This window comes from Microtus oregoni, unplaced genomic scaffold (assembly GCF_018167655.1).
Source record: "Microtus oregoni isolate MIOR12 unplaced genomic scaffold, Mior012 000002F_ref0000024, whole genome shotgun sequence".
NCBI classification, from domain to species: Eukaryota; Metazoa; Chordata; class Mammalia; order Rodentia; family Cricetidae; genus Microtus; species Microtus oregoni.
Window position 1 is genome coordinate 9385149 of NW_024543061.1, and position 61973 is coordinate 9447121.

Here is a 61973-nt window from a genome sequence, read left to right on the forward strand (position 1 = left end):
TTAGTTTGAAGTCAGTTTTGTTAGAAATTAGTATGGCCACACCTGCTTTTCTCTTAGGACCATTTGCTTGAAACACCTTTTCCCAACCCTTTACTCTGAGTAGGTGCCTGTCTTTGTGGTTAAGATGTGTTTCTTGCAAACAGCAGAATGTTGGATCCTGTTTTTGTATCCAATCTTTTAGCCTGTGCCTTTTTATAGGTGAATTGAGTCCATTAATATTAAGTGATGTTAATGACCAGTGGTTGTTTACTCCGGTTATTCTTATTGCTTTTGGTAGTAGAGATTGTATGTCTCCCTTCTTTGAGATGAGCTGGTGAAGGGTCACTAGATGCCTGAGTTATTGTAGGCAGTGTTGGCAGTGTTGGATTCCTTGGGTTGCCATTTTCCTTCTATTACTTTCTGTAGGGCTGGATTTGTGGCTACGTATTGTTTAAATTTGTTCTTATCCTGGAATGTCTTGTTTTCTCCATTGATAATGAACGATAGCTTGGCTGGGTATAGTAGTTTGGGTTTGCATCCATGGTCTCTTAGCTTCTGCAATACATCTATCCAGGACCTTCTGGCTTTCATAATTTCCATAGAGAAGTCACGTGTAAGTCTGATCGGTTTACCTTTATAAGTTACTTGCCCTTTTTCCTTTGCAGTTCTTAATATCCTTTCTTTAACCTCTATATATTGTGTTTTGATTATTATATGGCGAGGAGATGTTTTTCTTTGATCCAGTCTGTTTGGTGTTCTGTATGCTTCTTGAATATTTAAATGAATATCTTTCTTTATGTTGGGAAAGTTTTCTTCCATAATTTTGTTGAAAATATTTTCTGGGCCTTTGAGCTGTGACTCTTCTCCTTCTTCTATTCCTATTTTTCTTAGGTTTGGTCTTTTTATTGTGTCCCATATTTCCTGAATGTTTTGTGTTGAGAATTTGTTGGCTTTGCTGTTTTCTTTGATCTGTTCGTTTATTTTCTCTATGGTGTCCTCAGCATCTGAGATTCTTTCTTCTAGCTCTTGTATTCTATTAATTATGCTTGTTTCTGTAGACTCTGCTCATTGACCTAGATTTTCCATATCCAGCTGGTCCTCAGTTTGTATTTTCTTCCTTGCCTTCATTTCAGTTTTCAATTCTTGAACTGTTTCCATTATCTGTTTGATCGTTTTTTCTTGGTTTCCCAGGGTACCATGTACGTATTTCCTCATTTCTTCAAACTTTTTGTTATACTTCTCATCCATTTCTATAAGGGCATTTTTTACTTGTTCTTTAAGGGACTCTATTGCCTTCATAAAGTCGATTTTTTTTCCTCTTCTTATGTGTTAGGTTGTCCAAATACTTCTGTTGTAAGATCATTGGGTTCTGGTGTTTTCATGTTGTTTTTCAGATTATTGGGTGAATTCTTGCCTTGGCACCTGCCCATCTCCTTCTATTGATCCTATCTAATGGGTCTTTTTAAAACTGGATCAAGTTTCCCTGCTGGCCAAGGGCTCCGCTTACGAAATGCCCTCTCTCTGTTTCCTGGTTTCTGCCACAGGCCAAGAACCCTCTCACCCCTCTGCAGGGTCTTCCGGACAGGACCAGGCTCCCCATTTGCCAGTGATCTGGCTAATCAGACGCCTACCTCTTTGATTTAATTGTAGTAGGGTGATCTGCTCTCCTTATTGCACGCCTGTCCCTGCTGTCTGTCTCCTCGCTGGTCCCCACCGCTTGCGTCTGCCACCGAGCGGGTCCACCAAAGCCTCTTCCTGAATGCGGTGCCACTCCGCAGGATGCCGTGGCCTCTCCGCTGCGTCTGGACGCCGCGGCCTCTCCGCCTCCGTGCGTCTGGATGCTGCGGCCTCTCTGCCTCAGTGCGTCTGGACCAGTATGTAGCACTTTAGGAATTCATATTTTATAACTTTTTTGAATTAATTGAATAACAGCATCTCTATCTTAGAGTAAGTATCCATCAATGATGGTCTTTATCTTTATGGAGAACAACTAAACAATGAAAGTAGAATTTTCTATCACCTCTTCTTGGGGTATGAAATATTGATGCTGGTATCTTGCCGCATATTTGTAGAATGTACAGCACTGTAGAAATGGGTCTGTCTAACAAACAACAAATAATGTTAAGAAAGTTGTGGAACTTTGAAATTATAACAAAAAGTCTTTGTTATACTAATGAAACTGTAAGTTGAAGATATTGTATTATCTAATCTTTAAATTTTAGATTTTAGAAGTACAAACAAATATACACACTAGCATATAGAGGTACTTAAACATACTCATACATGAAAATGATTGAACTTAATAACTTTATAACATCAATATTTCATAACTGGTTTTAAAAAAATCATCTTTTTTTCTTATCAAGTCTAGGTTTTATGTAGATAGGCCCAGTCTCAAACATTTAGTTGAGGATGACATTGAACTTTTGGCACTCTTGCCTTTTAATTCCAAGGGCTTGAAGTAAATTACAGAAGTATACAACCAGGCAACATTCACTTAATGATGAATCTCTAACACAGGGTCCTTTTTGATAGTAGGCAAGAAGTCCATCAATTAAGTTACATCCCAAGACAATATTTTCTTAACTTCATACTAGCAAGAACTGGACTCTATAGGTGGGTATTCTGCACATATTTATGCCTCACGATCTTTACATTATTCTTACCAATGTTTCTTAAGCATTCACCAGAAGAAATTGTCCAAGGTTCAAATAACTCTTTTTTTCTGGGAGTATTAGAGTTGCCAGTGATCACTGTCTATTCATTTCCATGCTCCACTTGACAAAGACCAAGTTCTGTTTTCATTGTTACTGTTTCTGTAGCAGAAGCAGGCATCAATATATGTTTATCAATCAAGAGCATCATCATTTGGATGACTGTCCAGTAAAACTCTCATACTAAGGACTAGAGCAATTTCTAGATTTTTTTTCATGGCTTTTGGTAAATTTATATTTTATTTTTTTTTATTAAAAATTTTCACCTCCTCCCTGCCACTCCTTTCCCTTCCACTCCCCCCACTCCCCATGCCCCACTCCCTTCCCCCTCCCTCTCCAGTCCAAAGATCAGTCAGGTTTCCCTGCCCTGTGGAAAGTCCAAGGTCCTCCCCCCTCCATCCAGGTCTAGGAAGGTGAGCATCCAAACAGGATAGGCTCCCACAAAGCCAGTACATGCAGTAGGATCAAGACCCAGTGCCATTGTCCTTGGCTTGTCAGCAGCCCTCATTGTCCACCATATTCAGAGAGTCCGGTTTTATCCCATGCTTTTTCAGTCCCAGTCCAGCTGGTCTTGGTGAGCTCCTAATAGATCAGCCCCACCGAATCAGTGGGTGGGTGCCCCCCTCGCGGTCCTGACTTCCTCGCTCATGTTCTCCCTCCTTCTGCTCCTCATTTGGACCTTGGGAGCTTAGTCCATTGCTACAATGTTGGTCTCTGTCTCTTTCTCCATCTATCGCCAGATGAAGGTTCTATGGTTCTATGGCAAGATATTCAACAGTATGACTCTAAGTTAGGGCCATTTCAGGCTCTCTTTCCTCAGCTGCTCAAGGACCTAGTTGGGGACATCTCTCTGGACCCCTGGGAATCCCTCTACAGTCAAGGCTCTTGTCAACCCTAAAATGGCTCCCTTAATTAAAATATATACTTCCCTGTTCCCATAACCATTCTTCCATTATCCCAACCATCCCATTCCCCCAAGCTCTCCCCATCCTCCCCTTCTCACTTGTCTCTCCCCATCTTCCCTTTCCCCCATCCCAAACCACCCCCCAGTTCCCAATTTTTGCCCAGTAATCTTGTCTAATTCCAATATCCAGGAGGATAACTATATGTTTTTCTTTCGGTTCACCTTCTTATTTAGCTTCTCTAGGATAGAGAATTATAGGCTCAATGTCCTGTATTTATGGCTCAAAACCAATTATGAGTGAGTACATCCCATGTTCATCTTTTTGGATCTGGGTTACCTCACTCAGGATAGTGTTTTCTATTTCCATCCATTTGTATGCAAAATTCAAGAAGTGCTTGTTTTTTTACTGCTGAGTAATACTCTAATATGTATATATTCCATACTTTCTTCATCCATTCTTCCGTTGAAGGGCATCTAGGTTGTTTCCAGGTTCTGGCTATTACAAATAATGCTGCTATGAACATAGTTGAAAAAATACTTTTGTAGTATGATAGGGCATCTTTTGGGTATATTCCCAAGAGTGTTATTGCTGGGTCCTGGGGTAGGTTGATCCAAAATTTCCTGAGAAACCACCACACTAGGTAGTTGCAGTGACAACCGCTTGGGCTTCTCCTGTTGTTGCAACCACCACATAGTCTCAGCTCAAAACAATACACTAGAACTGGAGCTGTGTACCACCTGAGTTCTCCACTCAGATGTGCTATGCAGTAGCAGCTAGGCTCATGTTCTTATGTCATTTTCAGCAGATTTGGTAAAATCATAGGGGTTAATTAGTTAAAAGAAATTGTTTTCCTGTTTCAAAATGCAATCACTATTACAATGGAGGAATTTACATCTCTGTATGATAACACGATGATTGTTTTAAAAATAAAAGACTCAAATGAGGGGACAATTAACTTAGCTGGGATTTAAACAATTCCAATTATAAATATTATTGGTTTGGTAATTCTTTTTTTTTCTTGTTTTTTTTTTTTGAGACAGGGTTTTTCTGTAGCTTTGGTGCCTGTCCCACAACTAGCTCTTGTAGACCAGGCTGGCATTGAACTCCCAGAGATCCCCCTGCCTCTGCCTCCCGAGTGCTGGGATTAAAGTCATGTGCCACCACCGCCTGGTTTGGTTTGGTAATTCTTGTTTTATACTTATAAAATTTGGTTGATATGAGTGACAAGATATAGGCCTTAGAAAATTTACTAGATCCGGGCGGTGGTGGCACACGCCTTTAATCCCAGCACTTGGGAGGCAGAGGCAGGCGGATCTCTGTGAGTTCGAGACCAGCCTGGTCTACAAGAGCTAGTTCCAGGACAGGCTCCAAAACCACAGAGAAACCCTGTCTCGAAAAACCAAAAAAAAAAAAAATTACTAGAGAAAATATTGCTTTTTTGACTGATAAGTTACAAACCTCAAAAGACCTACTAAAGTAGATAATGAAGATATTCAGACAAAGGCAGAGAAATTTAAAGGAGAAATAACCTCATCATAAAATTATAAAATTAAAAAGGGCCAGGCGGTGTTGACGCACTTCTTTAATCCCAGCACTCGGGAGGCAGAGGCAGGCGGATCTCTGGGAGTTCGAGGCCAGCCTGGTTTGCAAGAGCTAGTTCCAGGACAGGCACCAATGCTACAGAGAAACCCTGTCTCGAAAAAAAAAGAACTTATAAATTTAAAAAGGAACAACCCAAGATTTTCAAACAACAAACTTTAATTTATCTAGTCACCTTATGGTGACAAATTTCAAATGACAGGTATTCCCAAGGCTATGTAAGTGCTGACTGGATTTCTGTAGAAATGATAAATTTGATGAAATTTAAAGAATTGATACTATCAAATGGTATGCATATACTTTTTGTGAAGGAGATGTTAAATTCATCTGCTTCTGGTCAACTAGGAACAGAATTGTCCCACAAAACTGAAAAAATTTGGTTAGAGTAGTGTTGGAGCCTAGTCCTCAATTGCAGTGGGGACCCATATAGAACATTTTTAGAAACATTTCTTCTAATCCCAACAGAAGGTCTTTGCCTTGTAGAGTATGCAGAAGGTGCGGTAAAGGCTGTTATTGGACTAATAAATGCAGATCAGCAAACGGCAGAGAATGGAAAAATGCCTTCTGAAGCTTCACACAGGCCCCTATGTCAAACTTGTTTCAGTCAATCCCTGTCACCACAGAAAAAAAAACTTCTCCTCAGACCAATTAAATGACCTTGTGCCTATTGAAATAAAAAATATATATATATATATATTTTGCTCTGGATGATCGAATAGCTTTAGAAGAGCAAAAATTTCAGGAGAAACAATAAAGCCAATATTATGATTATATTTGAACAAGAGAGATCTCTTGATTAGTAGAGGCAATAGTTCATGAAACAGCATCATCATTCAATCCAAACTAATTTATGAGACTAACAAATGCCTTTCATTTGATCAGATATAACTTGAAACAAAAGAAAATTGCTAAACAATAGGGCTGGGGCAGGGTTTTGTTTTTGTCTTTCCAGGAGAATGAAGGTGTTTAGCTAAGGAATTTGAAGGCCACTGAACAAATGAGACATCTGAAGAAAAAGGATGAATAATCCAGGGAAATTGACCCAAGAACTGGAGTAATTTGGCCTATTGAAATATATCATCTCCAACAGAATAAAATTCCATAAATCTTCTGCAATGTTTGTTTCTGCTGTTCTCTACAAACATATAATGCAAATTTTAATGTACTCCAATTAAAATTTAAAGCTATTTGTGGAGTAGGAGTGTAGTTCTGTCTTTCTCTAAGTACAAACATGTTTGTGAAAAGAAAATCCAAAATCTCTGTCTCAGGTCAAAAAAGACACCTTGTGTGGGACAGAAGTAAAACCAGCATTAAGGAAATATTCCATTGCCACTAATCTCATAATCCTTTGGATTTATTTTGTCTCTTTAAAACTTTTCTTAATGCATATATATCATCTCAAAATTTGTGTTTTACATTTATATAATTATACATACAGTATATAAATATAAACTATATATTTTATAATATATAAATATAATTCATAAATAAATGAATTATTTATCAAAATGCGATACATAAATATATGTAAATTTTAGCCATAACAGTAATGATACAAGTACTAACTAATTCTAGAAAAGGGCTAAATCTAGTTTCCTGTATATGATTTCTGGTATAAGTATTTATCCAGTAACTAGGAACTAAGTTTTTGTACTCTGTATGTACATAAAAAATTATGGTCCTTTATCCTCTTTGAAATCTGATGCTTATAGCATTTAAAATATTTAAGTATTCTGCAGTGAACCATGACCATGCCTAACAGCAACCCTTAAAGTCTACAAAAGGAGGATGGAGACTCACACTAATGATTTCACTGGTACTATGTAAATGTCACTAAGTTGACAAAAAACACCTAAAGATCAGTTTTGGACTACAAACTGCTCAGGACAATTTCATGGGAGCTAACTGAGATTTTCAAGCTTCGTGGACTACTCTACCCAAGACTTGAGACAAATTGAGACCTTTCCCATCACACAGAGAGTTGACAGAAAAATGATACAGCTAGCTCTCTCAGTATTTGGCAATTACCTTAATTTTTTCAGGTTCCCCTAAAAATTACATTGCCCTCAGAAAAAGAAAGTAATTTTAAGAACATGATGCCCACATTCCAAAGAGTTTGGGTGAGCAATTTTATGGTCCTTCAGCAAGTTATGGATATTTGTCATTGTTTGGGGGTGTTTGTTGCAAGTTGTTATTGGTAGTGATCAGGAAAAAAAAAACTGAACAAAGGAGATTAGATTCAGGGATCTTGTTCTTAACAGTAAAATAAGGGATATAGACTAAAGGAGTAAAAGGGTAGATTATTGAATCTACTTGTAATAAACCAACAACTGGTCTTAAATATTTTATATTGGTATGAATTTTTGTATATTGATAAAAATTAGAGGTTATTTTTTATAGAACCTATACATATATACATATATTTGTACTGTTGGTTAAAATTTTGCACATATACACTTTATTTAACAATGTAAAATAAATTTCCAGTCCTTGAAAGCTATTATTATATAATATTTATGATAATAAAGAAATGTAGATTATTTGTTAGACACCCATTATGGTCAATCTTGCAGTCATGTTAGGTATATTTTAGATATATTTTAGATAGACAGGTGGTCATCATACATTTCAGAGATCTACAGAATATTGTATTTAAAATGTTTTAATAGCCGGGCGGTGGTGGTGCACGCCTTTAATCCCAGCACTCGGGAGGCAGAGGCAGGCAGATCTCTGTGAGTTTGAGGCCAGCCTGGTCTACAAGAGCTAGTTCCAGGACAGGAACCAAAAGCTACGGAGAAACCCTGTCTCGAAAAATCAAAAAAAAATTAAAATTAAATGTTTTAATAATGTCTATTCCTGGCAGCACCAATATTCTTCAGATAAGATGCTGAGCATAGAAAAAACTCCACATGGAATAACTTCCTTTGTGGCAAAAGTTAGTCTCTGGGCAAGAAACTGCACTTGCCTCAACTGCTGACAGTATGCTGTCCAAATTGGATAAGCAGGACACAAAAGAAAGAGACTGCCAATATTTGCAAAGACAAGGCAGAACAGTGCTTCAAAAATCCTGTTTCATAAATAAGTATTTTAGATATTCTAGGCTGAAGGTAGATGACCCAATGTTACAGAAACCTTAGGTGATTGTCCATGTAATGAGCTGTTTCTATCATTTTCTAATTTTGGAAGTTTTTTTGCTCTGTACTTCATGTTTACTCAGGTAATATTACATCCTTCTGAGGTCTCTGCTGGAGTTGAAGACAAATAGTTATACTGTTCCTTCTTAACAAATTCACAGTAGAAACTCACAAAAGAGATATAAAGTGTATATTGTTGAGAGACATAATAGAAAGTGAATTATGTTCAATGATTTGGACTCATGAAAATATGATTGATAATTGAGTATTTTCTCAGACATTGTTAATGTAATTCTTGCTTGTATATATTTGTATGTAGTTATTGAACTTATTGTATATATTTATTTTATGTTAGTCTAAAAGCTTCCTTGTATTTAGACAAAAGGAAAAATGTTTGTGATATTTTGTTTGTATTCAGACAAATAAAGCTTGCTTGGAAGCAAAGAGAAGAACTAGCCACTAGTTAAACAAAGAGGTTTGTAGGTCTGTAGAGAGAGGGCAGGAAGCAGTAAGGCAGTGTTGATACAGGTTCTCTGGTCTTTGGGGCCAAGGACCTGAAGAGGCAGAAAGCACCTGGTGGAAGCTCCCTTTCTCTGATTCTAGGTTTTTCTCCCAATATTGGACTCCTGATTCCTATTGTTAATATAAATTAGATTCACTCTTCAGAGAACATAAAGGGTGTAGTAAAAATCATGTGAGTACATCTGACAGAAAACGCTTGACATAATACAACTGACATGTAATGTAGGATGAGGTGTTCGTTCCGGCCACCCAGAACCAAAATAATCACACAGAAACCATATTATTTAAATCACTGCTTGGCTCTAATTTCTTATTGGCTAACTCTTACATCTTAATTTAACCCTTATTAATCTGTGTGTAACCACGAGGTCTTGGCCTACCAGCAAGTTTCATCATGACTCTGGTGGTGGATCCATGCATGGCATTTCTCTGACTCTCAAGAGATCAGTTTTCATGGCAGCTGACTCCTTACCCTTTTGCCTTTTCAGTTGAGAGAAGCTGCTAATTGTAGTTGCCTGGATTATTTCCACTACAATTTGATACCTGAGATGCTTCAAGAACTACACATCAGAGTTACTGTTCATGAGCTTGATGACTCCTCGTAAAAATTAACATGTTTGGCTCTCTTGTGGTGTTCATTCATCTGCTTTCTGTACTCCAACTGGGCAAGGAGCATTTGGTTAATGTAATCAGGATTACTCAGTAATTCCACTGCCGGCATCAAGCATCAAGACTTTTGTTGTGAGAATTTCTGTAAGCATTATATGTAAGCTGAGAGACTGGATACCCTTCACAGGGAGAAGGCAAAACACCAGAACACTAATACACATTTGAAGGAACTTACCTTATCACATGAGTCCTTCAAGCATACATGCAACACGAAAGGCTTTAGCTGTTCTTCATGTCTGGCATTAGCAACTTTCAGGTCACAGAAGTAAGTGAGCAAAGCCTTTACAACATCATTACAGACAACTTTAACCACATCCACGTGACTCGGCCTGTGGCGAATCTGCTTGGCAATTTCCCAAAAGTCTTCTAAGAACAGATGGTACAGCTGTCCTTCATTTCTGCTGAGGCCCCCGTACCAGGAGAGAATATAGTCTCTATAACTGTGGTCGAACACATCTTTCAGAGCTCGGTCAATAGTGTGAGAAATGACCACTCTTCTGCCCTGAGCTGTCTTCTGTGGATATCCACAAACAGGGCTCCGCAGCAGACAGCAGACAGTCATGGCCAGGCAGCTCCAGGAAGAGGCGAAGTCCAGTTGCCTGGAGTGCCGGCTCCAGCACGGTAGCACAGTCAGTGTCCCCAACAGCCAGGCCCATGGGGCGCTGCTCAGGTTCAGACTGAGGCATAGGAACAAGGCACTTCACCCCAGGCCTGCCGCTGGTCCCCAACACGGGACCAGGCAGCACAATGCCAACGCGGCCAGAGCAGCCACAGCCTCGGGTCCCCGCCGGCCCCCTCCTGGCAGTCCGCCACCTGCCTTCCATCCACAGAGCCCTGGGGCAGCACAGCCTGGGTCTGCGGGCGTGGGATCGGGATGGAGGAGGCAGCTGTCTGTGCATCGAGGTGCATGCTGCTTCCTAGGTCGCTGGCGATGAGGCTCATCTCCTGGCCAGCTGCCGCCCCCACCTCTCCAGCCCCCTTGTCGGCCCATGCCATGGCCTGTGCGTGGCCTTGGCCTGTTGAGAGCAGAACTTAGGTAGGCGAGGAAGATGCAACTGAATTCTGGGGGGAAGAAGACAAAGTCAGTACTCTTAACCTCTGAGCCATCTTTCCAGGCCTATCAACGGGCCAAGGCATTTTCATCATTCATTAACCAAGAAAAGCAATACAGAGAGAGAAGGCCCTCCCAAACAATTGTAGTATTTCCATTGTGATCTCAAAGGATTTTTTTTTATATCTCCCTCATAGCAAATACTATAAACACATGTCAGAGTCATCATTGCCAATAATTTTCAGGTCTATCAGTTTCTTAACACCTACTTATTTGTTAATGAACATGATAATGTGATCCCACACTAGCTCGGAATGGGGTATAATAAAGGGTTCTTCATTTAGGGGTAGATTCACACATCTACAGTCCTTTGTATGAGTGGAGAACGAGAAACGAGAACCAAATACAGCAGCAGCAACAGAGAGAGCGAGAGAGAGAGAGCGAGAGCAAGCGAGAGAGAGAGAGAGAGAGAGAGAGAGAGAGAGAGAGAGCACATGTTTTAGTAACCAAGACCATGCACAACCTGGTCGAGCATTTCAAAAACCATTGGATAAAGATGTTTCCCAGCACTTGATAGTAGTTGAGCTGTCATAAATAAGTGAAATAAAACTATCTATCTGAAAGAAAATGAGTTTTGTGAGACACTGTCCTATACCAACTATCTTCTGATATTATTCTATTTCTCTTCTGAGAATCATTATTAGCGAGAAGTTGCTTGGTGAATTGTTGAGATAAGGCCCAATGGATGTATCTACAAAATACTCCCATAAGCAAGGTTCAGGGAACATTTTGGAAAAGGAGGTAGAATGATTAGAAAAGTCAGAGCATCAGTGATTTTGCTCTGAGGTTATGTTTCCTAGTAATATCAAAAGCAATTCCTATAAAATCTCACCAACATGAAAGCCCAAATGTAATCTGAATAAGAAGGACACCCAGTGAACCTGCCAAAGTAAATGGGAAAAAGTCATTAGGCTTCAACTCTATATAAAGAACTATAGAAAACTAAATAAAGCTGGGAGAAGTCTTCCTTCCTAGGAAAAAGCACAGCAATCAGTGGTCCATGGCCCAATGATTTACTTGAAAACATACATGCAACTAGTATTATAAGACCCAACAATGTTGTGTATTCATGTTGCATATGTATGTATACATTTAATAAATGTATGTATGTATATACTTATATATACATACATTTGTAAAATGAATTAATATTTTAAGAAGGCCAAGAATTGCAAGAAGATTAGGAAAAAGTATTTAGTATTTGGAAAGCCTTAGTGGGAGAGAGTTAGAAAATAATTGGTACAATTAAAATCCAGTCTTCTGTAAAAACAGTAAAATAGATGAATCTCACCACATTAATAACATCTACAGATACCTATGAAAGGATCCTGTAAACATTTTTGTACTGTTTAATATGGTACCATATGTCACAGCCCATGATGTTGAGGAGAACTGAATAGGAAAACATATTGAAAATGAGAGAAATCAAAAGAGGTGCAACTCATAGACTGGTGTTGTTCTTTGGTCTCCAAACAGTACTATATTCCCTATAAATAAACCTGTATAGCCTCTGTGATCTGCGACACAAAAGATTCATAGGTCTTTAATGAATCACTGACCTGACCAATCCTGTGACTGTGAACAAACTTGCTGATTTGCATGTGTTCATAACACAGCCCATATCCATGAGAAATTCTTAATAATCAGGTCACACCTTGTGCTGGACTCAGTCTCACACAAGTCACAGAACCAACATGAGGGTCCCAACTCAACTCCTGGGGTTGCTGCTGCTCTGGCTTACAGGTAAGGAATACGGCATTGGAAATTTAATAAGTTGCCTCTGGTCAATGCTCCCTGGTCTCAGGGAAAGTCCTCTTATAATGGAATTAATTTTCTGGAAACCTGTTTTAATTTTCCAATCTCAGGTGCACGATGTGACATCCAGATGACCCAGTCTCCAGCCTCCCTGTCTGCATCTCTGGGAGACAGTGTCACCATCACATGCAGGGCAAGTCAGAATATTTATAGTGCTTTGGCATGGTATCAGCAGAAACCAGGGAACCCTCCTAAGCTCCTGATCTATGGTGCAAACAGCTTGGCCAATGGGGTCCCATCAAGGTTCAGTGGCAGTGGATCTGGGACACAGTTTTCTCTCAAGATCAGTGGCCTGAAGTCTGAAGATGTTGCAACTTATTACTGTCAACAGTATAGCAGTTACCCACCCACAGTGATTCAAGTCATGACAAAAATCACCCAGGAAAACAGAAGTGAGAGCCCAGGCTGACCAAATTGTTTCTTCTTGTTTCTGCAGCTGCTGACTATGTTTATTAAGTAATTAAGGTCAATGTGATATTTTTTGCAGGGGTCAGAGGAATTTTTCTATGACATAAATCTATGTCCTCTTTCCAAACTCAAACACTAAAATCACGGGTCTTCTTTTCATTACCTGCATAAAAAATAGAAAAAAAAAATGTTTTCCTGAGTAACTGAAAAATATGGACAGTTAAAATTCATCCAATAGACATGTTAACACACACATGTACACACATACAATCATAAACATTCAAGCACATGCATCTGGGGTAATCTTTGCAAGGATATTATTGTAACAGTCAAACTATGTTAAAATCCCAAGGAAGAAGGCTCAGATGCTGGTTTATTGGTTAAGAGAACTGGGTACTTTTCTTGAGGAACTGGGTTTGATTTCCAACAGACATATTAATGCCAGAAACTGAATGTAACAACAATTCAGAGGCATCATAGACCCTCTTCTGGCCTCCAACAGCATTGTAGTAATATGGTACACAAACATATATAATGGTTAAAAACAATATACATAAAATAAAAATAAGTAAGTCTTAAATATTTGAAAAAACCCCAAAAGACTATTTGGTTTCTTAATTTTATTTGCTTATGTCTGTAGTCAGGATTTTCAGGGGTGTCTCTCCAAATCAAATCTGGTCTCATTTTTTTTAAAATTAGATTTCTTTTAAAAAAATACCAATCCAAATCCCCGTTTCCTCCCCTCCTCCCATTCCCTCCACATATCCTCCCACCCTACCCCCATTTAATCCTAAGAGAGGATAAGTCACTTTGCTTTGAGGAAAGTCCAAGGCCCTCCATACTATGTTTAGGCTGAGCAAGGTATAAATACAAAGAGAATAAGATCCCAAAAAGCCAGTGTATGCAGTAGAGATAAATCCCAGTGCCACTGACAGTGGTCCCTCAGTCTGCCCCAGCCATACAACTGTCCTCCATATTCAGAGGGACTAGTTTGGTCCTATGATTGTTCTTTCCAGTCCTGCTAAAGTTGGAGAGTTTTGATTAGCTCAGGTAAACTGTATCAGTGGATGAACACTTCATGGTTTTGATCTCTTTGCTCATATTCTCATTCCTTCTACGCTTCCAGTGGACCTCGGGAGCTCAGTCCAGAAGTTCTGATGTTGGCCTCTGCCTCTGTTTCCATCTATTGTTGGATGAAGGTTACATAATAATATTTAAGATATTAATCAGTCTAACTACAGTGCAAAGCACCCTCTCCTCTATTGCATAGTGTCTTTGCTTGGGTTATCCTTGTGGATTCCTGGGAGTTTTTCTAGAGCCATGTTTCTTGCTAACCCTATAATGGTTCCCTCAATCAAGATACCTCTTTTCTTGCTCTTATATCTGTCCTTCCTCCATCCTGACTATCCCATTCCCTCAAGTTCTCTTCAACCCTCCCTTTCTCCCCTCCTCTTCCCCTTCTCCTCTTCTTTCTACCCCCCACACCCTTGCTTGAAAGGTGATCTTGTCAGTTTCTAATTTCCAGATGGGTCTATATATGTTTTTTTCTTTGGATTCAACATATGACTTAGCTTCTCTAGAATCATGAACTATAAGCTCAGTGTCCTTTGTATATAGCTAGTATCCACTTATGAGTGAGTCCTACAAAATGTCTCACAGACTCTTTCATGAGTCAGGAATCCCGGAAGACCATCTCACCTCTAGGCAAGTTCAGCAGTCCTCTCTCTGTGGGTTCTCTGTGTCCAGTTTATGCAACAGTCCAGGCAATAGCAGTTTCTTGTCCAAATGGCTAACCAACTCCATAAGGAGCCTCTTCTATGCCCATCTTCCTGTTTAAGTAGATTGGCGCTGTCAGAAGCAGACGTGTCTCATTGTCATGACAAGCCCTAAGTTATTAAAACATTAAATGCCATATTCTGTAGTATTTGAAAGATATGAAGAATGTCTATCTAACTGAAATATATCTCTATATATCTAGAAAATCTAACAAACATGACTACAAGCTTGATTATTATTAATGATTTTCCACTAACAACCTATAAATTCTAATTATACATAACATTTTTAAATGAACTACACAATCACAATACCTTAGTCAAGATCAGAAATACATATACATATAACAAAGTTGACCTTAAACTTGTATCAACAAAGCAAAACTTATACCAATATAAATTATTCATATCTATATCATATCCCCCTTTAAATGTAAAAGAACATTTATAAACAATATTTGGAAATATGGGTGCAGTTTTTTTTTCTCTCCAAACTGCTTCCTGCTGAATGGGGGCACTGCTAATCAGATCTTTCATGGTGTAACCTGTGTGCTAGGTTCATCTCTGTTGGCAGTTGAGTGAAGTAATATTTTTGAGGGTATTTACAGCAACCTTTCAGTAGGGTGTGGTCTATCATACCATATTGGGAAAAAAGCAATCCACAGGGTCTCATCCTCTGTAAAAACAAGACCCTCTGCAAAGCATCATATCCTTAGACCCAAATTATGAAATCTAATACCCTTATGATATCCATTCTGGTTTAGATTGTCAGCCCATATAATGAAATGTCTCTCTGTACTTAGCTCCTTTACAGTCAAAAACTTTAAAGAAAACACTATAATACAAAGAATCCAGACTCTCTATGAATTTTTTATTTTTATGTGGCTTATTTTTACTCTGTCACTTTATTCTGTCTCTTTCTATATTTTTTTTTCTTCTCTCTCCCAAGCCTAAGTCTAAATCTGTCCTATTGTGAATCTGTAATTGTTTTTACTATCCAGGAGCAGTTCTTAAAATGCTAAGCACTTCTTAAAAACTTAAGTTGCACAATGTGGGGATAATACGGTACTGCCTGTGTCCTGCCCAGTCTAAACCTTGCGCTGTTATTACTGTAATTATGACAGTTCCTGCCTGAGGCCAGCACAATTCAGCATGGCAGCGCGGCCATTTGGTGCCCCTGAGCCACACACAGTTCCAGGCACACAGCAGTCCACATTGCCATCAAGCAAGCCATAGCATTTTATACCAAATGCTCCATTCAAAAGCTCTGTCTCCCTCAGGAGCCAGACAGAGATCACGATGGCGGCACAGCCCAGAAAGTCGGCATTTTATAACAACCAGTTTTTTTCCCTGCTGCTGAGTCAGGAAAATTTCTTTGTGGCAAGCCACCCACAAACAGCAAAAACTGCGTTAAACTCTGTTTTTTCTCTGTTTAAAATTAAGCTCTCTCAGGTTTTACGTGGAATTTGTTACCAAGTTGGGCGCCACTCTGTTGTAATAGGAGCAGCCATTCTGTAGTAGTGTGGAGCGGTGGGCTGTGTCCTGCCACCCGGCTAGCTTTAACCGAAATAATTACACGGAAACTGTATTCTTTTAAACACTGCTTGGCCCATTAGCTCTAGCTCTCACACCTAGATTAACCCATTTCTATTAATCTGTGTACCACTACAAGGTGGTAGATTACTGGTAAGATCTTAACGTGCATCCATCTTGGAGAGGAGAGCTATGGCGACTGCCTGACTTGGCTTCTTTCTCCCAGAATTCTGTTCTGTCTATTCCACCCACCTAAAAGCTGGCCTATCAAAGGCCAAGCAGTTTCTTTATTAATTAACCAATGAAAGCAACAGATAAGACAGATGACCCTCCTCCATCACATTGATTCTTTGGATTGTTTTCTGTGTTTCTATTTTGTTGATTTCAGCCCTCACTTTGATTATTTCCTGTCTTTTACTCCTCCAGGATGAGTCAGCTTCTTTTTGTTCTAGAGCTTTTAGGTGTGCTATTAAGTCACTAATGTGAGCTTTCTCCATTTTCTTTATGTGGGCACTTATTGCTATAAACTTTCCTCTTAGCACTGCTTTCATAGTGTCCCATAGGTTTGGATATGTTATGCTTTCATTTTCATTGTATTCAAGGAAGATTTTAATTTCATTATTTTATTTCTTCCATAACCCAGGATTGGTCATGCCAAGTTGTTGACTGTTGAATTTCCATGAGTTTGTAGGCTTTCTGAGGGTAGTATTGGTATTAAATTCTAACTTTAATCCCTGATGATCTAATAAGACACAAGGGGTTACTCCATTTTTTTTTGTATCTGTGGAAGTTTGCTTTGAAACCTAGTATGTGATCAATTTTATAGAAGGTTCCATGAGGTGCCGAGAGCAAGGTATATTCTTTTGTGTTTGACTAGATGTTCTATAGATGTCTGTTAAGTCCATTTGTTTTCTTTTGTTGCCATGTAGGCACTTTTGTTGCTCTGACGTTAGTTGGTGACATAAGTCCAGGTTTACTTTAATTTTGTTATAGACCTAAAACTATACAAAATAAGAGCTTATTGTGAAAACAGTGTCAAGTCCGTGAATATGAGGTGAATAACTATTTTACAGCTCTTTTAAGTCATGTCCCAGAAACTTATTTAGTCATCAAGGTGGAATAGTAACTTCAGTTGTTGGTGGTTTGTGCCAGCAAAATTGAAAGTCAATTGTTCATTATGCATTCTCATAAAAAATCCAGGGAATGAGCTTTCCATAATTCACTGACAGGTTTCTAGAAAACTTTTACACTCATTATCTGAAGTGTGGAAACAAAAAATACTTATCACTACCATATGTGACCTGGATAACACAATATTATATTGCTAAACACAAAAGCATCCACATAATTCATTCATGAGCAGTCTAGGGTGTCATAGTAAGGTGTTGATTTGCCATCCACATTAAGAAATACATCACAATAATACTAAAATTCATTTCATGCCTAAAGTTCTCATAATATTACTTCAGTGGATAAATAAGTATTGTAATAAAGATTTTAGTTTTTCTCAGTAAAGTCACACAATGTATGGTTGGTTGTACATTGACTTGGGCAGTTAGGATTTCTAGTGAACTACTTTACTAATACATGAGGGCCCAGCAGTTATGAAGATTGAACTGTTTCTCTCTTAGTGTAATGTATGAAATTCAGACAGACATAGAAAAAATATTTTATTTGTATTTAATTAGTTGTTATTAGTTGGTTATCTGAAAGAAGAAGCATTTACCCATGTATCCTATATTTCATGCATAGAGGAGACCAGGAATTATAAGAATATGAAAATGATCCAACTTTGGTCAGTTAAAGTAAAGGACAAATATAAGAGAGAAGATTAACAACACTTATTCTTCACTGTCCTCTGAAACCAAAAGAAAACAGCTTTTTTCTAAGGTAGATAATAGCAATAAGGCCCCGAACTTTCAGTAAATAACTGAAAATAAATAATCAAGAGTATGTAAGATGGAATGTAGGTAATTCAACAACTCTCAGCATAATGTATGAGGATCTCACAGAAGTAAGGGAGGAAACTGGACCTGAAGAAAGAGAGGTGCCACAGAAAGCATATCCTGAAGTTACAGATGCAGAGATCCACCTTTTAAATACCTGTTTATTTTATACACAAAGTTGTTTGGCCTGTATATATGCATGAACACCATTTGAGTGCCTGATGTTTAGAGATACCAGAAGAGATATTTGGATCCCAAGGAACTGGCACTACAAGTGGATGTGCCACCATGTAGGTACTGTGAGCTGAGCCTTGGCCCTCTGCAGGTGTATCAATTGCTTTAGAACTTGAAACTATCTCTCTAGTTCTGTGAAGTTCATTTTCAAATAAAGAGAACTGTAGGAAAATTAAGAGAGAAATAGTATGCCAGAGTGCAGTAGTCAGAGTAAATGAACAAGGGACTCTCCAAGACAAGCATTTGCTATGACCTGTGAACATTGGATGCAATTTTATGAAAATAAAAAATGAATTTTGGCCGGGCGGCGGTGGCGCACACATTTAATCCCAGCAGAGGTAGGCGGATCTCTGTGAGTTCGAGACCAGCCTGGTCTACAAGTGCTAGTTCCAGGACAGGCTCCAAAACCACAGAGAAACCCTGTCTCGAAAAAAACAAAAATAAATAAAAATAAAAAATGAATTTTGCTGAACAAACAGATCAAAGGCAACAATAGCAGTGTCTTAATCAATAAGCAATCCAGAGTAAACAAACAGCAGACTGATTTACCTCTAATATATTTTGATATTTTCTGTTAGAGTATATTGATTTACTCCTTAGAGATGCAGTACATTTGGCAGCTGGATCCCTTGAAGGTTTTTGTTTAGAACTTTATCACTGTGGGAGGAAAATCTGTAATCTACATGAAGTAATAAGCTACCAAATCACCAGGCTCCACCCTGCATATTTTCAGGGTGAAATCTGTCACTGATCTACTGCCATTGAACCAATCTGGGAGGCCAGAAAATACATTAGAAACTTTATAGATCAGGCCCAGTATACTATGTTATGTATTCTGCAGGAACCAATGAAAATAGTTGATTTCATCACTATATACAAGACTCTGATAAAGACCTGCAGGAGCCATAATCTGGCTCTCAAAGGTGACAAGGATAGAATGCAGAATCTGGGACATTATAATATCTCAACTGATATCTGAAAAAAAGTTATTAAGTAATTTACAACATTAAAATCATCTGTTTGTCACTCTTTGTTATTTATTTCAAATAGCATGATCATTTTGGTTGAAGCAGTTAAAGGGGTGCACCCACACACTGAGACAATGGGGATGTTCTATCGGGAACTCACCAAGGCCAGCCTGAAAAAGCCTGGGATAAAACCAGACTCGTTAAACATAGTGGATAATGGGGACTACTGAGAACTCAAGAACAATGGCAATGGGTTTTTGATCCTTCTGCACGTACTGGCTTTGTGGGAGCCTAGGCAGTTTGGATACTCACCTTACTAGACCTGGTAGGAGGTGGGAGGTCCTTGGACATCCCACAGGGCAGGGAACCCTGATTGCTCTTTGGGCTGATGAGGGAGGAGGACTTGATTGGGAGAGGGGGAGGGAAATGGGAGGCGGTGGCGGGGAAGAGACAGAAATCTTTAATAAATAAATAAATAAATAGATGATAGATAGATAGATAGATAGATAGATAGATAGATAGATAAGAGCTCATACTTCACAATATCAGTTTTCAAAAAGAGCAAGGAATTTAAAGAAGACAAGTGTCCTCTAAGTGCAGTCTCCACCTCCTCCATTTATCTCTGTTGGAATTTGTAACAGAGCCCAACTCCATCCACAATGTTCCCCACTTCCAAAGCTCTAATTACACCATGCCAAGTTGAAATACATGATTAATATGCCCCCAAAATACACAAGGGCACACCCCATTAAGGGCAGCAGTTGGCCTCAGGAATTCCCTTGCTTTCGCACTCTCTGTTTCTCTGTTCTCCTCTGCCCTTACCAGGGTTTCAGAACAGAAGCAGTCCCAATTGCAGGGCACTGCATTCTGAATGAAACTGAGAAACCAGGAACAGTCACGAAAATTTCAGCTTGACCCTTATCTCAGACTTGCCAGGGAGGGCCTTCCTAGGGAGCAATATGCAAATCCCCTGGTGGGTGCAGTGTAGTGAGACAAACTGCCAGGCCCAGTGGGAATAAGACATCAGAGGCCGAGTGTCTCCCCTCTGAGCAACTTGATACAAGGTTTCTTCTGAGTCTCAAAGAACAGGTGTTAGGAGATCTCTGACCTGTGTCCTTAGCCGAAGGAATGTACTTTATGGTTCTTTATTTCTGCCCATTTAAAGATCATTACAAAGTTCTATTCAAGCTTTAACCTTTTCTTTCTTTTTTCCACTGTGTATTAGTTTTGTATTTGTTTATTGTGTGGGTCTGATTTCCTTGTTAGTAATTTATTTCAAAATAAGATCTGGAATTTTTTTTCTTTTGCTAAGCCAAACACATAATTTGAAAGGGAGAGATGTTAAATATGTACCGAATATAGTTTAGTGTACATTCACAGTGCTGATGCATCTTAATATAACATTCTGTCCAAGGGCTTCCCTTGTGTCTCCTTCATTGGTAACCATTCCATGCAAGATACCAAGATTGCATTCTTGGTACTAGCTACTATAAGCTAATATTTTCCCTATATTTGAACATCATATATTCAGGTAAGTATGCAGATGTAAACACACTCTCTTAGCTTTGTATGAGATAGAAAAATATTCTGTAGCTAATTACCTAATGAGGAGTCCATTTTGAGTCTTTTCTTGTTTCCAGTTAACATGGAAAATGTTGAATAAAAGCATAATGTAAATTGTAAGATTATTTCTGAGTTAAAGGATGTTGTGAAGTATTCTATTGTGTAAATGTACCACATTTTCCTTATCCATTCTTCAATTGAAGGATATTTAGGTTGTTTCCATTTTCTGGCTATGACAAATAATGCTGCTATGAACATTGTTGAACACATGTTCTTGTGGCACAATTGAGCATCCTCTGGATATATACTCAAAAATGGTATTACTGGCTCTTGAGGAAGGTTGTTTCCTAATTTTCTGAAAAATTGCCACACTAACATCCAAAGAGGCTGTACCAGCTTGCATTCCCACCAGCAATGCAGAAGTGTTCTCTTTTCCCTACAACATCTCCAGCATAAGTTGTCATCAGTGTTTTTGATCATGGCCATTCTTAGAGGTGTAAGATGGAATCTCAGAGTTGTTTTGATGTGCATTTCTCTGAGGACTAAGGATGTTGAACATTCCCTCAAGTGTCCTTCAGCCATTTTAGATTCCTCTGTTGAGAGTTCTCTGTTTAGGGCTGTATTCCTTTTTTTTTATTTGATTATTTGCTCTTCTGATGACCAGTTTCTTGAGGTCTTTGAATATTTTGGAGATCAGACCTCTGTCTGATGTGGAGTTACTGAAGATCTTTTCCCTTTTTAGAAGCTTTTCAATTTCAGGAGGTCCCATTTATTAACTGTTTCTCTCAGTGTTTGTGCTACTGGGGTTATATTTAGAAAGTGGTCTCCTGTGCCACTGTATTCAAGTGTACTTCCCACTTTATTTCTTTGGGATTCAGTGTGGCTGGCTTTATGTTGAGGTCTTTGAATTTTGCATGAAAATTGATGGAGCTAGAAAACATCATTTTGATTGGGGTAATCTAGACAGAAAGATAATTATCACATATCCTCACTCATAAGTGGTTTTAAAACATAAAGCAAAGAAAACCAGCTCACAAACCACACTCTTAGAGAACCTAGGCAACAATGAGGACTCTAAGAGAGACATACATAGATCTGATCTTCATGGGAAGTAGAAAAAGACAAGATCCCTGAGTAAATTGGGAGCATGGGGAACTAGGAGGAGGGTTGAAGGGGAGGAAAGAGGCAGGCAGGAGAGCAGAGAAAAATGTAGAGCTCAAAAAATTAATAAAATAAAAAATGATGATTTCTTATAATTAATGACCAACTAATAGCAATATAGATACATAAGATTGGTATAAACTTTAGGAAACAGGGCAGAGCTTTCTCTGCTCTAAGTTTTGTATGGTTCCCTCCTGTTGTTGTTTATAGAAAGATAACCTGGGGTTTATTCTCCTACTGCATACTGAAGCAGAGTAAATAAATGCAGACAGATTGTAAAGAAATATATACACCTTTAATGAAGAATCAAACTCACAGAACCGAGGTTCCCACGCAGCACAGGAAGCAGGAAAAGGGGATGCACAGGCTCCAGCGTGCCCGATTTATCAGTAAACATTCGCCTGAGGCAAACCCGCCCCTAAGGGCCTGGCTTAACCCTACATCTCCCCCTTTTGTCTAAATAAGACAGAACTAAACCAAATACAACTATAAACGATAATAACAAATGATAAATATAACAAACAATATTGAGAACAAAAGTTTTGCTAGACATTCTATCTCAAGGAGTCTAAATAATATAGAGAGTAACTACAATTAAATAATCTTCAACTCCATCAAAGATCTGAGAAGGGAATAAATATTACTTAACAAATGAGAGATATCCAAAATGTGCAACAAATGACAGAGACAACTGACTACCTGGGCAATCACCCAAAGTCTCGTTTGCAATGTTGAGTCAACCAACTTTGGCTAATGCCTAACAAAACTGACATACCATTATCAAATGCATGGAAATTTCTTAGAATTATCCCACCCTGTCTTGGCAAGATAAGACAATCCTGTTTCATATCTTCGTCAGTAGTTGAGGTATAGGCTTTTCTTAACCTAAAGGCCAGTTCTGCAAAGAAGACAAGCTCCCAGTGGAGTGTCTTTGGTGCTCAAAGTTCTCTCGGGAGTAGAGTGGCATTGCCAGGAGTAATTGTGTCTCGTTGGCACAGAATTCTAGGTTAGATTAAAGGCCATTTTCTACAGCTCTTCGAAGAGGCTGAAGATTATACTATCTATACTAAAAATAATCTCTATGTATCTAAAAGACCTGATTAACCTAAAAATAAATATGACAAACATGTAATTCTCAAAACCAATCTAATTTGAAAACTAAGAGAATAAACAATTGTGCAATATATGAAGACAATGATCTTCACCTGTAAACAATGTCATTATATATCAAATGTAACAATGTTATTACATAAATAGTATCAGAGGTAGAAATGTACATTGTGATATGGTAGATGTATCCATACAATATAAGCATACTCTTATACTAAAATAGAGGGAGGAACACTCATATTCAATATTCTATATATCAATATACAATAAACAGTACCAATATAATTTTCTAAAAACAGTAAGTCACAAATACCAATCATCCCATCAAACCAGTTAATCCGCCCCCCTTTTTTTAAATATACCCCTAATTCCATAAAATATCTCCCAATCTCCTCAACCCTAAACCAACCACTAAAAGATGTCCCTAACCCTGTGGGCAAACTCTGTTGGGAGAGGGGATGTCGTCCTCTTAGATTGATCTAGCTGACATTGGGGCAATGTTCTTCTTAGGGGACCCTATGAAAGCAAATGATGGTAAAATTCCCAAATTAACCTTTGACATAAGAAAATTATAACTAGTCTCTGAGCGTTTTGAGAAGGTCTGGCCAGAGTGTTGTAAAAAATGTACAGCATTTGAAATTGTCTCATGCAGTTGGTACCAAAAAACAGGTCTAATATTAGCGCTTAAAAAAATATTAATGATGTCATAAGAACCAGATTGAGTTGATGTTGTGGGGCCCCATCTTCATCCTGGAAACTTCAACGATTATTGTAGAAAAATTTGTTGCTTGTTATGGGAAATTTAAACATTAACAACAAGGACATACACTGACATATAAAGAAAGACACAGATATGAGGAAAGGCAAAGAAAGTTTATCAAGTATAAAAATTATTCATATTCTGTGCCATTTCATGGCTCCTGATCTGAGACAGAAACTCTGAAATATCTCTTATCAACAGGCTTGGAATTGAAGAGGGACTGAGCCATAGTCCAACTCCAAAACCAGCCAGCTCTACACACTTAAAAAGAAGTGTTCAATAAAACATATATATATATATATATATATATATATATATATATATATATATAATCAATACTTACAGAATGTATAGAATTTTATTGTTGATCCTTAGTCGGTCGAAACTATTTTCCAGCCATCAGTAATTACATATACAGGGTCCCTTAAATTCTTTGAAAATGAGTATTTTCCTGTGGAGATAAGAAAAGAACCCTGCCCCCAACCTATCTGTATTCCTTACCATCAGTATGCTCGCCATCCTTGTGAATGAATTGTTATTTCTCTTCTCCAAGTGGCTTCTCTTCTTCAAACCGAACCTTTATTAATTTTGACGGTATCCGCAATTTTTCCTCACCTGTGGAGATAAGAGCAAAACCCCTACCCCAACGCAACACATCTCCTGGCTTCCATTGTGAGGTCAGCACATCCTTGAAATAAACTGGTTGATTTAGTTCAGTAGACTTTTCCATTATCCAATGTCTTTCTGCAGCCGTTGTTCCCTTCTCATTAGCGTTGAGAAAATTCAAGGTTAACAAAGCATTATGTAACCTATTTCTGGGGGTGTTTTCCACCCCTTTCTGTTTTTTCAATATATCCTTTATAGTTTGATTTGATCTTTCTATGACTGCTTGACCTGTAGGATTGTATGGTATACCTGTAACATGCTTGATATTGTAATAATCAAAAAACCGTTTCATTTTCCTAGAGACATAAGCAGGACCATTATCCGTCTTTATTTGTGTAGGTATACCCATGATAGCCATGACTTCTAATAAATGAGTGATTACTAAATCAGGTTTTTCTGAACTTAAAGCAGTTGCCCACTGAAAGCCTGGATAAGTGTCAATGGTGTGATGAACATACTTCAATTTGCCAAATTCTGCAAAGTGGAACGCATCCATCTGCCAGATTTCATTCTTATGGGTGCCCTTCGGATTAGTCCCTGCTGGCAGTGGTGTTTGGTTATAGAAAGAGCAAGTAGGGCATTTCTTTACAATCTCCTTAGCTTGTTGCCACGTAATAGAAAACTCTTTCTTCAAACCTTTGCTATTAACATGATGTTTTTTATGAAGTTCAGAGGCTTGTAGCACACTACCCATCAATAATTGATCAATTTCTGCATTAACGTGTGCTAGAGGACCTGGCCGACCCGTATGGGATTGGATGTGTGTTTTGTACATAGGGAAAAGCCTGTTCCTGTTCAAATCTTGAACCTGGAGAAACAATGAGGTTAGTTCTGTATCATCAGGTATAAATTCAGCAGTTTCAATATGTAAAATAACTCTTTCTGCGTATTGTGAATCAGTAACTATATTAATAGGTTCTTTAATATCTCTTAGTACCATAAGAATGGTATATAATTCTGCCTTCTGGAGAGAATCATAAGGACTTTGTTCCACTTTACCCAAGTCTTCTGATTTGTACCTTGCCTTCCCTGATTTATTGGCATCAGTATAGAATGTATGGGCTCCAGTTATTGGAGCATCACGGACGATTCGAGGAAGGATCGAAGAAGTACTCTTTATGAAGTTAAGCAGCTTGCTATTTGGATAGCTGTTATTAATGTCTCCCAAAAAATTAGCACAAGCCCTTTGTCATGGTTCATTATCTTCCCATAATTTCTTTAGTTCATAAGCAGTGAAAAGCACTATAATTTCTGCTGGGTCTATGCCTGCTAGTTTACGAAGTCTCAGCTTGCCTTTTATAATTAACTCAGAGACTTTTTCCACATAAGTTTTCAGTTTCTTACTTGGTTTATGTGGTAAAAAGATCTATTCCAAGATAATATCATCTCTCTGCATTAAAATTCCTGTAGGAGAAATTGTTGATGGTAATATGACGAAAATACAATCGAGCTCTGGATTCACTCTGTCCATATGTGCCTGTTGTAATTTCTCCTCAATCATTGTCAGTTCCTTTTCTGCTTCAGCTGCTAATTCTCTGGGACTGTTTAAATCTTTATCACCATCCAAGGTTTTGTTCAAGTGAATTATTAGATCAGGTGTTATCCCAATAGCTGATCGTAGACTGGAAATGTCTCCTAACAGTCTTTGAAAGTCATTAAGAGTCCATAGGTGATCTCTCCAAATTTGTGCCTTTTGTGTCTTAATTTTTTACAAACCTATTCTATAACCTAAATAATTAACAGAATCTCCTTTCTGAATCTTTTCAGGAGACATTTACATTCGCCATTTAGGTAAAAGTATCTTTATTTCTTCAAACAGTCTGTTCAAGGTATCTATGTTTGAATTGGATAACAAAATGTTGTCCATGTAATGATATATTATCGATTTGGGAAATTTCTTGTGGATCATTTGCAATGGTTGATTCACAAAATATTGGCAAAAGGAGGGGCAATATAACATACCCGGGGGAAGGACGGCCCAGTGGTACCTCCTCAAAGGTTGAGAATTATTATAAGTAGGCACTGTGAAGGCAAATTTTTCTCTATCTTCTTTTTGTAAAGGTATAGTGAAAAAACAATCCTTTAAATCAATAACTATGAGAAGCCATCCTTTTGGTAATAAAGAGGGCAAAGGAATTCCAGATTGCACAGGGCCCATAGGTTGAATAACCTTGTTGATAGCTCTGAGATCTGTCACCATTCTCTATTTCATTGATTTTTTTCTTAACCACAAATACAGGAGAAATCCAAGGGCTAGTAGATTCTTCTATATGTCCAGCATCTGATTGTTCTTGTACCATCTGTTCTAAAGCCTGTAACTTTTCCTCAGCTAAAGGCTATTGCTTTGTCCATATTGGTTTCTCAGTCAACCATTTTAGAGGCAAGGCTGTTGGTATCTCTGAAGGAATATCAATTGCTTGTTATTGAACAGCCAGAATGGCTGGTTTTCTCCGTTTGTAATATCTTTTAATATTATTCTCAGAAATATAGGCTCTAGATTTAGCAGGAATGTTAATTTGGGTATTCCATTTTTGTAATAGGTCACGACCCCATAAATTCATTGCAATATTGGCTACATGGCTTTAATTTTCCTATTTGTCCCTCTGGCCCTATACATTCAACCCATCTCGTGCTCTGCCTTACTCGAGATAGGGTTCCAATTCCCAGGAGCTGAACATTTACATTCTGAAGAGGCCAATATGGATGCCAAGATTCTGTTGTAATGATACTTACATCAGCACCTGTATCCAGCAGGCCAGTAATAAAAATGCCAATTACACACACTCTCAGCTTAGGTCTTTGATCAATTATAGAAGTTTGCCAAAACACACATAACTCATCTTTCTGATCATTATTGCTTGTAACAGTAGGCATGTGGCTTCCTAATTGTCCTGACGAAGCACGTTCTCTGCAGAAACTGGAAATGACTGAACCATGTTTGCCATGGGGGCCTGTGAGTCCCCCCTTCACGTTTCCCATCTGTATCAGGTTGCCTTGTCTATCTCTTGTAGACCTGCATTCATTTGTCCAGTGTCTGCCTTTTCCACATCTTCTACATCAAACTGAAGGCTGAGTCCTCCTATTTCTGTTATTTTTAGAAGATGCATTATTATTATTTCTGAAAATCCATTGCTTACAATTCCTTTTCATCTGACCCATTTTGCCACAATTAAAACATTTGGTATTCTGGTGTCTCCTTTTACCATTGGAAATTGCTTCTTCTACCCATGTTTTAGTGCTATAGTCAAATGTATCAACATTCAGTGTATGCAAGACCCATTCTTCCAAGGGCACTGATCTGAACTTTAAAGGCCCCAAGATGTTTTTGCATTCCACATTTGCATTTTCATAAGGCAAAGACTCAATCATTATACATCTTGCTTCTGGATCAGTTATCCCTATTTTTACAGCCTTAGTTAGTCTTTGTAAAAAGTCACTAAAGGGTTCTCTCTGACCCTGTTTAACTCTGACAAATGATTCCATTCTCTGTCCTGGGTCTTGTACCCTGTCCCAAGCCCTTAAGGCTGCTGTAGTACACATGGAAAGTGTGTTTTCATCCAAATTAGCTTGTTCCTGAGTGTTGGAAAGGAGCCCTTCACCTAGAATTTTATCTAGGGAAATGTCAATTCCCTTCACCTTTTCCTGCTGTTCTAAAAGTCTAGCCTCCTGCCTGAATAAGCATTTCCATTTCAGTTGTGTTCCACTCTCAAGGATCACAGAGCTCAACTGAAGCCAATCCAAGGGAGTTGCTCTGTTTGTTGTGGCCCAAGATTTTAGTATCTCTTTAAGAAAAGAGGCTTGCATCCCAAAAGTCATGACATTCTGTTTAATTTCTTTGAGATCATTCATACGGACAGGCTCCCATGTATCCTCCTAGATGATCCTAGGGTTTCTAGAACCAATCACCTTCTCTGTTGTTATTACTGGAAAGGCAGGTAGAGCTGTAGGTAGAGCTTTGTGGAAATTGTCCCGGAGAGACTTACCCACAGATGTAGTTAAAATTTGCCTTTCTACCCTTTTGCTCTTCTTCATCAGAATTTAGAAATTACTCAATCTTTTCAATTCTATTCACCATTGCCTTCTGCAATGTCTGAATCTCCTGTCCAGAATTATGTTCCAAAGCCTTCATTGAGAATTCTAAAGTATGAAGTTTGTCCATTAGAGATAACTTCTCATCTTTGGACATAATTTTTATGGCATAAACCGTGCCTTCTTTTATTGACAATCTTTCCGCCAATCTGTCATAAACTTTAGACAAAATTCGATTGTCACATTCAGCAGTTTTGATTCTCTCAGTTAATTTTTCAGTTCCTACAGAAAGGGACTGCTGGAGCTTACGATCCAAATCAGCTGTTCCTTCTTCCATAGTAATGAATTTCTCCTTTTCTAAATTTTGTTTAGTTAACTGAGTAATGTTAAACAAAGATCTGTTCTCTTCCTGGAGAACTTCAAACTGATTCTTGAGAAGATTGTTGTCAGTCTCAATAGTTTTTAAATGTTCAACCTCTGCCTTAAGAATCCTGTATTCATCTCTTAAAGACTTTATCATATTTCTATTGTCAAACCATATAGTGCCAAAGAAAACTACGAATCCCTGAAGGATCCATAGATGTGGGGTGATAGACACCTCTTGTAAAATCTCCCACTTTTTACACTCAAAAAGGCTGTTAAAATCTAAAATAGTCACGTTCTCAGACATTTTATTTATAAAAGCAAAAATTCTTTTACTTGCAATGACCGGTTCCTGCCAGTGGTGGCGAAAGAGTCCACTGAGTCCACGTGGCCTAAGTCTGAAATAAATGACTCAAAAACAAAAATTGGAGCAGACACCAGGCTGATAAATAGCAATTGGGCCAGAAAGGAAACAGAGAGAAAGCCGCCATAGTGAGCAAATCAAAGGGATGCACAGCGTGGAGCCAGCTTGCAGGGACTGCAATGCCTCCCCCCCACCATTACGTGACCCAAGCACTGGGTGGAGGTGGGAGGGGAACAGAGCAGAGCTGTGTATAGAGGCGCTTGTACCACTGTCGCGCAGGGCCAGGCACACAGACTCAGCCGATTCCAAACCACCGGGGAGGGCTAATTCTCCCATCCCGTTTGGCGACTTTCTAGCAGGCGCCAGGAAAAATCGAGTCACTCAGAATCTCAGCTGCTTCTGCAGCCGTAGTGGGGCAGAAGTGAACCGGCAATGAGTAGTGCTAAGGTTAAATCTGCGTGCCGATGGAGACCTCCGGAGGGGGAGTGCCCTGGCTACCAGCAGTCACCCCAGGAGCCTCCGATTTCGGGCGGGTATCCACAAAGCCTCACGGGGCGCCAAATATGTAGCGGCGTAAATAAATGCAGACAGATTGTAAAGAAATATGTACAGCTATAATGAAGAAACAAACTCACAGAACCGAGGTTCCCATGCAGAACAGGAAGCAGGAAAAGGGGATGCTCAGGCTCCCCCATGCCCTATTTATCAGTAAACATTCGCCCGAGGCTACAGCATACTCTCATTTTTACAGTCATATGAGTTATTTCATACATTTTAAAACATGGTACATTAAGGATTGCTTGTTTATTTGTGTATATTCAAAATGTTAAATAGTTTTAAGTTGCTGATTTGTATGCATTTTTCAAATAAATGTTAATATTATTTGACTTAGATTACAGTATCATATCTGGAGTAAATGGAAGGGATTATTCTAAACATCTTTTATTTTTCAGTGGACAGACTATAAAGATTTTGTGTTGGGTATCCAACAGTAACATTTTTGTTAGTCTTCTATCACAATTCATTTGCTCACTTGCTGCCATGATCCTGTATAATGATAAATGGAAATTTCTGAGTTTTTACAAGATATAGATGATAAAGGGAGAGCAGCCAGGAAATCAGTTAACCTCTCCAGGTCTCTTTTCACCATTCATGGATGTTATTGAAGTGTAAGCAAAGTCTTTTTCTGCTGTCTGTTTTCCTCTCCCCAGTATCCTCATCTTTTGCTTATGAAATGTATTCCATCCCCTTTCTTCATCTTCTTCTTGAGAGGATATAAGAGTGGAGGTGATTAACAAAATCAAAGTATAAAATGCTACAATGAAATTCATTATTTTGTATACTAATTTAAAAAAATCAGTCTTAAGGAATGTGACATGGACATCCATGTGGTGTGCCTTTAATATAGTACTTTAGAAGCAGAAGGTAGGCATATATCCCTGTGCATTTGAGGCCACCCTGTACTATATAGTGAGATCAAAGGCATCCAGTGCAATATAGTGAAATTCTGCCTCAATTAAAAAACATAACAAGCTGGGCGGTGGTGGTGCACGCCTTTAATACCAGCACTCGGGAGTCAGGGAGGGGGATCTCTGGGAGTTCGAGGCCAGCCTGGTCTACAAAAGCTAGTTCCGCGAAAGGCACCAAAGCTACAGAGAAGCCCTGTCTCAAAAAAAGAACAATAATTATATTGACTATATTAATTAAGTATTTTCAGAGACATTCTTCCTGTTTCAATGAAAACCAAACTTTGAGTAAAGTTGACCCTTCCTTACATGTAGTCTATGCTCAGTGTAAACAATTTATGCTTCTCTTGCCCAAATTTTAGATTGTTTTTAGAGGAAAAGATATACAAAATGTGACTAAGAGGTCTTTGATCCATGATTTATTGAGGGGCAAAATCCATTAAAGTTTGCTTCTCAGTGGTGGCTTAATATAAAGGCTCAGCAGGTATGTGAGTGATACTTACACTGATTTTCATGAATCCTTTTGGAAAAAATACGGGAGAGTACCAATATATTTTTCTCACAGAGTACAATACCAACATTGGAAATCCCTCCTGTATTCTTTATATTCCAGAAAAGTTTTAATGATACTTGTCAACAGCTCTAAAGATTGGGAGCTTTATCTTCTAGAGGCTTACATGTTTCTTCAATGATTTTTGGTTTCATTTTTTTTCACAGATATGTGCTTTATTTGTTATATTATTATATTATTATTATAATTGAAAAAAATTCTGCCTCCTCCCTGCCTTCCATTTTCCTCCCCCTCCCTCCACTCCATTTCTCCTCCCACGACTCCTTTCCCCCTCCCTCTCCAGTACAAAGAGCAGTCAGGGTTCCCTGTTCCCTGCCCTGTGGGAAGTCCAAGGTCCTCCCCCTTCCATCTAGGTCTAGGAAGGTGAACATCCAAACAGTCTAGGCTCCCACAAAGCCAGTACATGCAGTAGGATCAAAACCCAGTGTCATTGTCCTTGGCTTCTCATCAGCCCTCATTGTTCACCATGTTCAGAGAGTCCAGTTTTATCCCATGCTTTTTCAGTCCCAGTCCAACTGGCCATGGTGAGCTCCCAATAGTTCAGCCCCACTGTCTCAGTGGGTACGGGTATACCCCTTGTTGTACTGACTTCCTTGCTCATGTTCTCTCTCCTTCTGCTCCTCATTTGGGCCTTGGGAGCTCAGTCCAGTGCTCCAATGTGGGTCTCTGTCTCTATCTCCATCCATCGCCAGATGAAGGTTCTGTGGTGATATGCAAGATATTCATCAGTATGGCTATAGGATAGGGTCATTTCAGGTTCCCTCTCCTCAGCTGGCCAAGGAACTAACTGGGGACATCTCCATGGATATTTGGGAGCCCCTCTAGAGTCAAGTCTCCTGCCAACCCTAAGATGGCTCCCTTAATTAGAATATATTCTTCCCTGCTCCCATATTCACCCTTCCTTTATCCCAACCATCCCATTCCCCCAAGCTCCCCCCATCCTCCTCTTCTCACTTTTCTCTCCCCATTTCCCCTTACCCCCATCCCACCCCACCCCCAAGTTCCCAATTCAGAAAGTAATAGAAGGAAAATCACAAACCAAGGAGTCCAACAATGCCCACAATAACTCAGACATCTAGTGACCCTTCACCAGCACAAATCGAAGAAGGGAAACACACAAACTACTACCAATAAAAAATTGACCGGAGTTAACAACCAATGGTCATTAATATCACTTAATATCAATGGATTCAACTCACCTATAAAAAGGCATAGGCCAAAAAATTGGATACGAGAACAGGGTCCAACATTCTGCTTTTTACAAGAAACACACCTCAACCACAAAGACAGACATCTACTCAGAGTAAGGGGCTGGGAAAAGGTTTGGTTTCATTTTTGCAAATGAATCAACTCTTATGAAAGTAATTTTCATCGATTTTATTTTCTTTTAAAAATAATACTGTTAACACCTGAAGACACTGGAGACAATATGAAAGACATTGGCAATTTTAGGACATAAACAAATTGTGTGTATATCCAAATGTGTGTGACATTTATCTGTATTTGTGTTTGTGTGTATACGTATTTGGTGTAAGAGGTATTTCACAGAGTCTTTGATTTTACAAAATTGGCTGGAGCTCTGCTTTTGTAAATTTCCTCTCAAAGTATGTCGACATTTTTCTCTCTAAAGTTGTTTGGCTGACTGTACTTACCAATTCTTCTGTATATTTCAATATTTTCTGATTTTTTTTTCTGTTTGTTTGTAACAAATAATACTTTTAATCACATACAGTTTTCACCTATTAAGGTTTTGTTTTGTTCATGCTATTTTGTAAAATTCATTGAAATTCTGGTCTGTTTTTCACTTTTTCAATTTTAACATTAAATTTAATTTTAAAAATGTATCACTAATACATTTTAAAATATTTCATCCATTCATCATTCTAATTAAATTCCATTCAATTTGTGATGTATTATTTTGATTATTCTTTATACTGTGCTGTTTTATTTTGTGTTAATCTTATAAATAAGCATTTACATTATTAACCAGTTTCCAAACAAAGTCTGACATTTTATTAAGCATTGCTTTTCACAGTGTTAATATGTTTGGCTGTCTCGATTTCATATAGGATTAGAAATTTATTTCTATTAACTAAACAGATGACTAATTTTTTAAAAGCATGTGTAAGAGAGATGTTTCTGATTTGTGCTGGTGATTTTTATTTCTGAAGAGTACATTTGTATAGCACTAAGTATCTTCTTAGCTCCATAGAAACTACTGTGGACTACATTATTTTCATTTTTTACTAATTCAAGCACTTTTAGGTATCTTATTTATGTGTGAGTATGTGTACACACATAATTAAGCATGTGCATGTGTGTAATTGTATACTCTTTCTCTCTTTGGTAGTTTCATAATACATATAGGACATTTTAAGTTTTTCCATTTCCGTTTAGTCTTATTACATCTCACCTGTGGAAAATTTTTTTCTTCTTATAAAATCTAACTCCATTCAAACTTAGAGATGTTAACTTTCTAACCCTGTGTAAATTAATGCTTAACCAGACTAGATCATAAACAACAGAACTGCATTTATATCTCTGCTACCCAGACACACTCAAAGTCTTATATACAGCATAAAATAGTTAAATGGTGCTCTCATTCCTTGATGTACATGGTGGAGGCAATAAAATATAAATAAGAAAATAAAATGTTCATTATTTAGACAAAGTCATTGAAAGTGAGTAAGGTGAGAAGACTGATATCTCACAGGAAACTGATTGTGTAGGATGGAAAGGAGGGCACACTCTTAGCACACAGGCAATGAGATGGCCAATGGGAATTTACTTTAAACTGGGTCCAACATTATTTGAAGTTTTTTGACAGGGTGCAGACAGGCTGGGGAGAGACAAGATCTGGAAGAGTAAAAGTGTTAACATGAGAAGAGACAGACTGTGGTGAGTGAGGCCCAGAAACTGGAGGAATGAAGGAAGTAGGTAAGATATAGTAGTCCTTGTTGCTAAAAGTTAGTTATTTATGTGTGTGTGTGTGTGAATTTATTACGGAATATAAATTAATTCTTAAGGAAATATTTTACAAATAGAGAACCTGAAAACTTATGGGAGCATTATGCTTTGTGAACATGTTATGTACCCTTCCATTTGAACCATGAAGGCCATTTCTACAAATTGATCATGATAGGTATCTGTCCTATAAATTTGGTACCCTGGATAAAAGCACAGTTGGACTTTAACTGATATAAAACAAAAAGAAATTCCCAAAATCCAACCCATGATGTTATCCTTTTTAACCTCCAGACATTCAAAATCTTAGAGGCATATACATAAACAGGATTGTTATTCTCTTCCTGATAAACAAAGTGAAATACAGAAATACAGACACACAGGCAAAATATGCCTCAGCAGTAAAAGATGCATTAAACAAAGAGAGCATGGCAAAAAAAAGTAAACAATATTTCATTCACACCCTTTCCATAAAATTCCATCTATTCTTTTGTCTCAGTCACTAGTCTCTTCATCTGAGGCATTGCTTGTATGGAAACTCCATTCTTCACGGAACAACTCTGCCATCCTGTTTTTTTCCTTTTCTTCAGGCATAGGTAGTTTCTGCAGAATTCTTAAAACCTCTTAATCCATTTCTACTGATAGAGCCCATCTTTTATGTAATTATACCAGCTTTTCTATGCCCTGGGGAAAAACAAAATTATAGACTCAGCTACAGGGTTTTACTGAATCTGGGCCTTTCAGTTTTCCAGATATATCATCACACCAAAGAAACATGACCATGAATATTTTCAGAGAGGCTCAAAAATATTTTGAATCAGTAATACAATCCCTGCTGTTGTAAACCACATTTTGCACATTGTGACTTCTGTCACAGTCCAGCTATCACAGGTTCACAGTTTCCACAGTAGGGTTATGTGGATGAGAAAAGTTAGGTAGGAGACACAGAGATAAGAAAGAAATACAGAGGCACATTATAGTACTGGGAGGGCAACTCAGTGAATACTGAGTACTGAAAATGCCTACATTTATTTTTCAAATACTTTTATACCCACAATACAAAAGAGGGGAAGAAAGCAAAAGACTGCTTTAGCATGACACAAGGCATGATCAGAATAATTACTTGCCTCAATACATAAGAAATCAAGCTATTATCTCCTGACTAAAGCATTGATGTCTCAGGCAGGATATGCAGTGAACATATCCTAGACTGAGTATACTGCAGGCAGCCAGTAAGCAACTCAATATGTCAAACTGCTGATTTCAAATGAAGGAAAAAATGAGTATGCTTTTATTCTCTGATCTTTGGTCAATGTAGACTAATTCAACTCTATGGGCAATCTTAAAGTCCAAAATATCAAGTGAGCCAGGATGTGTAGTTGCTAACCAACTTTGAAAGAGCAAAAATAACTCAAACTCTCTGACCTTCAGTCAAATTGCAATAGACATTTGTAAGTCCTCCCAATTCTTCTCCTTTTATTTTATTTAATAAAGCTTGTGCTTCTGCTGTCAAGCAATTCAAAGAAAACATAATATATAGTATCCATACTCTCTATGTATTTTTCATCTTTATGTGTCTTTATTTTAATCTCTATTACTTTTATTTTTACTTTTAATTTTTGGCTTTTTTGAGACAGGTTCTCTGTGTATCTTTGGCTGTCCCGTAACTTCCTCTGTAGACCAGGCTGTCCTTGAACTCACAGAGATCTGCCTGCCTCTGCCCCCTAAGTGCTGGGATTAAAGGTATGTGCCATCACACCTTGAATTCACGAAAGATCGGTGTTCTTAACCACTAAGCCTTCTGTCCAGACAAAATTTAACCTTTTCTTATATGTTTTACAGTTATTTAAAAATATATATATAAACTGTAAAATTCTTGAAATAAGTAAGTTCATATTTTATATTTACATAATATTAATGAAGAAGTTAATATAGTTATATTATATTTTTTACAAAAGAAGAAAAGTAGCAGGAGATAAAAAATAGTACTTTTTATTGTAAATAGTCTATTTTCTATTTTTTACAAAAGTGCATGGTAACTTTTCCTGGTTTTGTGCTCTTTCTTTCATAGAGTAAAATGTACTGTTGACCCAGGACAGAGATTTGAGGAACCTTTTTATTTGTTATTTATTTATTTTTACTACTTTTTAAAAACCAAAACAAATTATCTTTTTTTCATTATACATACCAATTCAAATTCCCAGTCCCTTTCCTTCTCCCATTCCCTCCAATAACCTACCCACCCCACGCCATTCCCACTCCTACCACTTTGCTTTGTGGAAGGTCCAAGGCCCTCCCTACTATATCTATGCTGAGCAGGTATATAGACAAAGAGAATAGCTTCATAAAAAGTCAGTACAAACAGTAGGGATAAATTCTGGTGCCACTGCCAGTGGCCCCTCAGTCTGCCCAGCTATGCAACTGTCAACCATATTGAGAGGTACTAGTTTGGTGCTATGCTTGTTTTTTCCAAGTACTGCTGGTAATGGTGAGCTCCCATTAGCTCCGGTAGACTTTTACAGTGGGTACACCCATCGTGTTGTTGACCTCTTTTCTCATAGTCTTACTCCTCCCTCTCTTCAACTGAACTTTGGGAGCTCAGTCCAGTGCTCCAATGTGGGTCTCTGCCACTTATAGTCACAGGAATGGAAAATTGGATGGATGCATACTCCTAGACAGCACTTGACTACATTCATTGAGAATATTTCCAAATATAACCTGGCTTTAGAATATACTGCTCAGCATTTCACAAACTCATAGGTCCCAGTACACTAAGCATTTGCACTGCATCATTAGGTAGGCTGTTACAGCAAAATAAAGGCACTTTCCATATGAGAAGCAATTTTACCACAGAAATATGGAATCTACATTATATACATTAACTGACTTATATATGATGGGATCAGATGCTCAGTCAAGTTGTTTCTAAATAAAGAATTGGTTCTATGAGAAGGTAGATTCTAACTAGAAACCTGGGCTCTACTATCAATGACAACACGAAGTAGCTGAATAAGTGCTCTTGAAACTTGTTCCCTTAGTCCATTGGGGTGAAAATGATGATTCTATCATCCTTACATCTTGTGTCTTTTTGTACTTTCTAGTTGAATCAAAATCATGTTTTGATTCTCAGTAATCATTAAAAGCCCCCTAATTAATCAGCACTATAGGAAATCATACTAGGAAATTAAATTATTAGCCCATAAATCAACATCTCTCTCATATATTTATATATAGAGAGAGTGAGATATTGATTTACGGGACATAATATATATATAATATATATTGATATTTATATATTATTTATTATATATTATATATATTATATATAATATTATATTTATATTATATTATATTAATAATATTATTATATATAATATGTTATATATTATATATAGTATTTATATTATATTATGTTAATATAAATATGATATAATATTAATATATTATATATATAATAATAATATATTAATATATATATTAAGCTATTTTGAAATAAAAAATAGCTCTTCAATTAAGTACCAACTCATTTGCATGTCAAAGAAATGGAAAAATTTAAAAATACTGCCATTCAGTTAATATTATTCATCCTTTTCCTCTCAATATATGAGTAAATAAGAATTTTCAATTTCTTAAAAACCACCTGTTGTGAATTCTTTTCACTTTAAATACTTCCAATATTGCATTTCTCCACACCCCTTTTTCTATAATTTCCTGAATTAGGCTCAGCTATACATCTTGAAAATTTTAATCATAAGTGTAAAGCTCCATGGGCCGACAGAGTAGGATCTGGAAAATCACAAGTGTTCAGTTTACAGGAACAAAGAGTATTAGAAATCATTATTAGGTTTTCTGTACATATCCGGGGAAAGCATGATGTGAATCAATGTATTGTGAATGAATACTAAGAACCCCTACTTCTAATATCTGCTTCCTTGAAATAATAGACTCCTCGTATTAGTAACCTTTGCATTGCCATGATGAAAATACATATTAGAAACAATTTAAAAGGTACAGAATTTATTTGGTCTCAGCTTTTTAGAGCTTTTTTCCATAGCTATAGGGAAGTCATTTGGAGTCAATCCATTAGCAACCTGCTGGTTCTTAAAGCTATAGCTCATTTTGAAACAAGCAGAGATAATATACACCCAAGTTTCTGTCTATTGAAAAACCTCATCCAATTTGAGCATACACAAGCTAAAGATTCCAAAATGTACCATAATGTAGTCAAAACTGGTCTCAAGTATTTAAATATCAAGCTTTAGTAGATACTATAGTATCAAATCTAGCACATCACAGACCATAAGGTGCTGTTATCTAGACATTAGTTCCCTGAATTAAAATAATCTCCCAGGAGATATCATGTAATGATATCTCATTGCTGTATAAATTGCAAGAATAAAAGAGCTACGATCATTCAAACATAAAAGAAACTGCTTTTAAGTAAATTTTAAAATATTTTATCATTTTGTGTTTTGGGGACAGTAAAGAGTAGAGTTAAAAGTAAAAGAGTCACATTAATAGTTTTCTGCAATCCTCCCAATGACATTCAAAGCTCAGGTAAGTCTTATAACAAAATATTAGCAGGTGCAGGCACTACAAGGAGCATCTGAGGCAACTTTTTCTTACTCCATTGCACTTGTGGGAGGTTTTTGTTATGACTTGTATCACTGTGAAAGGAACACTTTGATCCTGCTGACAATAATAAGTGGCAGTATCTTCAGGCTGCAAGTTGCTGATGGTGAGAGAATAATGAGTCCCTGATCCACTGCCACTGAACCTCGATGGGACTCCCGTATGCAAGTTGGATGTTTTATAGATCAAGAGATTAGGAGCATGCCCTGGTTTCTGTTGGTGCCAGGATAACCAACTGTTAATATTCTGGCTGGCATGACAAGTGATGGTGACACTTTCTCCCAGAGATGCAGACAGCGTGGATGGTGACTGGGTCATCTGGATATCACATCTCACACCTGACGGTAGAAATAAACACAAATATGCGATGTTAACCATGTTATAGGAAAACTTCCATAAAAATCAAGGTGGCACTCACCACACTGCTCCCTCATTTCTCTCTTCCTTACCTAAAAACCAGAGCAGTAGCAGCCCCAGGAACTCAGCACGGACCATCGTATTGATTTTGTATCTTCACTGAGAATGACTTTTGTACAGGGTGTCAATGGCTGCTTAAGAAATCCTTAGTTGTGGGCTGTGCTCTGGTCACATGCAAATCTACAGTGATGTGTAGGACTGTTGCCACCTGCAGCATAAGCTGGACTCATTTTATGAACTCAGCATAAGAACAAGTATGTTCAAGTATTCAAGAGAGAGATGAGTAGACCAGATCTGTATTAGATAACACGTTTCTTTCTGTGTGTCAAAGAACTGTTTCAGTCTAGTGCTGTGTTGTATTATATCATTCCCTTCACTACTTCATACTTGTCCGTGGGTACATTCTTATTAAGGATGGTGATTGACCTTCTGAAAGAATTTCAGAAAGTTAAAGAAGCCTTATATATTAATATATATTTAAAGAGAAATTTTTAAACTTTATCATAAAATTTGCAGAAAAATAACATTGTCCATCAAAGTCAGCAATAAAAATGTCTATACAACTCAATCAGTTTTTACAGAGTTAGAATGGAAATGAGCAGAATTTTGCATTAGATTTTACACTTTCAAAAGTATTTCACGTATATATCCATCACCTGAATCAAAATGTCCCTTACAGAATTAGAAAAAAAATTAATTTTATATTTTTTATATTCTTTTTTTATATTCCTGTTTTACTTTTTCAGTTTTCATCTGGTACTGCTTTTGAATTGAACAATAAAAAAGAGTTAAAACACCACATAAGCAATCTTTGGTTCCTCCATTCATTAATACTTTGATAAGTTACTTTAACCAAAGCCATCAAATATCAAAAGTCTTCTCACTTTTCTGTATCTCTTAATATCTCATTGTAGATTGTACATATTTCATGATATCCTTTGGATTCTTTAGGATACTAAGCCTATTTTTATCTACTCTTTTCATATAGCCCATCCTTTTCAAAACTGGAATTCAACACCCTTAGAAATGCTTATTTAACTCATGAAAGTTCTATGTTCTCTGTCATATGCTATCATTGCCAAATCTGACCTAACTTTAAAAAGAGCGCTGTTTTCACAACTGAATTTAGGTCAGTGGGAGAGCAAGTATAGAGAAGTGAAAAGCACATAGGAATGGATTTGATGCACATTTAGGAGATGAGGCCAGAGTAGAGTCGGTAAGATGTGCTTACACTGGTGTTATGAAATTCAATGTTCAAGATTGGTTATCAGGAGATTTGCTATGAAGACAGGATTCTCATGCTTAGAAGTTCAAGGAAAAAAGCATCTTCAGTGTAATAAGCTGTCAAAGCTCATCTCTTTCTATGTATTTACCCTATGGTCTCCTTAAATTAGTTACTTCTCCTGTTGTTGTGATAAAATACCATCACAAAGGCAATTAAAGATTTATTCTGGCTCACAGTTAAAGAATATATTTTAATGCCTGGAAATGATAGCTCACGAGATAAGAAAACTGGCTGCTTTTCTACAGGACATATATTCAATTCTCTGCACTAACATGGAGGCTTTCAATTCTCTGTAATACAACACTAATGGATTTGATGCTTTCTCCTCTACTTTTAATGCATCAGTCACATGTGAGGTACACAGACAAATATGTAAGCAAAAACTCCTATACATATAAAATATGTTTTGGAAAAGAACAAATTTTATCATGACAGGGAAGCCACCTCTTCATCAGGGTACAAAAGCTGGTAACAATAATTCTACACTCAGGACCCAGAAAGAAAACAACAAGAGATGCAAACTCTTAGTTGCCTCTTTCTATTTTATACAACCCAGGGTATCTTTCCTAAGGAATATCCTCACACACAATTAAATCAATATGGAAGAGGGAATCATAAAACCTTCTTCATCCCTGAGAATCCATAGGCAGTTAATAATTGCTAGGTTTAAGAGAAGATATAATCCTTTGTGGTGTTGCTACGAGTAGAGTATTCTTGCATAGTTAAATATGCCACTGCTGAGCTCTTACAGGCAACCCTAATTAAAGGCTCTAAATAAAGAAATGAAAAGAAATAGGAAAAATTATGTGGGAGAAGAAACGGAATGTCAATAACAGGAGGGAGAAGAGAATAAAGGAAGATAATGGGGGAGAATATTGTGGTGATATTTCATTTGTATTTTAATAAATAAAACTTACCCAAAAAGCAGAATGCAAAACAGCCAAAATAGTAAACCACACAGTCCAGGCAGTTGTGGTACACAAGTTTAATCCTAGTGGCCACACTGATTAGTCACAGAGGCCAAGCCACCAGTGATGATGCACACCTTTAATCCCAGCATTAGAAAGGAATATAAAGTGGGGTAGAAAAAAAACTTTCGTTTTCAGGCTGAACATTTAACAGAGGTAAGTACTTTCTAGTGGCTTGGCTATTTTGCTTTACTGATATTCACAATGGATACCAATATCTGTCTCTTGATGTTCATTATTCATGCTACAGAGTATGATCAAATTTTAGTATGTGTGTGTATGTGTTTGATGTCTATGTATGAAGTTGGCCATGTACATGTCATACAGCATATATGGATGTCACAAGTCAACATTCCATCTGTATACAAACAAGGACAACATTAGTCCTACTGCTTTGCTTGGTAATCTTACTCTATGTTAACTGGCCTGCAACCTTCCAGTGATTTTCCTGTATGTTCCTTATTTTCTATTAGCTATACCTAAAGGGGCATCACTCTTGTGTCCAGCTTTTTAAGGCAGTTCCATAGATCAAAGTGATTAATCTCAGGTTATTTACCAGGCTACAATGAATTGTCTTAAACTACTGAGACATCTTCCAGAGTAGAAGTGTATATATTTAACTGAACTATGCCAGACCTATATATTTGAAACCTAAATACAATTGAGAGGGTTGTATACATAATGAGTTCAATTATGAGACTCTTTGTATAAAACCAGAACTCACATTATCATCATTGGAATTAGCCGGGTTTTTCCAGATAGAACTGTGATATTCTAACTCCTTGAAAGTTAAAAGAGGTTTTAGAAATGTATTTTCCCCCTGCCATAATTATATATATATATATGTATATATATATGTATATATATGTGTGTGTGTATATACATATATTTTTATAATATATATATATATTATTCAATTACTTTCCTTTCCCATTCAAAATTTTTATCTCTTATATCTCAGTCTTGACATTTATTGACACTGATTGTCTTTTATGGTATAAAGAAGATAAATGAACAACTATGCAGGATTGAACTGAACATTTTTTGTGGGAGGTTGCAGCCACAGGAGAGTTTCAGGGCGATATAAAAGGGACATTGCATGATAATTCTGAGTCCCCCAGCTTAGACTATAGAGACAAAGTCTGTAAAAAGAAGAGTACTTTCCAAGAAAAGCACTTATTCTGTTTAGAAATCACACTCAAAACATGTGAAGAAATCATCTATGTAAGGGTACTGAGAAACCTTGCTTACAGCAGTAGAACATCTTTGAAAGTAAATAAGATTCTATTATTATTTATTTTTATCATTAGGCCGTGAAATATGTTCATTTAGAATCAGAGCAAGGATGGAAGTCCACTCTCTTTACATTTGAATGGAGGTCATCACTAACATTGTCTGTTCATGACAGAAGTAATACAGCAGATCTTTCATAAAAGAAGTGTAGAGAAACTGAAGGCATTTCAAAGACCAATATTGGTGACATTGAGATATCCACATTATTCTCCTCTGAGACCTCTCACCTTGATTTATAGAACTATGCCTTCAATCCTTCAGTGTTCTTTCCCATTATACCTATGTTTACTAAAATTCTCTATTTAACAATATAGGGCACAATTGACATTCAGATAAGAATCAACAAAATGACACCAAGAGAATTATGTCTTTAATTAAACACTCTTTGTCCAGGCAGTCATGTGGTGATATTTTATTTATATCATAACAAATGAAGCCTGAATATCAGTCTGCAGTGATAAAACACTAGTTAGCCATAGAGGCCAGGCAGTGTTGTTATACACCTTTAATCCCAGCACTGGGGTGATAGAGGCAGATGGATCTCTGTGAGTTCAAGGTTACTCTGGCCTACACAAGACTGAATCTGTCTAAAATAGAAACAGAGCTCAGACAAAGTGATCCTAGCACTAAGGAGGTGGAGACATAAATGATATCACTGGGAGGAGAAAGGGATATAAGGCAGGAGGAGACAGGAGCTCATAGAAGTTAGAGGATACAGTCTAAGGATGCAGTCTGAGGAACAGTGTAGTCTGAGACAATCATCTAAGGCCAGTCTGAGGAGGCAGTCTGAGGATAGGATCACCCTCTTTGTCTCAGCTTTGGTAGAAGTAAGAACTCTCTAGTGGCTGACTGTTCTGCTTCTCTGATCTTCAGCATTAACCCCTGTATCTGACTCTGGGTTTTTATTAGTAGTACCAATTAGAATTTGTGCTACAGAATCACATTCTGAAGTGCTGGTGGTTTATCCTCAACAAAGGGCTCATGACTTCATGTAATCTAATTCCTTTGAGATGTTCACATTGGTACTTGGTTAAGATATAAGATGGCACCTAGCAAAATTCACTGCTACACAGTTATATTTCCCTTTTATATAAATGGGGATTCTGTAAAAGTATTTGATAAATTATTAGATTCCTGTTAATATCTGAAATATTAGCCTAACTCAAATATTCCTATTTTCATCCCTTTGTAAACCATGCTAATTATTGTATTGTCCAATGTTTTCAGGTTTGATCAGTTGATGTCTCATCAAATTGTCTTCAATCAAATTGTCTTTGTGATCCTCTGACCCCCTCATTCTTAAAGAACTTCTTCATTGAAAATTCTATATTTGAGATTGAGATTCATATAAAAATGAATGATTTGTTTTCAATTTAGAGTTTTTGCATGCTTTGTGTGACTAGACAAGTCATTCTTTCCATTCTATAAGAAATTACCTGTCTCTAATCTGTTCACACAAATCCACACAGAGACACTTGTTCATATTTCTAGCTAAATGAATAAAAGTTTAATATTTCAATTTATAAAAATAACCTAAAAACTCAAAAAGACTGCTTCTAATATCATCAAAATGACTCGGAAATGGCAAAAGTTTAAGCCACTCTTTCTATTTTTCTTAAAGTTTTTCCATATTTTTTCCATTTATTTTGGAGAAGGTTGTGCCATGGTACAAATGTGAAGGCATGGAGACAAGTTATAGGGACTTGGTTCTCTCCTCCAATGTCAGTACCCAGAATGGTACTCTCTTAGTGAAAGAATACATTTCCAAAGCCTATACATCAGCCTCTTTACCCATCTTCTAGACAGGACTTCTTTCCTGTTAATGTAAAGCTATGTACAAGGAATATATATGGAGTCTGGATATAATCAGGATTCAGAGTTGAAGCCTATGATTCTTACATGTATACTTTCATTGTCAGTGTCATAGCCAGAATTAACTATCAGGGAATTGCAATAATTTGCACCTTTAACAAGTGCTCTATGAATCGTGGTGACTCCAGGTAAATGGTACTTGTCTATAAAATGGGCATTGCAGTTTAAGCACTAATCTCAGTGGTGTTTGTCTGGGTTCAAAATATCAGTGCATTTTGATTGCAATTGCCCTGTGCAGATCACGTTTCAGGTGAATGAATGCCCTGCTTACTCACTTCACTCACCTGGAATAACCTGGAAGCATTCTAAACTTTAATTCTGGACATTTTCTTTGGAAATTTACAGGATAAAGAGACATTAATTCCTTTTTTGGTTCTATTCAATTTGTCACTTTTCTCGCAAGGAATTTTGTACCTCCTCCTTATGCCATTTTCAAAGAAAGCTTTATATTTGAAGGATTCAAAGTAACACAACAATCAAAGCCAAATAATTGAGGGTATATTTAGCATTATGTCTTAAAGCACAATTAATAAAAACTCAGAGACAACCTTAAGAATAGAGAGGCAAAACAGCTAGCCATTGTCTCTTACCTTGACCTCAGTCCAAAAATGGTGATCCTTCCTCCAAGAAACCTCAGAATGTGAATGAGACTGAGATTTATCTCTTCCTGTTTTATATTCTTCTCTAGTTCTGGGACTAAGGGTGTTCACCACTACCACCTGGTTTCTAGAGCAAGATTGTGTGGCTACTGGTATTAAAGATGTCTGTCATTGTAGTTACAAAGGTAAAAGGTGTGTGATATTACTGCCTGTTCTGTAAAGCTGGCTAATGTGGTTATTTTACATTTCTGATCCTCAGGCAAGTTTCATTTATTAAAATATGAATGAAATACTACTATATTCCTGCCTTTTGTCTAAAATAAAAAAGAAGGCTATAACTAATGTAAGAAAACTATATACAATAAGTACAATAACTATATGCAATATATATAGGCAAAAAATAATCAACAATATCTAGTCTATTTGTATTTGACTAATTTAGAGAAAATATTCCCTATCTATTCTATCTTGGTGAGTCCAAAGTCTTATACCTAATTAACTTTCTATCATGACTTGCTTTCTACGTCAGATAAACAAGGGAAATTCTAACTATAGCTATCTAGTGTTCACCTCCCTCATAAACCCAAGGAGAAAATACAATTAACTTAGTAAGCAGACAGTGGAAGCAAGTGAATTCCAAAAAAAAAAATGTGAGAAATGACAGAAACAGCTGGGTGCCTGGATAGGTACCCAAAGTTCCTCTGTAACATTGAGACCTCTATCCTTGGCCTACAGGACTGGCATATCTGACAGACTTTTCTGTGAAGCAGGATGTTCTGAAGGACAATGTTTTGCAATCACTTTCTTTTGTGTCCTGCTTGTTCAATTAATAGAGCTTACTGTCTGCAGTGGAAGTAAGGGCATTTTCTTGCGCAATGGCTTAATTTTGTCATGAAGGAAACAAACTCCATATGGAGCTTCTTTGATGCCCATTATCTTCTCTAAAGTAGATTTGTGCTTCCAGGAACAGTCATGTCTCATTGTCATAAAAAGGAAGAATGTAAGTTATTAAAACATTTTAAATGCCATATTCTGTAAATCTCTGAAGTGTTTACAGATGACCTGTCTAAAATATCTATTTGTTTGATTTTTAAAACATACCTAATGTGACTATAAAGTTTGATTATACTACCTATATTTTCTTATTTTCCTAAAACAGATGTTAACAATAATTTACAAAGACTAGAAATTTGTATTAGATCATTTATTGAGTTATATAGGTACAATACCATGAACAAGAATAGAAATGCATGTATAATATGTTCAAAAAATTAATCTCAATATGCAAAATTTGTATTTAATATAAAAAATCCAAAATAAAACATTTAAAACTAGTAGTGGTTTTTAAAAAGTAGACTAAATAATCTACATTTTTATCATATATATACGCATATATAAACATACATATTACATATGTGTACATATCTTCCTTTATTCTTTTCAGAGTAGATATAATAATCTACCTTTTTATCCTATTTATATCCCCCTTTTATTCTTTTCAAAACAGGATCATACCTGTTTTATTTTCAGGGTAGATTCAATAATCTGCTCTTTTATCCTATCATATATATTCACTTTTTTCTTTTCAAAACAAGAACCTTGAATCTAATTTTCTTTGCTTAGCTTTTTTTTCCTGATCTTTACCCATAACAACTTGTAATCAACACATTACAAAAGACAAACATCTATAATCCATTTTTGGGGGGAATGTGGGCATAGCTTTCTGGGCTAATTCCTGCTGATTGGGGGCATTAATATGGAGACCCAAAGAAAATTTAAGATTATGGTCAAGTCCTTACTGGAGTATTCTGTGAGTTTGGAGCATCTCAGCCAGCAGTTTTGAAGTTGGTCTGGATTTAGAACTCAAAGAAAACTGAACAGAGCTGCTCTAAAAGATTGGATCCTCTGGGCCATGCACTACTATCTGAAAAATTTCAGGGCATTTCCCTTGACCAAACATTACTTTTCTTAAGCCATAATGAATCCAAAGCCTCTCACTTCCTGTGGAAACAAAAGTAAAACTTTTTGAGAGTAACATACCTTTCGACTTAAATTTTGAAGTCAAGGCATTTTCAAAATATATAGGTTGGATTAATTCAGCAGCATTTATAATCAAATATCTTTTAGCAGCTCTTGCTCCTCAGCAGTCAAACAAAAGAGAACACAATAACATACACTCTCCAGATTCTCTTTGTATTTTCCTTTTTTACATGGATGCTAAACTAGGGTGAATGGGAGCTGGGAGCACAATTTTTTCCCAAGCCTAGGTGGCTAGGTTAGGGTTCAAATTCCTAGATCTGGAATTCCAATCCCAGCTTTGGCCAAGACTGATGGAAAAAAAAAAACCCTCTGGCAAACGACTTTTTTTTTTAAATTGTGCCTCAAAAATTGGGCGCCAAGAGAAGCACAATTAATAAAAACTCAGAAAAATTGGGTTTAAACCTGAAGACCAGAAAACCATAGCAGCCAGCCACTTGCTCTTACCTCGACCTCAGTCAGAAGTGGTAGTCCTACCTTTAGAAATCTCAGAATGAGACTGAGACCTGTGTCCTCCTGTTTCATAATCCTCTCTAGTACTGGTATTAAGGGCATGCACCACTACCAACTAATTTCTTTGGCAAACAAGTGTGACTACTGGCACTAAAAGTGTGTGTCATTGCGGCTACTGTTATTAAAGGTTTGCGTCATTGCTGCTTGATCTATAAGGCGGGGCAGTGCAGCTGTTTTACTTTTCTGATCCTCAGACAAGCTTTATTTATCAAAATACAAATGAAGTGCCCCTACAAATTCTTGTCACTTTTATTCTTCAATACCTATTCAAACAAAAAAAATTTACATGACATGACCAGACCCTTCTTCTAAGAAATGAACCTGAAACTATATTAGACAGTGTTCACCAAAGATCTACTTAGATGATTTATTATAAAGTATGTTTTTTTCAAATTTTTAATTAAGTAAAAATTATTTTTCCGTTTTTAAAGATTTATTATTTATTTATTTATTTAGTATATAATGCTCTGTCTGCATGTATGCCTGCACACAGGAAGATGGTGCCAGACCTCATTACAGATGGTTGTGATCCACCATGTGGGTGTTGGGAATTGAACTCAGCAACTCTGGAAGAGCAGCCAGTGCTCTTAACCTCTGAGCCATCTCTCCAGCCCTAGAAATTATTTTTTATGAGAAATAAAACCAAAGAACTCTTAACAAATAAATTGTGCTATATGATTACACTGTGCTGTAATTAGGCAGCAATACTTTTATCTGGAACACAAAGTCAAAGAATTCTCTTAACAAGTCACTGTTTGCATTGGTATCTGTAGAACATACAAAAGAGAAGCAGGAGAAGTAGCTCAGAGGTAAAGAGTGCTGGCTGCTCTTTCAGAGGTCCTGAGTTCAGTTCCCAATAAACACTCGGTGACTTTACACCCATCATATAATGAGAAATGTGTCCTCTTCTGGCATGAAAGCATGCAGGCAAACAAAGCACTGTATACATAACAAATAAATAAATGTTAAAAAAAAGAAAACTCAGAAGGTCAGTATCTTCTTGGCTTTGGTCATCTACATATATTTTCATTTTCTTGTCACATTAAGCTATTTCTTGAACTTACTTTCTCTCTTTTTTTGACATTTCTTTTATTTATTTTTCATATATATATATATATATATATATATATACATATATACTTTTTTGTATATTTTTTGTCTTTTTTTTTAATTGAAAAAATTTACACCACCTGCCTGCCTACATTTTCCCTTCCACTCCTCCCACTCCTCTCCACCTCCCCCATTCCTTTCCCCCTCCCTCTCCAGTCCAAAGAACAGTCAGGGTTCTCTGCCCTGTTGGAAGTCCAAGGACCTTCCCCCTCCATCCAGGTCTAGGAAGGTGAGCATCCAAACAGGCTAGGTTCCCACAAAGCCAGTTCACACAGTAGGACCAAAACCCAGTGCCATTGTCTTTGGCTTCTCATCAGCCCTCATTGTCCTCCATGTTCAGAGAGTCCGGTTTTATCCCATGCTTTTTCAGTCCAAGTCTAGCTGGCCTTGGTGAGCTCCCAATAGATCAACACCACCGTCTCAGTGGATTGGTGCACCCCTCATGGTCCTGAATTCCTTGCTCATGTTCTTCCTCCTTCTGCTCCTCATTTGGGCCTTGGGAGCACAGTCCAGTGCTCCAATGTGGGTCTCTAACCCTATCTCCATCCATTGCCAGATGAAGGTTCTATGGTGACATGCAAGATATTCATCAGAAAGGCTATAAGATAGGGCCATTTTAGGTTCTCTCTCCTCAGCTGTCCAAGGAACTAACTGGGAACATCTTCATGGACACCTGTGAGACCCTCTAGAGTCAATTCTCTTGCCAACCCTAAGATGGCTCCTTTAATTAGGGTATATGCTTCCCTGTTCCCATATCCACCCTTCCTTTATCCCAAATATCCCATTCCCCCAAGTTCCCCCCATCCTCCCCTTCTCACTTTTCTCTCCCCATTTCCCCTTATCCCCATCCGAACCTACCCCCAAGTTCCCAATTTTTGCCTAGCAATCTTGTCCACTTCCAATATCCAGGAGTATGACTATATGTTTTTCTTTGGGTTCACCTTCTTATTTAGCTTCTATAGGATCACAAATTATAGGCTCAATGTCCTTTATTTATGGCTAGAAGCCAATTATGAGTGAGTACATCCCATGTTCAATTTTTGGATCTCGGTTACCTCACTCAGGATAGTATTTTCTTTTTCCCTCCATTTGCATGCTATGATGTGGGAGTCTTCTGTTTTGTGTTGATTTCATTGGTTAAATAAAGAAACTGCCTTGGCCCTTTAATAGTACAGAAAATTAGGTAGGCAGAGTAAACAGAACACAATGCTGGGAGAAAAAAGCCGAGTCAGGTAGTCGCCATGATTCTCCCACTCCAGACAGATGCAGGTTAAGATCTTTCCTTGTAAGCCAGCTCATGGTGCTACACAGAATATTAGAAATTGGTTAGATCAATATGTAAGAGCTAGCAAATAAGAGGCTAGAACTAATGGGCCAGGCAGTGTTTAAAAAATACAGTGTCCGTGTAATTATTTCAGATAAAACTAACCATCCGGGTGGCTGGGCACTGGGAACTCAGCCCACCGCTGCTTCTCACAACAATGAAAGGTCAAGATGTCATTGTTTCTTACCACTGAGTAGTACTCAAATATTTATATATTCCACTCTTCATCCATTCCTTCGTTGAAGGGCATCTAGGTTGTTTCCAGGTTCTGGCTATTACAAATAATGCTGCTATGAACATAGTTGAACAAATGTTTTTGTAATCGATAGGGCATGTCTTGGGTATATTCCCAAGAGTGGTATTGCTGGGTCCTGGGATAGGCTGATCCCTAATTTCTTGAGAAACCACCACACTGATTTCCAAAGTGGTTGCACAAGTTTGCATTCCCACCAGCAGTTGATGAGAGTACCCCTTATTCCACATCATCTCCAGCAAAGACTGTCATTGGTGTTTGGATTTTCGCCATTCTGACAGGTGCAAGATGGTATCTCAAAGTTGTTTTGATTTGCATTTCCCTGATTACTAAGGAGATTGAAGATGACCCTAAGTATCTTTTGGTCATTTGAACTTCTTTTGTTGAGAATTCTCTGTTCAGTTGAGTGCCTCATTTTTTTAATTGGCATTTTAAAGTCTAGTTTCTTGAGTTCTCTATATATTTTGGAGATCAGACCTTTGTTGTGGGGTTGGTGAAGATCTTCTCCCAGTCTGTAGGTTGCCTTTTTTACTTTGTGACAGTGTCCTTTGCTTTATAGAAGCTTCTCAGTTTCAGGAGGTCCCATTTATTCAATATTGCCCTGCTGCTGGGGTTATACATAGGAAGCAATCTCCTGTGACCATATGTTGTGGAGTACTTCACACTTTCTCTTCTATCAGGTTCAGTGTGTTCAGATGGATATTGAGCTTTTTGATCCATTTGGACTTGAGTTTTGTGCATGGTGATAGATATGGATCTATTTTCATTCTTCTACAGGTTGACATCCAGTTATGCCAGCACCATTTGTTGAAGATGTTTTCTTTCTGCCATTGTAAACTTTTAGCTCCTTTATCGAAAATCAGGTGTTCATAGGATTGAGGGTTAAATTCTGTGTCTTCTATTAAATTCCATTTGTTGACTTCTCTGTTTTTATGACAATACCAAGCTCTTTTCAATAGTGTAGCTCTTGTAATAGAGTTTGAAGTCAGGGATGGTAATGCCTCCAGAAGATCCTTTATTGTATAAGTTTGTTTTAGCTATCCTGAGATTTTTGTTTTTCCATATAAAGTTGATTATTGTCCCCTCAAAATCTGTGAAGAATTTTGATAGGACCTTGATGGGGAATGCATTGAATCTATAAATTGCCTTCGATAGAATTGCCATTTTTACTATGTTGATCCTTCCAATCCAAGAACATGGGAGATCCTTCCATTTTCTGGTATCCTCTTCAATTTCTTCTTCAAAGACTTAAAGCTCTGGTCGAATAGAACTTTCACTTCCTTGGTTAGAGTTAGCCCAAGATTATTTTATGCTATTTGTGGCTATTGTGAAACTTAATCTTTGATTTCCCTCTCTGCTTCCATATCCTTTGTGTACAGGAGGGCAACTGATTTTTTGTAGTTGGTCTTGTATCCTGCCACGTTACTAAAGGTGTTTATCAGCTGTGGAGTTCTTTGGTAGAGGTTTGCGGGTCGCTTATGTACACTATCATATCATCTGCAAATAATGATAGTTTAACTTCTTCCTTTCCAATTCGAATCCCCTTGATCCTTTTATGTTTTCTTATTGCTATTGCTAGAACTTCAAGCACTATATTGAAGAGGTATGGAGAGAGTGAAAAGCCTTGTCTTGTTCCTGATTTTACTGGAATGGCTTTCAGTTTCTCTCCATTTATTTTGATGGTAACTGTTGGCTTGATGTAAATAGTTTTATTATATTTAAGTATGACCCTTGTATCCCTAATCTCTCCAAGACTATATCATTAAGGGATGTTGAATTTTTTCAAATGCTTTTTCAGCATCAAATGAAATTATCATATAGTTTTTTTTCTTTCAGTTTATTTATATGATGGATTACATTGAAAGATTTTCGTATGTTGAACCAGATCTGCATTTCTGGGATGAAGCCTTCTTGATCATAATGGATAATTTTTCTCATGTGTTCTTGGATTCAGTTTGCCAGTATTTTATTGAGAATTTTTGCATCGATGTACATGAGTGAGATTGTCCTGTAATTCCTTCTTGGTTGGGTCTTTGTGTGGTTTTGGTATCAGGGTAACTGTAGCTTCATAAAAGGAATTTGGCAATGCCTCTTATGTTCTATATTGTGAAATTATTAAGGAGTATATGTATTAGGTCTTCTTGGAAGTTCTGGTAGAATTCTGCATTGAAACCATCTGGTCCTGGGCTTTTTTTTTTTGATAGAGAGGTTTTTTTTATAACAGTTTCTAATTCTTTGCTACTAACAGGACTATTTAGATTGTTCAAGTGGTCTTGGTTTAACTTTACTATATGGTACTTACCTAAAAAAATGTCCATTTCTTTTACATTTTCCAATTTTGTGGATACAGGGATTTGTAGTAAGATCTAATGATTCTCTGAATTTCCTCTGTGTCTGTAGTTATGTCCCCCTTTTCATTTCTGATCTTATGAATTCGCATGTTCTCTCTCTGCCATTTGATTCATTTGGATAGGGGTTTATCAATCTTGTTGATTTTCTCCAAGAATCAGCTTTTTATTTCATTGATTCTTTGGATTGTTTTCTGTGTTTCTATTTTGTTGATTTTACCCTCAGTCTGATTATTTCCATTCTTCTACTCCTATGTGAGTCTGCTACTTTTTTTCTAGAGCTTTCAGGGGGGCTATTAAGTCTCCAATGTGTGCTTTTTCTGTTTTTTTTTTTAAGTGGGCACATAGTGCTATGAACTTTCTTCTTAGCACTGCTCTCATAGTGTCCCATAGGTTTGAGTATTGTTGTGTCTTAATTTTCATTAAATTAAAGGAAGACTTTAATTTCTTTCGTTATTTCTTCCTTAATCCAGGTTTTTTTTTCAGTAGTTAACTGTTCAGTTTCCATGAGTTTGTAGGCTTTCTGGGGGTAGCATTGTTGTTGAATTCTAACTTTAATGCACAGTGATCCAATGGGACACAGGTGGTTACTAATATTTTTTGCAACTGCGGAAGTTTGCTTTGTTAAAGAGTACGTAGTCAATTTTCGAGAAGGTTCCATCAGCTGCAGAGAAGAAGGTATATTCTTTCCTATTTGGGTGGAATGTTCTATAGATGTCTGTTAAGTCCATTTGATTCATTAACTCCATTAATTCTCTTATTTCTCTGTTAGGTTTTTGTCTGATTGACCTGTCCATTGGTGAGAGAGGAGTATTGAAGTCTCCTACTATTAGTGTGTGGTTTGATGACTGCCTTGAGTTCTAGAAATGTTTCTTTTACATAAGTGGGTGCTTTTATATTAGGGGCATAGATATTCAGGATTGAGACTTCATCCTGATGAATTATTCCTGTTATGAGTTTAAAATGTCCCTCTCCATCTCTTCTGATTGATTTTATTTTGAGGTCAACTTTTTTAGAAATTAGTATGGCCACATCTGCTTGTTTGTTATGTCCATTTGCTTGATAAACTTTTTCCCAGCAAAGGAATTCCAAACTGTAGTGGGCCCATAGATTGACTTACCTTGTTGACAGTTCTTAGATCTGTCACCATTCTCCATTTACCAGATTTCTTTTTTACAACAAACACAGGAGAATTCCAAGGGCTGGTTGATTCTTCAACATGGTCAGCATCTAATTGCTCTTGAACCAGCTGTTCCAATGCCTGTAATTTATCTTCAGCTAGAGACCACTGTTTGATCCATATTGGCTTCTCAGCCATTTTAAAGGTATGGCTGTTGGTTTGTTACTTGTTGTATGTTCTTGTATAGCCTGAATGGCTTGTAACCTTTTTCTATAATACCTCATCATATCCTTCCCAGAATTATGAGTTCCTGGAACTACAGGAATGTTAATCTGGGTATCCCATTGCTGTAGCAGGTCACGGCCCCACAAATTTATTGCAATATTGGCTATATAAGGCCTTAGTCTTCCTATTTGACCTTCAGGCGCTATGCATTCAACCCATCTTGTGCTTTGTTTTACACGAGATAGGGTTTCAATTCCCAGGAACTGAACATCTACCTCTTGAAGAGGCCAATTCAGATGCCAAGATTCTGGGGTAATGATACTTCCATCCACTCCTGTGTCTAATAAGCCTTCAATAAAAATGCCATTTTTTTCAGACTCTTAGCTTTGGTCTTTGATTGTTAATAGAAGTCTGCCAAAATATATGTTTCCTCTGTCCTACTGGGGTTTTTGACTCATTGTCCACATGTAATTCATCATTTAGACCAGTATTACTTTTTACAGCAGAAATTGAAGCTTTTAATTTTCTTGGTGAGCCATGTTCTCCACTGTGCCTGGGAATGACTGGGCCACTGTTGGCTTGGGGGCCTGCGAGAGGCCCCTCAAGGTGTTTCCTGATGATATCAGGTTGCCCTGTCTGTCTGTTGTTGACCTGCATTCGTTGGACCAATGCCAGCCTTTACCACATCTCCTACATATACCTGAAGGCAACGTCTCCTATATTTTCATTCTCAGAGGAGATATTATTCCTAGAAATTCTTTGCCTGCAATCTTTTTGTAAATGTCCTAATTTACCACAATTTGACAGTTTGATGTCTCCTCATTGCTTTGGAAATTGCTTCTCCTACCCAAGATTCATCATGATAGCCGAACGTCTCAGTATTCATTGTATGTTGAATCCATTAATCCATAGGTGCTGATCTAGACTTTAAAGGCCCAATTATCTTCTTGCATTCTATGTTTGCATTCTCAAAATCTAGGGATTCAAGAAGTATTCATCTAGCTTCTGGGTCTGTTACCCCTATGTCCAGAGCCTTAATTAATCTTTGCAAAAAGTCAAGAAAGTGTTCTCTCTGTCCCTGCCTAATCCTGGTATATGATTCAACTCTTTTTGCTGGATCTTGTATCCTATTCCAAGCATTTAAAGCTGCTTGGTGACATAGACACAATACTTCTTCACCATAAAGAGCTTGGACCTGTGGATCACCAATTTCTCCTGCACCAAGAATTTGATCTTGGGAAACCTCGACACCTCTTGCTCTTCCTTGCTGTTCCATATGTTTGGATTCTTCTCTGAAATAGATTCCAAACATCAAGGAAGGTCCATCATCTAAAACTGCAGACACTAACTGAAAGAAATCATGGGGGGTAGCTCTGGCATTAGAAGCCCAAGTCTTTATCATTTCCTTAACAAATGCAGAGTGAAAACCATAATTAACAAAAGCTTGTTTAATTTCTTTTGGATGATTCATTGCTATTGCCGTCCATCTAGCTTCTTTGATTCCCTTTGAGCCTTTAGAAGTTGATGCTTTGTCAGATTGAATTATAGGGTATGTCGCTAAAACCCTGGGTAAGCCAGTTCTAATAGCTGGTGGTGGCATTGTTTCCTGTCCTCGTGCCTCTTTACTTTGTTCATTAGCTCCAATAATTTCTTCAATCTTTTTAAATCTTTTTATCATTGTCTCTCTTAAATCCTGAATCTCCTGACCTGCAGGAGTTTCTTGTGATTTCACTGAGGTATCAATTTTTTGGTCCTCATTCTGCACCTGTGATTCTAAAGCTTTGATTTTTCCTTCAAAGAAAACATATCCTCCTTAAACTTTTCTTGTATATCATGTAGATTCACATCTTGGACGTACATTCTGTCTATTACCTTATCAAAACTTTGTGAGCCTTTTGTCCCCGGATCATCGGGCTGCCAGGCTGCCCTGTTTAAGTACTGAGGAGTTCCATCTGGACGGATCCTTTGCTCAGGAACAGATTTCTGCTCCTACACTAAGGCGACCCACCCAGAGAGACGTCTATGTTTCAATGCTGAGGATTTCCATCTGGATTGGCCAGTTCCTGCTTCTACACTGAAGAGTTACAACCAGAGAGTCAGTCACAGCAAAGACTGGACCAAGACACCAGGCCTCTCCTGGCTCCATTTGAAGGAAGAGATGGGTAGGTGCCAAGGCAAAAATTCCTCCAACAACCTGAAAGGCAACATGACATCACCAGAATCCAGGGATGCGGAAATAAGAAAAATTGTACACATTACTCTAGAAGAATTAGAAAAAATCGACTCAAAAGTGAATAATATAAAAATAATAGAAGACCTTAAACAGGAGATGAAAAACTGCCATAAACAATTAGAGATCACAAACCAAAACGTAGAGGAAATGAATAAAGCGCTCAAAGATATCCAAGAAAACCACGAGAAACAAGAAAAAGCAGTCAAACAGGTAAGGGAAGCGGTTCAAGACATGAAGAATGAAATGGAAGTAATGAAGAAAACACAAACCGAGGGAAGGATGTAGATGGAAAATCTGGGTAAACAAACAGGAAATACAGAGACAAGTACTACCAACAGATTACAAGAGATAGAAGAAAGAATTTCAGACACTGAAGATACCATAGAGAAAATAAACACACTGATCAAAGAAAACAGCAAAACCAACAAATTCTCATTACAAAGCATTCAGGAAATCTGGGACACAATAAAAAGACCAAACCTAAGAATAATTGGGATAGAAGAAAAAGAAGTACAGCTCAAAGGTCCAGAAAATATATTTAATAAAATTATAGAAGAAACCTTTCCCAACCTAAAGAAGGATATTCCTTTGAAGGTTCAAGAAGCATACAGAACACCGAATAGACTGGACCACAAAAAAAAAAAAAAAAAAAAACTCCTCGCCATATAAAACACAAAACATACAGAATAAAGAAAGAATATTAAGAGCTGCAAAGGAAAAAGGCCAAGTTACTTATAAAGGTAAACCTATCAGACTTACACCTGATTTCTCTATGGAAACAATGAAAGCCAGAAGGTCCTGGATAGATGTACTGCAAAAACTAAGAGACCATGGATGCAAGCCCAGACTACTCTACCCAGCCAAGCTTTCGTTCACTATAAATGGAGAAAACTGTGGAAATAAGAGCAGCGGGGCTGCGTTCCAGGCACCCGGCTGCCCCAACGGCTAGGTTTACCCGAAATAATAACACGGAAACTGTATTCTTTTAAACACTGCTTGGCCCATTTCTATCTAGCCTCTTCTCGGCTAACTCTCACACCTGGACTAGCCCATTTCTAGTGTAGCCCACGAGGTGGCTTACCAAGGAGATTCTAGCCTACGTCCATCCTGGGTCGGAGCTTCATCACGTGTGTCTGCACGGGAGCAGGAAGCATGGTGTCTCTGCTCCAGAGAGCAGAGCTGTCAGTCTGAGCTCACTTCCTCTTCCTCCCAACGTTCTGTTCTGTTTACTCCACCCACCTATGTTCAAAGCTATGTCCCAAGCAGTTTGTTTATTACTTAACCAATGAAATCAACAGATTGATATATGACACTCCCACTTCAGAAAACAAAATTTTCAAGGATAAAAACAAATTTAAACAATACGTAGCTACAAATCCAGCCTTACAGAAAGTAATAGAAGGAAAATCACAAACCAAGGAGACCAACAATAACCACAATAACTCAAACATCTAGAGACCCTTCACCAGCACAACTCAAAGAAAGGAAACGGACAAACTCTACTACTAAAAAAGTAACCGGAATTAACAACCACTGGTCATTAATATCACTTAATGTCAATGGGCTCAACTCACCTATAAAAAGGCACAGGCTAAGAGATTGGATATGAAAACAGGATCCAACATTCTGCTGTTTACAAGAAACACACCTTAACCACAAAGACAGGCACCTACTCAGAGTAAAGGGATGGGAAAATGTTTATCAAGCAAATGGACCTAAGAAACAAGCAGGTGTGGCCATACTAATTTCTAACAAAGTTGACTTGAAACTTAAATCAATCAGAAGAGATGGAGAGGGACATTTTATACTCATAACAGGAATAATTCATCAGGATGAAGTCTCAATCCTGAATATCCATACCCCTAATATAAAAGCACCCACGTATGTAAAAGAAACATTACTAAAACTCAAGGCTGCCATCAAACTGCACACACTAATAGTAGGAGACTTCAATACTCCTCTCTCACCAATAGACAGGTCAATCAGACAGAAACCTAACAGAGAAATTAGAGAATTAATGGAGTTAATGAATCAAATGGACTTAACAGACATCTATAGAACATTCCACCCAAATAGGAAAGAATATACCTTCTTCTCTGCAGCTGATGGAACCTTCTTGAAAATTGACCACATACTTGGAAACAAAGCAAACTTCCACTGTTACAAAAAAATATTCATAACCTCCTGTGTCTTATCAGATCACCATGGATTAAAGTTAGAATTCAACAACAATGCTACCCCCAGAAAGCCTACAAACTCATGGAAACTGAGCAGTCAACTACTGAACCACACATGGATCAAGGAAGAAATAAAGAAAATTAAAGTCTTCCTCGAATTCAACGAAAATAAAGAAACAACATACTCAAACTTATGGGACATTATGAAAGCAGTCCTGAGAGGAAAGTTCATAGCACTAAATGCCCACCTAAAGAAAACAGAAAAAGCACACATTGGAGACTTAACAGCCCACCTGTAAGCTCTAGAAAAAAAAAAGCAGCATACTCACCTAGGATGAATAGAAGTCTGGATATAATCAAACTGAGGGCTGAAATCAACAAAAAAGAAACACATAAAACAATCCAAAGAATCAATGAAACAAAAACATGGTTCCTGGAGAAAATCAACAAGATTGATAAACCTCTATCCAAACTAATCAAAAGGCAGAGAGAGAATATGCAAATTAATAGGATCAGAAATGAAAAGGGGGACATAACCACAGACACAGAGGAAATGCAGAGAATCGTTAGATCTTACTACAAAAGCCTGTATGCCACAAAACTAGAAAATGTAAAAGAAATGGACGATTTTTTGGATAAATACCATATACCAAAGTTAAACCAGGACCAGGTGAATGACCTAAATAGACCTGTTTGTTGTGAAGAATTAGAAACTGTTATCAAAAACCTACCTACCAAAAAAAGCCCCTGACCAGATGGATTCAATGCAGAATTCTACCAGAACATCCAAGAAGACCTAATACCTATACTCCTTAATGTATTTCACAGTATAGAAACATAAGAGGCATTGCCAAATTCCTTTTATGAAGCTACAGTCACTCTGATACCAAAACCACACAAAAACCCAATAAAGAAAGAGAATTACAGAACAATCTCACTCATGAATATTGATGCAAAAATCTTCAACAAAATACTGGCACACCGTATCCAAGAACACATTAGAAAAATTATCCCTTATGATCAAGTAGGCTTTATTCCAGGGATGCAGGGCTGGTTCAACATACGAAAATCTATCAATGTAATCCATCATATAAATAAACTGAAAGAAAAAAAACCATATGATCATTTCATTAGATGCTGAAAAAGCATTTGACAAAATTCAACATCCCATTATGATAAAAGTATTGGAGAGATTAGGGATACAAGGGTCATACCTTAATATAATAAAAGCTATAGACAGCAAGCCAACAGCTAACAAACATCAAATTAATCGGAGAGAAGCTCAAAGCCATCCCGCTAAACTCAGGAACATGACAAGGATGTCCACTCTCGCCATACCTATTCAATATAGTGCTTGAAGTTCTAGCAATAGCAATAAGACAACATAATGGGATCAAGGGGATTCGAATTGGAAAGGAAGAAGTTAAACTTTCATTATTTGCAGATGATATGATAGTCTACATAAGCGACCCCCAAAACTCCACCAAATAAATTTTACAGCTGATAAACACCTTTAGTAATGTTGCAGGATACAAGATTAACTCCAAAAAATCAGTCGCTCTCTTATACACAAAGGATATGAAAGCACAGAGGGAAATCAGAGAAGCTTCACATTTCACGATAGCCACAAACAGCATAAAATATCTTGGGGTAACTCTAACCAAGGAAGTGAAAGATCTATTTGACCAGAACTTTAAGGCATTGAAGAAAGAAACTGAGGAGTATACCAGAAAATGGAAGGACCTCCCTTGCTCTTGGACTGGGAGGATCAACATAGTAAAAATGGCAATTCTCCCAATGGCAATTTATAGATTCAATGCAATCCCCATCAAGGTCCCATCAAAATTCTTCACAGATCTTGAGAGGACAATAATCAACTTTATATGGAAAAACAAAAAAAAAAACAGCATAGCCAAAACACTCCTATACAATAAAGGATCTTCTGGAGGCATTACGATCCCTGACTTCAAACTCTATTACAGAGCTACAGTGATGAAAACACTGTGGTACTGGCATAAAAACAGAGAAGTTGACCGATGGAATCATATAGAACACCCGGGTTTAACCCACAAACCTATGACCACCTCATTTTCGATAAAGGAGCTAAAAGTATACAATGGAAGAAAGAAAGCTTCTTTAATAAATGGTTCTGGCACAACTGGATGTCAACCTCTAGAAGAATGAAAATAGACCCATATCTATCACCATGCACAAAACTCAAGTCCAAATGGATTAAAGACCTCAATATCAGGCTGAACACACTGAACCTGATAGAAGAGAAAGTGGGAAGTACCCTACAACAGATGGGCACAGGAGATCGCTTCCTAGGTATAACCCCAACAGCACAGACATTAAGAGCAACATTGAATAAATGGGACCTACAAAAACTGAGAAGCTTCTGTAAAGCAAAGGACACTGTCACTAAGACAAAAAGGCAACCTACTGACTGGGAGAAGATCTTCACCAACCCTGCAACAGACAAAGGTCTGATCTCCAAAATATATAGAGAACTCAAGAAACTAGACTTTAAAATGCTAATTAACCCAATTAAAAAATGGGGCACTGAATTGAACAGAGAATTCTCAACAGAAGAAGTTCAAATGGCCAAAAGATACTTAGGGTCATGCTCAACCTCCTTAGTAATCAGGGAAATGCAAATCAAAACAACTTTGAGATACCATCTTACACCTGTCAGAATGGCTAAAATAAAAACCACCAATGATAGTCTTTGCTGGAGAGGCTGTGGAGGAAGGGGTACTCTCATCCATTGCTAGTGGGAATGCAATCTTGTGCAACCACTTTGGAAATCAGTGTTTTGGTTTCCCAGGAAATTCGGGATCAACCTACCCCTGGACCAAGCCATACCACTCTTGGGAATATACCCAAGAGATGCCCGATCATATGACAAAAGCATTTGTTAAACTATGTTCATAGCAGTATTATTTGTAATAGCCAGTTCCTGGAAACAACCTAGATGTCCTTCAATGAAAGAATGGATGAAGAAAGTGTGGAATATATACACAGTAGTGTACTATGCTGCAGTAAAAAACAATGACTTCTCGAATTTTGCATGCAAATGGATGGAAATAGAAAACACTATTCTGAGTGAGGTAACCCAGACCCAAAAAGATGAATATGGGATGTACTCACTCATAATTGGTTTCTAGCCATAAATAAGGGTCACGGAGGCTACAATTGGTGAACCTAAAGAAGCTAAATAGGAAGGTGAACCCAAGGA

General features: G+C 37.5%; 1 pseudogene and 2 gene segments (V, D, J or C); 1 reads left to right on the forward strand and 2 right to left on the reverse strand.

Annotated features, from left to right (window-relative positions):
- Positions 1–9245: 9245 nt before the first annotated feature.
- On the reverse strand, positions 9246–10513 carry LOC121432951 (annotated as a pseudogene).
- A 1797-nt stretch (positions 10514–12310) lies between these two features.
- On the forward strand, positions 12311–12857 carry LOC121432960. The segment is given in 2 exon segments: positions 12311–12376; positions 12499–12857. Coding segments are annotated over 2 exon segments (408 nt in total).
- Positions 12858–38922: 26065 nt separating this feature from the next.
- On the reverse strand, positions 38923–39459 carry LOC121432967. The segment is given in 2 exon segments: positions 38923–39299; positions 39411–39459. Coding segments are annotated over 2 exon segments (423 nt in total).
- Positions 39460–61973: the final 22514 nt, after the last annotated feature.